Source organism: Podarcis filfolensis, assembly GCF_964270895.1.
Source record: "Podarcis filfolensis genome assembly, contig: HAP1_SCAFFOLD_81, whole genome shotgun sequence".
Lineage (NCBI taxonomy): Eukaryota > Metazoa > Chordata > Lepidosauria > Squamata > Lacertidae > Podarcis > Podarcis filfolensis.
Window position 1 is genome coordinate 38,089 of NW_028149485.1, and position 69,611 is coordinate 107,699.

The 69,611-nt window shown below is 46.4% G+C and overlaps 6 protein-coding genes across 6 annotated transcripts in view; 2 read left to right on the top strand and 4 right to left on the bottom strand.

Annotated features, from left to right (window-relative positions):
- On the bottom strand, positions 1-6,774 carry LOC310755012 (uncharacterized protein). The gene is made up of 3 exons (XM_083631686.1): positions 6,663-6,774; positions 4,471-4,643; positions 1-2,746 (listed from the first exon to the last, which is right to left on the bottom strand). Exons 2-3 carry the CDS (start codon positions 4,601-4,603, stop codon positions 1,461-1,463), a joined length of 1,419 nt encoding a protein of 472 aa, XP_083487812.1. The 5' UTR covers positions 4,604-4,643; positions 6,663-6,774; the 3' UTR covers positions 1-1,460.
- Positions 6,775-21,607: 14,833 nt separating this feature from the next.
- LOC310755013 (uncharacterized protein) lies at positions 21,608-35,021 on the bottom strand. Its single transcript, XM_083631687.1, has 3 exons — positions 34,928-35,021; positions 33,317-33,490; positions 21,608-23,458 (listed from the first exon to the last, which is right to left on the bottom strand). The coding sequence occupies exons 2-3, from the start codon at positions 33,447-33,449 to the stop codon at positions 22,617-22,619; spliced, it is 975 nt and encodes a 324-aa protein (XP_083487813.1). The 5' UTR covers positions 33,450-33,490; positions 34,928-35,021; the 3' UTR covers positions 21,608-22,616.
- A 6,959-nt stretch (positions 35,022-41,980) lies between these two features.
- Positions 41,981-62,430, bottom strand: LOC310755016 (uncharacterized protein). Its single transcript, XM_083631690.1, has 9 exons — positions 62,043-62,430; positions 60,458-61,060; positions 58,792-58,921; positions 58,408-58,452; positions 57,060-57,145; positions 54,019-54,145; positions 52,304-53,340; positions 46,828-47,063; positions 41,981-43,640 (listed from the first exon to the last, which is right to left on the bottom strand). Exons 2-9 carry the CDS (start codon positions 60,872-60,874, stop codon positions 42,029-42,031), a joined length of 3,690 nt encoding a protein of 1,229 aa, XP_083487816.1. The 5' UTR covers positions 60,875-61,060; positions 62,043-62,430; the 3' UTR covers positions 41,981-42,028.
- On the bottom strand, positions 43,638-48,583 carry LOC310755014 (uncharacterized protein). The gene is made up of 3 exons (XM_083631688.1): positions 48,428-48,583; positions 46,317-46,490; positions 43,638-44,229 (listed from the first exon to the last, which is right to left on the bottom strand). Exons 2-3 carry the CDS (start codon positions 46,447-46,449, stop codon positions 43,643-43,645), a joined length of 720 nt encoding a protein of 239 aa, XP_083487814.1. The 5' UTR covers positions 46,450-46,490; positions 48,428-48,583; the 3' UTR covers positions 43,638-43,642.
- Positions 62,431-62,541: 111 nt separating the features above from the next.
- LOC310755017 (zinc finger and SCAN domain-containing protein 31-like) lies at positions 62,542-67,766 on the top strand (the record flags this gene model as incomplete). The annotated part of the gene is made up of 4 exons (XM_083631691.1): positions 62,542-62,743; positions 65,565-66,157; positions 66,393-66,533; positions 67,743-67,766. The coding sequence occupies exons 2-4, from the start codon at positions 65,735-65,737 to the stop codon at positions 67,764-67,766; spliced, it is 588 nt and encodes a 195-aa protein (XP_083487817.1). The 5' UTR covers positions 62,542-62,743; positions 65,565-65,734.
- Positions 67,753-69,611, top strand: part of LOC310755015 (uncharacterized protein) — a 6,189-nt gene continuing 4,330 nt past the window's right edge. The window contains exons 1-2 of the mRNA XM_083631689.1: positions 67,753-67,798; positions 68,695-68,821. Coding sequence (XP_083487815.1) covers positions 67,769-67,798; positions 68,695-68,821 — 157 coding nt within the window. The 5' untranslated portion in view covers positions 67,753-67,768. The remainder of the gene's footprint in view (positions 67,799-68,694; positions 68,822-69,611) is intronic.

The following is a 69,611-nucleotide window of genomic DNA, read 5'->3' on the forward strand; positions in this document are numbered from 1 at the left end:
AAGGAAGAAGGCTTGGATTCCAATGCAGGGGGACACAAATTAGCAGTGCAACAGTGAAAACAGAAGCTCAGGAGCACATTCGGCTTCCGAAGCAAAGTTCGCAAACTGAAACACTGACTTCCAGGTTTGCAGCATTCGAGTTCAAAGTTGTTCAGGAACTAAGCTGTTTGAAAACCACTGTATACAGATATGGTTGCCATATGTCCAGAATTGTAAGCAGCGTCTGGGAGAAAATTGCTGAAATGTCCAGGAAACTCTGGACTTATGACAGCCCATGTCGCAAGTGTAGATTTCGGCAAACTTCACTTGAAATAGATACGCCCCCCCCCCCCCCCGTTCCTTCAAGCCCTCCTCATAAGGCTTGGTTTCAGACCCTTGATGATCTTGATTGACTCCTCTGCATCATCTTCATGAAGTTTTCCCTTAGCATGTAGCTAGCTGTAAACCTTAAATTTACTTTCCACAGTTGTTCCCATAAAGCAAAGTCAATGTTGTGTCCTACATCTCTGGCCCAGCTTGTCACTGATTATTTCATCATTGCATTCTTTGTGTCCCAATCAAATAATATGTTATACATTTTAGATACTATTTTCACCCTGGCCCTAATAAATCCCTTTCAAACTGTGAGTTTTGTTCTGCAAATCCATTTTTTAAAATCTAACTTAAATGTTGCATTCAACTGATGGTAACTTGACCAGTCTCCCTCCCACCTAGAGAAAGAAGTTCCCTTTATAGGGACCCCACATACAATAAAGCAATACCACACGGCCCTAAACCTAACCTCCCAATACATCGACCTCAGCGGGTAAACTATTGGTCTGCTGTGTCAAAGTTTTACTGGACGGTTGGATAATATTGGCAAGAGCGCCTGTAATCTCACAGTCACCACTTCCCCAGAATAAGAATCACTTCTGTCCAAACCAGTAAGTATGTCTGTAATTATGACAATCTGACCAATGCCTAGATGACTTAAGCCCTATATCAGACTCCTCTCCATGGGTTTCCCCCCGAATATAGAGCATGGTCCAATCCCCTGGACATTCTCAGACATACAGAAGTCCTTCTCAAGGTCATGAAGGAATCTGAAGAGGTGATTCAAGCAACACAAAAGGAGATGTCTCCTAAAGATCAGGAGGAACTTTCTGATAGTAAGAGCCAGCAGTGAAAAGGAACTCCCTCAGAAGGGGGTGGACTCTCCTTCATTGGAGGTATTTAAGAAGAAGTTGGATGGCCATCTGTCATGGATGCTTGAAATGATTTTTTTCTGCGTTGGCAGGTGTTGGACTAGATTCCGAATCTACCATTCTATTATTCACCATGCTGTGAGTTCTTGAATTGACTTTTTTACGAGGGAAATTTTATCTACATTCCATGCGCTGATATGCTTTCAACCCTGTATGAATTATTTGGTGGGCCATGAGAGTGGCACTCTGACTGAAGGCCTTCCCACATTCCAAACACTAAGAAGATTTCTCTCTGGTGTGAATTCTTTGATGGGAAGCGAGATTGCGGCTGTGACTGAAGCTCTTCCCACATTCCAAGCACTGATAGGGTTTCTCCCCTGTATGAATTATATGATGGGAAGTGAGACTGTGGCTGTGAATGAAGCTCTTTCCACATTCAAAGCACTGATATGGTTTCTCCCCTGTATGAATTTTATGATGGGAAGTGAGACTCCTCCTGTGACTGAAGCTCATTCCACAGTCCAAGCACTGATAGGGTTTCTCCCCTGTATGAAGTTTTTGATGGTAAGTGAGACTCTGCCTGTAACGGAAGCTCTTTCCACATTCCAAGCACTGATAGGGTTTCTCCCCTGTATGAATTCTTTGATGGGAAGTGAGTTTTTGCTTCAGACCGAAGCATTTTCCACAGTCTAAGCAGTGATAGGGTTTCTGCCCCGTATGGATTATTTTATGGGAAGTGAGACTGTGGCTGTGAATGAAGCTCTTTCCACATTCCAAGCACTGAAAAGGTTTCTCCCCTGTATGAATTCTTTGATGGGAATTGAAATGGGTGCGTTGACTGAAGCTCTTCCCACACTCCAAGCAATGATATGGCTTCTCCCCTGTATGAATTCTGTGATGGGAACTGAGAAGTTGTCTGTGACTGAAGCTCTTCCCACATTCCAAGCACTGATAGGGTTTCTCCCCGGTATGACTTCTTTGATGGGAAGTGAGACTTTCCTTCAGACGGAAGCATTTTCCACATTCCATGCACTGAAAGGGTTTCTCCCCTGTATGAATTCTTTGATGGGAAGTGAGAATGTCCTTTCGACTGAAGCTCTTCCCACATTCCAGGCACTGATAGGGTTTCCCCCCGGTATGAATTCTTTGATGGGAAGTGAGATGTGAGCTTTGACTGAAGCTCTTTCCACATTCCAAGCACTGATAGGGTTTTTCCCCAGTATGAATTCTTTGATGGGAAGTGAGATGTTTTCTCTGAGTGAAGCTCTTCCCACATTCCAAGCACTGATAGGGTTTCTCCCCGGTATGAATTCTTTGATGGGGAGAGAGACTCCGCTTATGACTGAAGCTCTTCCCACATTCCAAGCACTGATAGGGTTTCTCCCCGGTATGAATTCTTTGATGGGAAGTGAGGCTCTTCCTTTGAATTAAGCTCTTTGTTTGATGGGAGGACTGGGAGCTCTGACGGATGTTCTCTCCACACTTTGAATATTTATCGGACCTCTCCGCTATGTGGATTCTGTTGTGGTTCTCCTTGTTCTTCCCTTCAAATTCATCACCATCTGCAATGAGGAGAGAAGCTAATTAGAGCCTCAGGAAGAAATGGAGCTCCACATTATTGAACAATGTTAATGAATGCTTGTGATAGAGGAAGAACTGAAGAGAGTTAGATGTGAGGCCTTACTACAGTTTTCACTGCCTTTGTTGGCTGGAATTGCTTGGCTTTTATCCGGGATTGATTTGTTTGGCTCAGTCATGGAGTCTACTCCATCTCAAAGGTCAGTCATCTCTTTGGTCAACAAAATGCAGACCGAAGCAAAAGCAAAAACAACAAACCTGACAGAAGTTACTTCAACTTCCCTAAAAACTTTCAAGCTGACATTTAAGAAGGCCTGGGCAGTTCAGGCAAGCCTGGTCATTGTTTAAAAAGGCATAACTAGATGAAGAATATTCACAAAGAAACGAGTTGATATCCCTCCATACAGGGCTGACGGTGAGGATGTTAGAATCCTAGATGCTGTTGGTCTCCATTCAAACAGTGGAGGTTCATCACATAGAGGTATGTATGGAGTTTCAAAACTCATCTTATGATCCAACAGGGAGTTTCACCGAGAGGGTGCATGATTCCACGATTCCCCTCCTTGACTTCCTTATGCAGAGCTCTCTGGTCAGGATCCAGCAATCTCCATGCCTCAACAAACAGCAACGTCTTCATTTGCACACTCCCCATCAGCATTTACCTCAATCTGGTTGGTCTCAATTTAAATTTATAAATCACTTTCTTCACTTGGAACCACCCTCCCATGTTCATGAGGAGACCAACTCTGTATTGTTTCATTGGTAACAGTAGAGGGAAAATGACTATGACTCACACTTAAGCATAACAGTCACAAGAGCTCCTGACTAGGCATTCAGCTAGGAAATGTTGAATTTACTCTGTTCTCCCCTATCTCTCCTCTCCCCCCAATTTAAACCATTTCATGAACTCAGAACTCATACACTGACCACTAATAATAAACCATATGTTATAGATATTCCTGTAAATTTATTCTGCTATTTTTGAGAATCATATGAGAAGATTATTTTTGAGAATCACATGAGAATTCATTTGAGAAATCATATGAGAATTTGATTTGAAAATCAAATCTACATATTTGTATCATTTATGAGACCTATATGATCCTTGTTTTTAAAAGAAAAGGAAAAAATTTTTTTTCCTTCCAGTAGCACCTTAAAGACCCACTAAGTTAGTTCTTGGTATGAGCTTTCGTGTGTGCATGCACACGAAAGCTCATACCAAGAACTAACTTAGTTGGTCTTTAAGGTGCTACTGGAAGGGAAAAATTTTTTTTGTTTTGACTATGGCAGACCAACACGGCTACCTATCTGTAACTAAAAGAAAAGAAAAGGGTAATGCACAGAGGCCCCATTTGTGATCAATCTGTAAAGCAGGTTACTTTAAAGAATCATGGCTTCTAGTGCTGCCTGATGGATCAGTGAGTTCTCTGACACTGGTAGGGCATTCAATCACAGTACAGGTTGTAGACATCTTGAGCTGCCAATACATTGCGGTGGCCGTGGAGCTGTGATGTATTCCTAGCTCAAATTGCCTGCAGATGTCAAAGGCGCAGGCAGGAAGGCAGGCAGGTGGAGGAGCACAAAAAGGTGCTCACCTTCTCAATCTCCATCCGCCTGCCCGCCTCATCCCACCCCCAAGCTGAGCAAGGCCCGATGCCTCTACGGCTCCATCCATCCATTTCCCCATCTCCCCTCCCCTGGGACTCACCAGATATCTCGGAGGTCCCTGGGAGGGAACGCTCATAGGCTGTGAGGAGGGATGCAGGAGACAACCTGACCAGGTCAACTGTCCATCTTCCTCCTTCCATCCTCGCTAGGTTTACAGATTCAGACTCTTTCATCTTTTCTGAGGAGTCAAGAACCACCACAAGCTGCAGGGTCCTGGGAGAGAGGAAGAAACAAAGGGAGCTTCAGAGGCCCTGCAGGGATTTTCCTGGCCTAGATATTCCCCTGCTCCTGGAGAAGCACAAGTGGGGCAGCCCCTTCCCAACAGAAACCCCATTTGAAACATCTCCAGTGATTCCCATTTAATCTGTTGGCACCTCACCAAACTTCATAAGGCTGGCATGGTATGCACACTAGTGACCTGAGAGTAGACCCCATTGAACTCAGAGGGGCTTATGGATAGAACTTGGTGCAAAAACCAGGCACCATCCTGTCCCCAAGCCTGAAAACTGCAACCCCAGAGCATGGGCAGAAGATAGCCAAGTAGCTATTACATGTAGGTGCCCCCACGTCTCAGTGCAAGAGATGCCTTAGCAGTTGAGCTGGCTGGGCCCCAAACCTCTTTCTGCTCATCACTAGAGCTGCTGAGAGACCCTAGAAGGTTGGGAATAGGATCTGGCTCCTGCTGTTTCTTAGCCACCTCCTCATTTTCCTTATTCACGCAAAATGGAGAGATTTTTGGTTGTGCTTTCTTTAGAGAAGCTCTCTTTGGAGCAGGGCCCGTGGCACTCGGGGAGAGACCAGAAATTTTATAACCACTCCAGGTCAACACCATCTTTTCCCTTAATTCCATATCATGTTTCCTTATACCATTTATAGCAATTAAAGCTTTTCTAACTTTAGTCTGCAGCAACTTCTGTGTCATTCACTTAGTGTTCTGCAGAATGCGGAGGCTAGACTGGTGACTGGGAGTGGCTGCTGGAACCATGGAAGACCGCTCCTAAAGGATCTACATTGGTTTCCAGTATGTTTCCAAGCAGAATTTAAAGTGTTGATGCTGACCTTTAAAGCCCTAAACGGCCTCGGCCCAGGATACCCGAAGGAGCATCTCCACCCCCATCCTTCAGCCTGGACCCTGAGGTCCAGCACCAAGGGCCTTCTGGCGGTTCCCTCAGTGAAAGAAGAGATGTTCCAGGGAAGCAGGCTGAGGGCCTTCTTGGTAGTGGCGCCCTCCCTGTGGAACACGCTCCCATCAGATATCAAGGAGATAAGTAACTATGTAACCTTAAGAAGACACCTGAAGGCAGCCCTGTATATTCTATGTGCTGGAAGCCGCCCTGAGTGTCTGGGGAAACCCAGTCAGATGGGTGGCAGGTAAATATTCTTGCTGTTAATATTATTATTATTTATTATTCACACAGGATGCTGATGACGTGGCAGCTTCACCCCAGTGTCTTGCTCACACAGGATGCTGATCAGCTTCACCCCAGTGCCTTGCCAGGGCAGGAGGGACTTGGTCTTCCTAAACATATTGAGCTGAGCAAGGCTGGATGCAGCTCCTGCTCCCAAGAGTGGCACGTGCCAGTCTGTGCACTTGCTCTGCTGGGAGGGGGCAGATGTTTAACAAGGTTGGAAACCAGATCTCACCCGCCCTAGGGACTCCTCCCAAGAATCCTGGGAGCCAGAATTGGTTCAGGACCCTGAGAGGTGCAAGGAGACAGCTTCAGCCCTGCTGCCCAAAGACTGCAATTCCCAGAGTGGTCACCAATCCCCCCTTCTTGCCAGGAATCTTTGGGAATTGTATTTGGGTAGATGGTGGGAGAGGGTCTCCCCTCCAGTCTCCACACTTGGGGGCGGGGGCTGTATCTCCCCACTCCACAAGGCTTCTCCTTCCTCGGATTCCATGGAGGCTTATTTTTGTCAAGAAATGCGACTTTCCCCTCAGTCTGAAGGGGGCTTATTTGCATGCCCTCCTTTTGTTGCCCCAAAGACTCCCCCCCCCCCAAAGGAAGGCAGCATCTTGATCCAAAGGAAGAACAGAGTTGCAGACCTGCTGGACACTCAGCCCCTCCCTGGCACGGCAGAGAGGAATTGGGGGCAGGACCCTCTGCTCCCTGACTTGGGGGTCTATCCCCCCCATGCATGAGCTGAACGCGGGGGGTTGTCTCCCCCCTTGCTGCCCTGGGACCCCCTTCTCCCCGCTGCCCCCCAAGGGGGAAGAGAGAAGAGACTCACCAGATTCCAGGAGGGGCACCGAGGAAGTTTTTGCAAAGCAGAGAGAACAAAGCAGCCTCCTCGTTGCTCGCAGGAAGGGACTGGGCAGGGAGGGGCTTCTGCCCGGGAGGACCTTGCCCTCCCCCGCCCTCCCCTTCCTGTCCTCTCTAGGAAGCCAGCTCTGCTCCTTTTAACCCTTGGCAAGCCGAGGGCACCCAGACCGCCCCTCCCTCCCTCTCCCTGCCTGCTTCTGCGCTCTAGGGGCTGCCCTCCCTCCTCCATCTGGGCCAAGGACTCTGCATCAAGGCCCCCCCCATCTTATGCAGACTGACGACAACGGAGATGGGGGTTTCTGCATTCTGCCGTGTGCATCTGGATCCCTACTTTGAAATGACTCAATAAGTGAATGTTAAAGCGCCTTCCCTGGGACCCACCGGCAGGGTACATCCTGGAAGTCTCTCCCCCTCCCCCCCCGTTTCTCTTTTCCTGGGGGGCCAAGAGATGCTCCCCTGCCCTGCACCCCCAGAGGCCCCTTTGCGGAAACTGAAGTGCGATGCCCACCAAAGGGAAGGCGAAGGTGAAGGACCCCTGGACCTTTGTCCGCAGACAGCGCCCCCCCCTTTCTTCCCCACACCAAACATAACCACAGTTTTGAAAATCCTTCATATTCTGGGCATGTGCAGATTTTGCAGCTTTCTGTAAACCTGAGGCAGGGAAGAAGTGGTCCCGTTGTCCCCCACCTCCCAAAAAGTTGATTGACATTGTTACCGGAAAAATCCGAGGGCTCCCTTGGACAAAAAGTAAAGACACCAACCAGAGTAAATTGAAGCAAATCCGCAGCCTGTAGGCTTGGTCTTTATTGAAGAAACACTGTCCCGACAGGGTGCTCCCCTCACTTGCAGGTGAGAGGAAAGACACAGAAAAATGGTGTGCAAGGTCTTATAAAAACTTTTGGAATTCCCATCCTGTAAGTCAAGCCCACCCCCAGAAACATCATGCACACATTACAGAAAGGAGGGGTTGAGGGAGGGGTTGTGGTGGTAACCTGAGTGTCCTGTCACCCGGCTGATTCCCTTCTCCCCCCTCCTCATGAGTCATTTTCAGAAGACAAAAGGTAGTCGCAGTTTCCTGCCCCAAGGGAAGATCTGATCATTGTCCTTTGTTCCAGTCCATGCTGAATCCACTCCCATATGGAAGTTCTTTGTGATCTTGATTGTCTTGTCTAGGACCATCAGGGTTGGCATAGCAACTGGGCAGGGCTCCTGTGGATGTGCTGGGATGGTGAAGGGATTATGGCTGGCCTGTATCAAACCTTCCCCATTTTGTAGTCCTTCCTTCATGGAGTAAAATAAAAGTGGAACAGTGCAAATCCGATGTATGGTTGATTTTCTATGAATTTATAACAGAAGCGTAGCATATGTAGTGTGTGAGTGTGAGTGTGTGTGAAGTTTGTACAAACTGAATGATGGGGGGGGGGGTTCCTGCTACAGTTCCCCCCTTCGGAGATAAGATTGCAAAGGTGGCTACTTTGCAATCCTTTTCTCCGCACAATTTAAGGTGGTAAATATTAACCTGCTATTCTCTGTCCCAGATGCGTGTGTCCATGTGAACCTGAAAGGGTTTTTTTTTCTTCCACATTATTAAATAAAAAAATTACTCCACATGTAGAGAAAGAGAACTGTAAAAAAATACAAGAAAGGTTAAAAAAATAAAAAGAAAGCAAAAAATTAGATTACCAGTCAGATGAAAACAGAGTTGACGCAAAGACATCAGATTCAGAAAATAATTATTATTAAATAATACAAAGATATTATCAAAACCACACAGATTACTACTGGACTAAAAATGGGGGGGGGGGAGGCTTAAAATTCAGCATGCGTTATCTGATAAGTAGAACTTGATGAAAATGACTTTCAACATGTGATTGACATGTCCCCAAAGTAAACACACACACACACACACACACACACACACACAATGACCTATGAGGAACCAAAAATAAATAAATGCTAAGACACACAATTTTTAAGAAACCTGAAGTAACCTGTTTTGGCATTCTAACATCCCAAATGAAAATAAAAGAGTGTTTCTTGATGTGACAACATCGGCTAGAATGTTAATAGCAAAATACTGGGAAATGACTTAATACCAAGAAAAAATGAATGGCAATTTAAAGTTGTGCAAGTACTTTGAACTAGCCAAAATGACAGAATTAATAAGAAATGCTCAGGCAAAAGGTAAACAAATACCATTCCACAAACAATGTTTGGTTGTGCTTCGATTAATTTCATAGACATCATGGAAAAACGGATTAAATAAATGAAAACAGATTATTTGTAACTTAAAAAGTGTCAAAGCCACAAAGAGATGGAAGTCACTAATATAGCAGGGATTCAGACTTGTTTCACAGAACAGAAAGAAAGTTGCTGTGGGAGAAAAAAGGGACAAACACTTTGTTATCAGGGTTCACATATCCTGTTAAAAGGGGAAATTATTTCATGTGAGAAGCCTGTCAGGAAATGCTGTTCCTAAAATGCACACAAAGTGTGTGATTTAAATCCCATTGGGGGGGGGGGAGTGCTTTGATATTTACCTGTGAAAAGAATTTGCTTTGATATTTACCTGTGAAAAGAATTTGGCATGTTAAGATTTGAAACTTGGCAACCTCTTGACTTTGATGGTCCGGTACTTAACCCTTTTGTCTTACGTAGCCCCTGGAGCAAAGGACACATTAAGGGTGATTTCCTTCAGTGGTTCCAAGTTTTACATAAGGAAATTTGGATAAGTTTCTCCCTGCAGCCCAAGCTCTCCAAACCTCCTCTCCCCCCCTACAGTTCCCCCCTTCTTCCTCTCTCTCTCTCTCTCTTCTTTTTTTTTTAGCTGATCTAGCCTCTGTGCATGTGTAGAGTTCATGTCTCAGCAAACGTTTTATACTATTGAAAATGTTGAATCTTTTGGCTAAATTACCATTTGAATAAAGGAAATAAAGGGTAAGGAGTAGATTTAAAAAAAAAGGGTTAGATTTAAAACAAAACTCCGCAATTCAAGCATTTACCAAAGCTAGAAGTTTTCTAAGGGATCATGTTTCCTGCAGCCCAAGCAAGGGAGTGCTTCCTTTATTTACAGGAAAGGGCTATCATTATTGGTCATATTATTGGTCATTTTATCTGGTCATTCGCGGAACAATACCACGCCCTTATATATGGGAAAAAATGGCCAGAGAGTCAGAATTCATAGGATTTTAACATTCTCAGTCATTTCAGCCTTACCATTTGCAGACAAATTTTTCTGCCCTTTATTTACAGGATAGATGGTCAAGGCTCATTCTACTTGACTATATGAATTTTTATGTGCTTAAACTTTGAATAGACTTTAAAGTTTGATTTTTGTAAATAATAGACAAAATGATAAACACTGTAATCACTCAAATGCCTGATATCACCAGTTCTGCTTCAAAACATCACGGCTTTTACTTCTCACCTTTTTAAAAAAACAAAGAGCAAAGTTGGGCTGAATTTCAACTCATCACATGCTTGCAGACACATGGCCCTCCACACAGCCACAAATTGAGAGAGCTGAAAGGGACCCTGGGGTCATCTAGTCCAACCCTAAAATACAGTGTTCAATAGCAAGATTTGTACTACGAGAGACACACACACATACTTATGTACACAGGCACAACTGGGGAGGAGATCACAAGCCATGCACCCACCATGTATTAAGGAAGAGGAAAACAAAAGTACCCAACTGTACACAGAACCCTTCTAGCAGATCTCGAGACAGTTTGAGTGAGTTTGCTTCCCCAGACCAAAGAATGCAAGTTCCCAGATAAATGATCTTCAAAGGAAGATTGAAGTGAAGAGCTCCTTTCCTAAGATAGGGAGAGGATCCTTCATCAAGCATAGCCAAAACAGCCATAGATTTGATTTAAAAGGAATACAAAAGTGAACAATTTTTTTTAACTTGCAGAGGAATAGTAAGCCTAATTTAGATTATTATTATTATTTTAATAACTACACATAGGAAAGTGAGATGCAGGGTACCTTAGGGAAGATTGCTCCCCCCTCCTTGCAGTTTCCTTTAAAGGAAGCTTACTTGGGAGTAAATTTACCTGGCACAGAAGTAAGAAGGGAGAAAAAAAACTGAAAGAGACAGAATGAAACAAGGGGGAGCATTTCCTAAGAAAAGAGGCCAGGAAGTCTTATAGAGACTGATATCAGGACTGGACTTTCTTCACAGCACATTTCAAAATACTGGAACAAAAAGACTGGAACACGGATGTAGACTCACAAATTCAAAGGTTGCAGCAAAACATCATCTAGCATCAACTTAAAATCATACTCCTCACTCAAGCTACTCGGAGGAAGACTCTTTGGAGCCTCTCTCATATAACAAACATTTGCACACTTCATTCTAATTTTTTTTTTTCCTGTTTAAGATTGATGAGGCCCAACATGGCTTCCTTAGATTTAAAATTTTTGAAGCAAGCTTGCAATTTAAAAACTATGTGCATTTAAGAACAGTCTGTGGATGCCGAAGCCAATGTAAACACAAACCCTTTAAATATTTCTAAATCTTTGAGTACATCTCTTATTCATTTTTTTTTTATTTTTTAGAGAAACTAAGATCTCTAATGCGTGGGCTCTCAGGCTGGGCTGTTATTGTATCTACTGCCTTCTGAGCACCATTAAGTTTACGGTTTCATGTTCTAGCTTTAGGTTATAGTTTAACAACACAAATTTGATGTGTTCAGCTCTCCCTAAGGGTTCACACCCTGATTTTGTTGAAGGATCCCTGAGGTGGCCGCTGTGCCCTGGGTTCCAGGTGGTGGGCCTAAGCCACCCACTAAAAGTTACAACGGTCTCGTACTTTGTACTTGGAAAGACCATTTTGCCCCTTTATTTTATTTTTCCCAATTGGAGATGACAAGCTGGAGGGGCATACTGGAATCCTCTCTGGGGCAAAAAGGCTTCATGGAAGCTTTGTTGCCAGGAGGAGTCCAGCTAGGGTGTTTAGTGAGCTCTCATTTCCCTCTAATACCAAGGGGGGGGGTTGCTCAGTAGATTGCACTAGGAGATAGAAGAACGGGTACAAGAAAGGGATAAAGAAGGGGGGGTAGAGAAAATAATATTCTATGTCAGAAAATCTTTGTTTAATGTCTGGATAAGATATAAAGACTTGCTGGAAAGTAAAACCCCAAGGTGGTTGTCACCTATGGAAGCTAAGGCTCAGAAAAAGCTCAATATGGAGGCTAAATGGCCAAAATATTGGGAAATTTTGGAACAAGAAGGTGACAGATTGAAACTGCAGAGTTTTGAAAAATTAAAAGACAAAGTGCGAGATTGGCTTCATTACTATCAAATAAGAGAGGCCTATAATTTGGATAGAAAAATTGGCTTCCAGGTGGATAAATCGAAATTGGAAACAGAACTGTTAGAACCAAAAACTAAGATTTTGTCAAAGATGTATAACTTGCTGTTGAAATGGAACACGCAGGATGAAACGGTCAAATCAGCAATGATCAAATGGGCGCAGGATCTAGGTCATAATATTATGTTTGCTGATTGGGAGCAGTTGTGGACCACCGGTATGAAATTTACGGCATGTATTGCCTTAAAGGAGAACATTATGAAAATGATTTATAGGTGGTACATGACCCCAGTCAAGCTTGCTAAAATTTATCACCTGCCTGACAATAAATGTTGGAAATGTAAAGAAGCTGAGGGAACATTCTTTCACCTCTGGTGGACTTGCCCAAGAGTTAAGGCTTACTGGGAAATGATATATAATGAACTTAAGAAAGTATTTAAAAGTACCTTCCCTAAGAAACCAGAGGCCTTTCTCTTGGGCATAGTTGGCCAATGGGTGTCAAAGAAAGATAGAACATTCTTTATGTATGCAACAACAGCAGCAAGAATACTTTTAGCTAAATATTGGAAGACACAGGATCTACCCACCGTGGAGGAATGGCAGACGCAAGTGATAGACTACATGGAGATGGCTGAAATGACTGGCAGAATCCGTGACCAGGGAGAAGAATCGATGGAACAGGACTGGAAAAAGTTTAAGGACTATCTACAAAAACACTGTAAAATCTTTGAGTGTCAATAGGATGTGGGAAGTAAAAGCAACAGGGTTTGTGTGACTTTGGTCAAAGGTGTGTGAAAAGAAGAATCTAAGAAAAAAAAGGATAAGGGGTTATGAACAGAACAATATTATGTCATATTTTATAAGATGAGGTACGGATTAAAAAAATGGAAAATGGGGACATAATAATTAGAATATAACATTAAGTATGGTTGAAACAAGGTTTTGAATTTGCTGAATCTGATTGGAGTAAAGTGGAACACAAAAAAGGGGGATGTGAGGAGGTCAAGACAGAGGGGCATGGAACTTTATAAATCTAAGAAAGAGTGTTTTTTTTTTCCTGTTTTTCTATTTTTCTTTTTTTCTTTTTTTCTGTTATATATTTTTGTTTTTCTTGAGCTTTATGTATGGAAATGATACATTTTGAAATGATGAATTCTTTGTTTTGTAAAACCTTAATAAATATGTATTTAAAAAAAAAAAAGAGAAAATAATATTCTATCAGTATTCAAGTTATCTTTCAGCTAAAGCAATCCCTGCCTACCAGTAAACTACAAGCAATTTGTTAGAAAACCACAGGCCCTAGCCTGGAAAACCACCTGGACAATAACCACGGATCCGAAATTCTACCTCAGCGCTGTTTACAAGACTAACCCTAGTGTGGGGCCCCAATTAGTGAACCTCCCTCTCTACCATCCAGGAGAGAGAGAGATTTGTAAGGACGTCTCCGGACGACTCCGAGGGAAGACGTCAGAGAAACAACAAAGTTCCGCGCTTTCCCCGGCCAAACTCCGAGAGGGAAAACGGGGGAAAGAGAAAGTTTAGAACGTTCCTGGCTGACTCCGAGGGGCAACGTCAGAAATAGAAGGAAGAAAAGTCCAGCTGTCAAGGGAACATTGCTTTCCACCCCCCTCCCAATGGAGCGCTGTTTACAAGACTAATCCTAGTGTGGGGCACCAATTTGTGAACCTCCTGCTCTACCCTCCACAACAGCCTCCTGCCTAGCCTTTTGGACTAAGTTCGGGCTCCCTACTGAACGCCTGCGCAGTGCAGTGCCAGATCGGGGTCCGAGAAAACAAAGTTTTGAAAGGAAGCAAATGACCTTGCATTCTCACGTACACGGGTCATCCCCAACAAGGGTCGCCAAGCAGGAGGGGCGGCTTCATTTGCATAAACAGGGAAGGTAGAGAGAGAGAGGTTTGTAGGGACGCCTCCGGACGACTCCGAGAGAGGACGTCAGAGAAACAATAAGCACCGTGTTTTTCCCGGCCACGCTCCGAGAGGAAAAACGGGGGAGAAAAGGAGAGAGGGAGATTCGTAGGGGACGCCTCTGGGCGACTCCGAGAGAGGACGTCAGAGAAACAATAAGCACCACGTTTTCCCCGGCCACGCTCCGAAAGGGAAAACGGGGAGAGAAAGAGAAAGGGAGATTCGTAGGGACGCCTCTGGACGCCTCTGAGAGAGGGCGTCAGGGAAACAATAAGCACCGCGTTTTTCCCGGCCTTGCTCCGAGAGGAAAAACGGGAGAGAAAAGGAGAGTTTAGGACGTTCCCGGTCGACTCCGAGGGGTAACGTTGGAAATAAAAGGAAGAAAAGTCCGGCTGTTGTGGGGACGTTACTTTTCCACCCCCCTCCCAATGTATTTTCTTCAAACCATACTCACGTTCGTAGATGTCCCTCGTGGATCCCGGGATCCTTTCTCTTTAGCCGGCTTGACCTTGCCTTTGCTCCCCCTGGTTGGGCTTTTGGTGACGATTGATTACCGCCCGCAAAGAGGAGGCAGGGAGAGGAAGAAGTATCCCTGGGCTAAGGTTGCCCAGTGGCGCCCGATCCCCTCTATCTCCCTCCTCACCTTCGCAGGAGAACCAAGTGTCCCTGAGCATGGTCGCCAAACTGTTACCGGAAAAATCCGAGGGCTCTCTTGGACAAAACAAAGACACCAACCAGGATAACTTGGAGCAAAACAGCAGCCTGTAGGCTTGGCCTTTATTGAACTGTTGGAACAGGGTGTTCCCCTCACTTGCAAGAGAAAGACCCAGAAAAATGGTGTGCCAGGTCTTATAAAAACTTTTGAAATTCCCATCCCCTAGGTCAAGCCCACCCTCAGAAACATCATGCATACATTACAGAAAGGAGGGGTTGAGGGAGGAGTTGTGGTGGTAACCTGAGTGTCCTGTCACCTGGCTGGTTCCCCCTTTCCCCCTCCCCAGGAATTATTCTCTGAAGACAAAATGTAGTCGCAGTTTCCTGCCCCCTGAGGGAAGATCTGATCATTGTCCTTTGTTCCAGTCCATGCTGAATCCACTCCCATATGGAAGTTCTTTGTGATCTTGATTGCCTTCTGTCTAGGACCATCAGGGTTGGCATAGCAACTGGGCAGGGCTCCTGTGGATGTGCTGGGATGGTGAAGGGATTATGGCTGGCCTGTATCAAACCTTCCCCATTTTGTAGTCCTTCCTTCATGGAGTAAAATAAAAGTGGAACAGTGCAAATCCGATGTATGGTTGATTTTCTATGAATTTATAATAGAAGCGTAGCGTATGTAGTGTGTGAGTGTGAAGTTTGTACAAACTGAATGATGGGGGGGGGTGTTTCCTGCTACAACATTAAAATGGTGTGTGATGTGTGGCATCATCTCATCCATTAGACTGGGAGGAAGAGGGTGTGGGAGGGAAGCCCAGCCAAGCATTGCCAGGGGACGGTTGGGGACGCTGTCAGAAAATTTCCTGGAGGGGCTCCAGAGCTGCCTTGGCATCTTCCTCCTGCTCAGGAATCTGATTGAAGTAAAGCTGGGGTGTGTGTGTCCTATTCCCACTGCTCCCCCTTCCTCTAGGGAAGTTGGATTCATGGAATCCTAGGAACTAAGAGCGAGCCAGCCAGCAAAAACCACAGAGAGCATGTGAAGCTAACTCTTTATTAGCAGAAACAAGGACTGCTCCAGGGAGCCAGGAATGGTCAGCACTCAACTCTTCTCAGTAGTTGCAGAGATCCGGTTGGAAGAATCTGCATCCCAGCCCTTTGTGGTTCTGACGCACAAGAGCCAACTCCTAGGGGCTGATTGGCTTTGCCAATAAAATATTTGTAGGGTCCTGGCACCCCCAAATTTAATGGGCCCTGCCATTCAAATAGAGTGTGTGCACGGCATCATATGATCAATTCTGCTGGACAGTGATTGCCTAGGCCCTCCTATTATTTCATTCAGGTCGGCACATCTGCTGAGAAGTAAGTTTTCTGGATCCATTTCAATTGGGTTTTAGGCCCAGTTTGGGCTCAGAAACTGCTTTGGTCACCCTATATGATGATGACCTCTGTCGAGAGTTAAGGGAAACATTTCCCTGTTCATTCTTCTCGACCTGTCAGCGGCTTTTGATACCATCGACCATGGTATCCTTCTGGAGCGGCACTCCGAATTAGGAGAGTTTGGCATGACTTTTTGATGGTTCCAGTCCTAGTTGGATGGTCGTTCCCAGAGGGTGGTACATGGGGAGTGATTTTCAGCCCCATGCAACCTTCAATGTGGGGTTCCTCAGGGCTCAAGCCTATCCCCCAGGTTGTTAAACATCTACATGAAACTGCTGGGTGGTGTTATCTGGAGGTTTGGAGTACGTTGTCCGCAGTATGCTGATGACACTCAGCTCTGTTTCTCCTTTACATCTGCAGGTGAGGCAGTGGAAGTTCTGGACCAGTGTCTTGCCTTGGTAATGGACTGGAGAGAGCCAACAAACTTCAGCTCAATCCAGATAAGACCGAGGCACTGTTAGTGGGTGGTTCCCTTGGCCACCTGCTCTTCACGGGGTCACGTTTCCTCCGAAGGAGCAGGTTCACAGCTTGGGGGTACTCCTGGAGCCTTTGCTGTCACTCGAGGCTCAGGTGGCCTCAGTGGCCCGGAGTGCCTTCCATCAGCTTTGGTGATTAAAATGGTGATATTACCAAAAATCCTACTTTTATTTTAAACTATCCCAATGATGATTGGGACAAAATATTTTAAAAGCTGGCAAAGAGGCCTTGCCAATTTTATATGGCAAGGGAAGAAAGCCAGAATAAAATCAGAAATAATGATGGGGCCAAAAGAAACGGGGGGATTTGCAGTCCCAGATTTAAGAAGATATTCTGAAGCAGTGTGCTGGAGTTGGATGAAAGAGTGGATGTTACTAAAAGATACTGAAGTTTTGGAACTAGAAGGCTGGGACAAAATATACGGTTGGCATGGAAGGATAGAGGGCTATAAGCTTGGGAAACAGAAGATGAAAATCAATTTGTTTGCAGATGACATTATTGGAATCATAACAAATCCTAAGGAAGGGATAAAAGAAATAAAGATAATATTAGAAGATTTTGAGGAATATTCTGGATTAGGGGTAAATATAACAAAATCAGAAATAATGTATTTTAATGTAAATGTAGCCGGAAAAAACGTAATAAATGGAATGGGCCTGGTGTCTAAAAGAACAAAATACCTAGGCATCGAACTCTGCAGAAATATTAACAAGACTGCAGAATTCAACTATAAGAAGGTATGGAATAAAATACTAAAGGATATGAAAAGATGGAGAAACAAAACGCTAAGCATTATAGCTAGAGTCAAGGTTACTAAAATGTTCTGGGTCCCTAAGTTGAGTTATCTCTTCCAAGCTATCCCACTAGAGATGAGAAAACAGCATCTGGAACAATGGAATCATGAGAAAAGACAATGGATATTTGGAAGTAAAAAATCAAGGATGCAAAAGAGATTTGTGTACAACCACAAATCAGAACTAGGGTGGGGCCTCCCAAACATTTACAATTATTACAAAGCTGTTCAATTAAAAAAATTACTAGAAATTGCAGTTGAAAACAAACAAAAGTGGATCAAATTTGAGGATGAGGCAAACAATGGCGCAGGAAGATTTGGAATTTTAACAAATAATGTAATCAAAGATTTGAAATCTGCAATAGGCCCCAGGAAATTGGCATTAGGTTTATGGAGGAAATGGCAAACTTTATGGTTAAAAGGGATTTCTCTAAGTGCACCCTTAGAAAGTATTTATGAGGTAACAGATGATCCCAAATGGTGGGAAATTCTAAACGCTAACGGATATCATATAGTCAAAGGTATGTATAGAGGAGAATCCTTAAAGTCATTGCAGGAAGTAATACAGTATATAGGTAACCAATATTGGTTAAAAATTGGAGGACTATACAACAAAATTTCCAAAGTCCAAGAGACAGGAAATAGGAGTTTAGAAGAGCCAATAGAGGAACTATACAAACGAATGTAAAAACAAACAAACAAGGAATGACAGGTAAAATCTATAAGAGAATGATTACAAATAAGAAACAAACAACCCAACTTATTCAAAAGATAAGTAAGGAAGAACAAGTTAGCGAAGCAACGGTTGAAAGGAACAGGTGAGATTAAAGTAAGCAAATTTAGAGAGCTGAAATTAAAATTCTTTCTAAAATGGTACATAACTCCAGCCCAGCTTACTAATATGGTAGCAGGATTGAATTCTAACTGCTGGCACTGTAAACAAGCCAAGGGATGGTTTTCCCATATGTACTGGGAATTCCCAGAGATAAAGGAATTCTGGGGGGAAATCCTAAAGGTTATTAATAAAAATTTTAAAATGAAGCTTTTAATAGATTTTGATTTCATGACAATGGGTAGACTTGGAAACATGGCTATAGAGAAAGGTGACCAGTTTACCTTCAAAGCTATGATATTAGTGGGAAAGGCAACGATAGCTTTAGGTTGGAAAGAGAGAGGAAAATGGACAGTAGATGCATGGAATAGTTATTTGTGTTGCGTTCGCAAAGTAAAGGAAGGATTGAACTCTGATTAATAAGAATACACACAGAGGCTTGAACCAGCAAGACTCTGGGAAGGGTTTGTATAATCGTGTCTCTCTGTGCCGTGAGATCCTCGCAGCCCCTGACCCAGGCCGTTTTTATTCACAAAAGAACTTTTTACAGAGTGTTCGTTAGAACCAATCAGATTTCTTCTGAGCATGGCCACTGGGCCCATCAGCTCCTGGCAAACAGAAGGGGAAGAAATGGAGGCAGTGAAAGATTTTACTTTCTTAGGCTCCATGATCACTGCAGATGGTGACAGCAGCCATGAAATTAAAAGACGCCTGCTTCTTGGGAGGAAAGCAATGACAAACCTAGGCAGCATCTTAAAAAGCAGAGACATCACCTTGCCAACAAAGGTCCGTATAGTTAAAGCTATGGTTTTCCCAGTAGTGATGTATGGAAGTGAGAGCTGGACCATCAAGAAGGCTGATCGCCGAAGAATTGATGCTTTTGAATTATGGTACTGGAGGAGACTCCTGAGAGTCCCATGGACTGCAAAAAAATCAAACCTATCTATTCTTAAGGAAATCAGCCCTGAGTGCTCATTGGAAGGACAGAATGTCAAGCTGAGGCTCCAATACTTTGGCCACCTCATGAGAAGAGAAGACCCCCTGGAAAAGACCCTGATGTTGGGAAAGATGGAGGGCGCAAGGAGAAGGGGACGACAGAGGACGAGATGGTTGGACAGTGTTCTCGAAGCTACCAGCATGAGTTTGACCAAACTGCGGGAGGCAGTGGAAGACAGAAGTGCCTGGCGTGCTCTGGTCCATGGGGTCACGAAGAGTCGGACACGACTAAATGACTAAACAACAACAATTCAGTCGGACATTGTCGCAGTCATGCCATAGGAAACAACTACTGGAACAAAAGACATTCAGTGGAAACTAAAGACGCTATGCCCGTGGCTGAGAATAATTGTTTGAACCCTTCCAATGGGTATGCGGGGGGAGGGAAAGGAAAAAATTGTACGGGAAATTTAAAAATTGGAAGGAGATAATATATGTATGTAAAAAATCCCAAACTCGAATAAAATAAAAATTTAAGAAAGAAAGAAAGAAATGCAAAACAGATTAACCCGTTCCAGACTTTTAAAAACAACTCCTAAAACAGCAATTTAACATGAATTTTACTATTTAACGAGACCATTGATCCATAAAATGAAAGCAATAATCAATGTACTGTACTATAAAATAAACAGTACTGTACATTAAAATTAAAATTAATTTTTGTCCTTACCTGCACTGATGATAGACATTGTTTGGATGGGGGGTTTTATACATTGCCGCAGTCACACAATCAATCAAAAACAAAGAACAAGCCACAGTCACAAAAAGCCAAAGAAAAACACTTTTTTTTGGTAGCAAAAATAAAAGCACCAAATATAAGCACCAAATAACACCTCAGAACACTGCAATTTGAAATGGAAGGCTTTGATTACAATGCGGGGGGGGGGGGACGACACAAATTAGCAGCGCAACAGTGAAAACAGAAGCTCAGGAGCACGGTCGGCTTCCGAAGCAAAGTTCACAAACTGGAACACTGACTTCCAGGCTTGCAGCATTCGAATTTAAAGTTGTTCAGGAACTAAGCTGTTTGAAAACCACTGTATATAGATATGGTTGCCATATGTACAGAATTGTAAGCAGCGTCTGGGCGGAAATTGCTGAAATGTCCGGGAAAATCTGGACGTAAGGCAGCCCATGTCGCAAGTGTAGATTTCAGCAAACTTCACTTGAAATAGATACGCCCGCCCCCCCAGTTCCTTCAAGCACTCCTCATAAGGCTTGGTTTCAGACCCTTGATGATCTTGATTGAGTCCTCTGCATCATCTCCATGAGGTTTTCCCTTACTGTGTAGCAAGCTGTAAACCTTAAATTTACTTTCCACAGTTGTTCCCATAAAGCAAAGTCAATGTTGTGTCCTACATCTCTGGCCCAGCTTCTCATTGATGATTTCATCATTTCATTCTTTGTATTCCACTCAAGTAATGTTATACATTTTAGATACAGTGCTACCTTGGGTTACATACGCTTCAGGTTACATACGCTTCAGGTTACAGACTCCGCTAACCCAGAAATAGTACCTTGGGTTAAGAACTTTGCTTCAGGATAAGAACAGAAATCGCGCAGCGGCAGCAGCGGGAGGTCCCATTAGCTAAAGTGGTGCTTCAGGTTAAGAACAGTTTCAGGTTAAGAATGGACCTCCAGAATGAATTAAGTACTGTCAGCGCTGCCCAAGGTCCCAGCTCACACAAGACCAACGCTGCTTCTTCCTCAAGTAAAAAAGTCTTTATTGAAGTTCAGTTTCATTTCCAGACGCGCAGCGCGCAACGCTACATCTATGCCCTAGACCGTAGAAGTCCCATCTGAATCTCCTCCCCCCTGACACCAGCTTAAGATTCTAGCCTTACTCCACCTCTTCCTCTGTTCCTTCTTTCTCTGGGTCCTCCTGCTAGTCGGAGTTTCAGCCCTCCTAGATTCTTCTGACGCTGAGTCCGCCGACTCTTCTCCCCCCCTCCTTCGGGCTTTAGGACCTGGCTCCCAATCCGGGTTTTCTGCTGTCCCGCGCTCCTCCACATTTGAACTTGGCGCGCGCGCGCAGCCTCCCACTTTCCTTCTGACCGTTACACTTGTGTCACTGCTCCCTCTTTCGGGGAGGCTAGCTGGACCTGGCCTTCCCTCCGTTTCCCCACTCCCCGATGGGGGCGTGGTTACCCCTGACTCATCTTCTCTCCCCGCTGGAGGAGAAGCTGGTCCTGACTCATGTGACTCTTCCCCCCCACTGTGCTCTGGTGGGGGAACTGGTCCTGATCCTCCGCTACTCCTTTGGGACTCCCCTCTGGTTCCTTGTTTATGGAACGTCCCCCCTGGGACTCCCCTCGCCCTTACCATAGGCGCCCCCTCCTGGGAATCTTCTGATTCACTGGAGAAGCTCATGGAATCTCTCGGGCCACTGTCATATTCCCCTACGCTCCCCTCTGATTCCTCTCCTCCGCTCTCTATTTGCTCTCTCCCCTGCTCTTCTGCTCCTGAGCCTCTGACAAGTACGTAACCAGAGGTACCACTGTACTATTTTAACCCTGGAGCCTAATAACTCCCTTTCAAACTGGGAGTTTTGTTCTGCAAATCCATTTTTTAAAATCTAACTTAAATGTTCCATTCAACTGATGGTAACTTGACCAGTCTCCCTCCCACCTAGAGGAAGAAGTTCCCTTTATAGGGATCCCACATCCAATGAAGCAATACCACATGGCATTAAACCTAACCTCCCAATACATTGACCTTAGCGGGTAAACTATTGGTCTGCTGTGTCAAAGTTTTACTGGACAGTTGGATAATATTGGCAAGAGCGCCTGTAATCTCACAGTCACCACTTCCCCTGGAATAAGAATCACTTCCGTCCAAACCAGTAAGTATGTCTGTAATTATGACAATCCGACCAATGCCTAGATGACTTTTAAGCCCTATATCGGACTCCTCTCCATGGGATTCCCCCCGAATATAGAGCATGGTCCAATCCCCTGGACATTCTCAGACATACAGAAGTCCTTCTCAAGTTCATGAAGGAATCTGAAGAGGTGATTCAAGCAACAGAAAAGGAGATTCCTCCTAAAGATCAGGAAGACCTTTCTGATAGTAAGTGACAACAGTGAAAAGGAACTCCCTCAGAAGAGAGAGAACTCTCCTTCATTGGAGGTATTTAAGAAGAAGTTGGATGGCCATCTGTCATGGATGCTTGAAATGAGGTTTCTGCATTGGCGGGAGTTGGACTAGATTCCAAATCTACCATTCTATTATTCACCCTGCTGTGAGTTCTTGAATTGACTTTTTTACGAGGGAAATTTTATCCACATTCCATGCGCTGATATGCTTTAAACCCTGTATGAACTATTTGGTGGGCCATGAGAGCGGCATTCTGACTGAAGCTCTTCCCTCATTCCAAACACTAAGAGGTTTTCTCTCTGGTGTGAATTATTTGATGGGAAGTTAGATTGTGGCTGTGACTGAAGCTCTTTCCACATTCGAAGCACTGAAAGGGTTTCTCCCCTGTATGAATTTAATGATGGGAAGCGAGACTGCTCCTCTGACTGAAGCTCTTTCCACATTCGAAGCACTGAAAGGGTTTCTCCCCTGTATGATTTCTGTGATGGGAAGTGAGATCCCTACTCTGATGAAAGCTCTTCCCACATTCCAGGCATTGAAAGGGTTTCTCCCCTGTATGAATTCTGTGATGGGAAGTGAGATTTGATCTGTGACTGAAGCTCTTTCCACATTCCAGGCACTGAAAGGGTTTCTCCCCTGTATGAATTCTGTGATGGGAAGTGAGCTCCCTACTCTGATGAAAGCTCTTCCCACATTCCAGGCACTGAAAGGGTTTCTCCCCTGTATGAATTCTGTGATGGGAAGTGAGATGTGAGCTTTGACTGAAGCTCTTTCCACATTCCAGGCACTGAAAGGGTTTCTCCCCTGTATGAATTCTTTGATGGGAAGTGAGATTTGATCTGTGACTGAAGCTCTTTCCACATTCCAGGCACTGAAAGGGTTTCTCCCCTGTATGAATTCTTTGATGGGAAGTGAGATGGGTGCTCCGACTGAAGCTCTTCCCACATTCCAGGCACTGAAAGGGTTTCTCCCCTGTATGAATTCTTTGATGGGAAGTGAGATGCGAGCTTTGACTGAAGCTCTTCCCACATTCGAAGCACTGATAGGGTTTCTCCCCGGTATGAGTTCTTTGATGGGAAATGAGACTATTCCTTCGAATTAAGGACTTTGTTTGCTTGGAGGGGGACTGGGAGCTCTGACGGATGTTCTCTCCACACTTTGAATATTTATCGGACCTCTCCGCTATGTGGATTCTGTTGTGGTTCCCCTTGTTCTTCCCTTCGAATTCATCACCATCTGCAATGAAGAGAGAAGCTAATTAGAGCCTCAGGAAGAAATGGAGCTCCAGATTACTGAACAATGTTAATGAATGCTTGTGATAGAGGAAGAACTGAAGAGAGTTAGATGTGAGTCCTTATTATAGTTTTCACTGCCTTTGTTGGCTGGAATTGCTTGGCTTTTATCCGGGATAGATTTTGTTTGGCTCAGTCTGTTGGAGGGGGATTTCCAGCTGGTGGCAGAGGACAGAGTGACTCCAGGAGACATAGGTGTAAAAACCCAAACTAAAATGAAGACTTTATTACCAAACAAATAAACACAAACTCTGGTGGGTGTTATTCCTGCATGCAGGCTACAAAACGCTCCTTTTTCCTTTTTACAGCCACGGCCAGTTGCAACCAATTAACCCAGAAACTTCTTAAAGGTATACACACATGTTTCTGTGTAGGATGTCTCCCAACACAGTCATGGAGTCCACTCCATCTCAAAGGTCAGTCATCTCTTTGGTCAACAAAATGCAGACAGAAGCAAAAGCAAAAACAACAAACCTGACAGAAGTTACTTCAACGTCCTTAAAAACTTTCAAGCTGACATTTAAGAAGGCCTGGGCAGTTCAGGGAAATCTGGTCATTGTTTAAAAAGGCATGACTAGACAAAGAATATTCACAGAGAAAACAGTTGATATCCCTCCATTCAGGGCTCACGGTGTGGATGTTAGAATCCCAGGTGCTGTTGGTCTCCATCCAAACAGTGGAGGTTCATCACATAGAGGTATGTATGGAATGTCAAAACTCATCTTATGATCCAACAGGGAGTTTCACCGAGAGGGTGCATGATTCCACGATTCCCCTCCTTGACTTCCTTATGCAGAGCTCTCTGGTCAGGATCCAGCAATCTCCATGCCTCAACTAACAGCAACGTCTTCATTTGCGCACTCCCCATCAGCATCTAACTCAACTTGGTTGGTCTCAATTTAAATTTATAAATCACTTTCTTCACTTTGAAGCACCCTCTCATGTTCATGAGGAGACCAACTCTGTATTGTTTCACTGGTAACAGTAGAGGAAAAATGACTATGACTCACACTTAAGCATAACAGTCACAAGAGCTCCTGACTAGGCATTCAGCTAGGAAATGTTGAATTTACTCTGTTCTCTCCTCTCTCATTTCCCCCCAATTTAAACCAATTCATGAACTCAGAACTCATACACTGACCACTATTGATAAACCATATGTTATAGATATTCCTGTAAATTTATTCTACTATTTTTGAGAATCATCTGAGAAGATTATTTTTGAGAATCACATGAGAATTCATTTGAGAATTCACTTGGAGCAGCATGTAGCTATCCTGACGGCGCGGCTGGACGAAAGACGGACTCAGGATGCACAGGTCAGACCCACCCCCATCGCAAGGAAGGTACCGGGGCTGGTACACAAGTTTGGTGGGAAGCCCCAAGATTACAATGCTTTCCGAACGGAAGTACAGTACGCTTCGGAACTGCAGAAAGATGACTTTGCTGATGATGGGGAGAGGGTGGCTTACATTGTGGGGCTTCTGCAGGATGGGGCGCGCGAATGGATCAGGCCCCTAATGGCGACACAAAATGATGCCTTGAAGGACCTTAAGAAATTCTTCCAGGCAATGGATGCGATGTACTCCAGTGATGTGGAGCAAAGTGTGACTCGGCGGGAACTGATGGGGTGCAAGCAGGGGGAGCCAGTCCGTCAGACTGGTTGCGTTTTGCGATGTTAGTCCACTGGCTCGGGTGGGATCTGGACTCTGAACCGATACAAATGTTGTTTGAGGAGGGTCTGTCCCCCGCAGTGAAAGACGAGTTGTCCCACGCGCCCCGACCACAGTCACTGGATGAGCTCACAAAGGCTGTGCTTGCGATTGGCGTACCCCAGGAAGCGCGGGATCAGGAGAAGCGTGAAATGAGAGGGGAACGTTTCCATGACTACCGCATTCCTGAGATACCGAGACTGCCTTCCCAGGCGGCGGAGCCAATGGAAATTGATGGCGCACGCGCGCACGAGGTTTCAAACTCCAGTGAAGGTCGTCAAAGGGAGGGAAAGGAGTGGAAAACTACCAAGAAGTGTTTCCTCTGTCAACGACCAGGACATTTTGCTAAGGTCTGCCCTCAAAGAAAAGCCTGGCAAGGGATGGTGGGGGCTGCTGGCTGCGAGGAGAAGGGGGAGGAAGGGCAGGCGCAGGGAAACGACAACGCCTGGCTGCCAACCAGCAGGGGCAGCAGCCAGGCCAGCAACCAATAGAAGTGCCCCAGCCTGACTCTCCCAAGGCAGCTATAGCCATAGAAGTGGTGCTAGAACTCCCGAATGGGCACCCCGTCAAAGTTAAGGGACTGCTGGATTCAGGCAGCTTGTGTAATTTCTTCAGCAGAGACTTCGCTCTGGAGCACCAACTCCACCTGCTGCCTCTAGATTTTCCCTTGCAAGTGACCACCAGCGATGGCAGGGGATGTCTGGGGGGGGGAGTGACACACCAGACCCCGCCAATGCGAATGAGGGTTTCCAGGCACATGGAGACCATTGCCTTTCATGTGGCCACACTGGCAGGACCCCCAATAATACTGGGGATGAGTTGGCTGGCACTGCATGATCCAGTAGTCATGGCATCAGCGGTCAGTCACATTTGAGTCAGCTTACTGCTTAGGACACTGTCTGGGAGGGGACAACCCAAGAATGACGGTGGCTAGGGTGGCTGGGCTGGCCATGGAACAAAAAGGGGAGGTGCCACCACAATATGCTGACCTGAAGGAAGTCTTCAGCGAGAAGGAGGCGGATAGACTACCCCCCCACAGGCCCTTTGACTGCCAAATCAACTTACTCCCAGGGGCTCAGTTGCCGGTGGGTAAGCTGTATGCCATGTTTGACCGGGAGATGCAGGTGTTGCGGCAATTTATTGACAAGAACCTGAAGAGGGGGTTCATAAGGGAATCAAAGGCAGTGGGGGGCAGTCCGGTGTTCTTTGTGGACAAAAAAGAGACTAATCAGCCCAGATTAGTCGTGGATTACCAGGCCTTAAACCTGGTGTCAGAACCCATGACCTTCCCAATGCCCAGGATTGATGACATTTTAACACGGGTGAGGCAGGGGAAAATTTTTACCAAGCTGGACCTCAGGGGAGCATACAATTTGATTAGGATAAGGGAGGGGGACGAATGGAAAACCACCATGTTCACCCCCCTAGGGGCTTTTGAGTACTTAGTCATGCCATTTGGATTACAATCGGGCTCCGCCTGCTTTCAAGCATTCATGCACCATGTGTTGGGGCCCCTGCTGTACAAGAATTGCATAGCCTTTTTGGATGATGTCTTAATCTATTCGGACAATGAGAAGCAACACGTCAGAGACGTCAGGGAAGTGCTACAGAGACTGCAGAAGCACCAGTTGTGGGTCACGCTCAAAAAATGCCAATTTCACGCCAGAGAGGTCGAGTTTCTGGGGTACAAGTTGTCAGACAAGGGCCTAGCTATGGACCCAAGAAAGGTGAAGGCAGTGCTGGAATGGAAAGCCCCCAAAACCCGGAAGGATGTGCAGAGGTTCTTAGGGTTCAGTAACTTCTACAGGAAGTTCATAAAGAACTTCGCTCACTTGACAGCGCCCATCACAGATTGTTTCAGTAGCAAAAAGAAGTTCGCGTGGACAGAAAGTGCCCAGCAATCCTTTGAAAGACTGAAGAAGGCGTTTGCTTCAGAAGAGCAGCTCCTGCACGTTGATCTAAAGAAGCCCATGAGACTGGAGACGGACGCGTCCGACCGAGCCGTTGGAGCGGTCCTTTTGCAGCCAGGGGCCAAGCAGGGCTGGAGGCCGTGTGCCTTTTTCTCAAGGAAGCTGAGCAAGTCAGAGCAAAACTATACAGTGTATGACCGCGAACTGCTTGCGATCTATGCGGCTTTTCGGCAATGGAGATATCTGTTGATAGGGGCGCAGCACAAGATCCAGGTTTGTACTGACCACAAGAACTTGGAATACTGGCGGACCGCGTGAGTGCTCAACCAGAGACAGATTCGATGGGCTCAGGAGTTCTCCAAGTTTTCCTTCGAGATCCGATACGTGCTGGGAGAGGAAAACGTAAGAGCAGATGCTCTCTCCCGGAAACCGGAGGACATGGAAGGAGAGGGACCGCCGGAGATCCAACACGTGTTTCCCGAGGACTGATGGGTGTGTGGTGGAGCGTTGGTTGGGAAACGAGAACTGGCCGGGCTTACTATGACGACGCGTTTGCTCAAGCGAAAATCAGGGAACTCCGGGATGGAAGGGAAGACCATGGAGGGTTTGAGGAAAAAGAAGGGCTACTGTACTATAAGGGGGCACTGTATGTACCGGGGGAGACCTTGAGGGGGAAGGTACTCAAACAACTCCACGACAACCCAAAAGCTGGGCACTTTGGACAGCACAAGACCATGCTGCTCGTCACCAGGCAGTTCTGGTGGCCAAAGGTGAGGGAAGACGTACGGGAATATGTACGGGGGTGCGACTGATGCCAGAGGGCAAAGGGGGAGAGGGCTGCCCCCGCAGGGTTACTGGAACCCTTACCTACACCGGGAAGGCCCTGGGAGGTGGTGTCCATTGATTTTATGACAGATTTGCCCAAGTCAAGGGGGAAGACAGCAGTCATGGTAGTAGTCGATCTACTGACGAAAATGTGCCATTTCATAGCTTGCTCACATGCGGTGACAGCAGAGGAGACAGCCAGGTTGTTTGTGGCTCACATTTTCAGGCTGCATAGGGCTCCCTCGAGGGTAATCTCGGATCGCGGGAAACAATTTACTTCCAGGTTCTGGAGGAAGCTCATGAGCTTGCTACAGATCAAGGTGGGCTTCTCGACGGCGAGGCACCCGGAAACCAATGGACAAGCAGAAAGAGCGAACAGTATACTCCAGCAATACCTACGCTGCTACGTCAGCGAGAGACAGAACGATTAGGTAGAGAAACTAGCGTTGGCTGAATTTGCGTACAATAACGCTGAACACGTGTCCACGGGAAGGAGCCCGTTCATGGCCAATTATGGGTGTCACCCCAGGGCCTTCCCGGGGAGGGGGGAGGAAGCATGGAGTGTACCCGCGGCAGAGCAGTTTGTAGAAGAAATGGAGGCCTTGCACCAGCAACTCAAGATGAACTTGGAGCGGGCCAAGGAAGTTTACAAGAGGCAGGTGGACAAGCACCGTCGGGAGGGGGAGGCCATACGGGTGGGAGACCAGGTGTGGTTGTCAACCCAAGTGTTACCCCTAAAGGGAGGGTGCAAGAAGTTGCAGCCAAGGCAGCTGGGGCCTTTTGAGGTAACACAGCAGGTGAACCCCGTGGCATTCAAGCTCAAGTTGCCTGACAGCATGAAGATACATCCGGTGTTCCATAGGTCCCTACTCTCACCGTACAGGGAGGGGCGGGAATTTCCGGGGCGGGAGGGAGGAGTCACCACCCACCCGCTGGTAGAGGAGAGGGAACACCGCAACCAAGCCACGGAAATACTCGATTCAAGGTGGCGAGGTAGCCAGGTGGAGTACTTGGTAGCTTGGGAGGGAGAACCCAGGTCAGAAAACACGTGGGTCCCCGCTGAATCAATAAATGACGGCTATCTGGTGGGAGAATTCCACCGTTTGTTCCCGGATAACCCAAAACCACTAGCGAGATTCTGGGAGGAAGAATTTGGAACCACAGACGACCAAGGGGACTTTGTGGGTTTTCCTGCCTCCGAAGAGGAGGGAGGGGAGGTGTCAGAGGGAGAAGAATCAGACTGGGAGGTCCACCCCGCGGGAAGAGATCGGAGCAGGTGGGAAGCTGGTTTTGAATCCTCAGAGGATGGTGACAGCTCCTTCAGGGGATTCCCCGCATCGTCGGCCGAGGAAAGAGACGAGGTTGAATCAGAAAATCGCGCCGGGGGCGGAGGGGGTCCTGGGGAGGAGGTGGATGTCAGGGAACTGCCATCGGAGCCAGAGGGAGAGGGAGGGCTCCAGAGGGGTTCCGGAGAGCGTCCCAGGAGGGAGAGAAGCAGCCCATCTTCCGGTGGAAGGAATTCATCGTAGCACCAGTGGAGAAGAGGGGCAGATGGGGGAATCGGCGAGGTGGCTCCATGACTCCTCGCCGGAGACCAGCGGGGAGAGCACGGGTCCTCCGCTGCCCACACCCTCCCTGCGCAGAAGGCTTCTGCGCAGGGAGAGTAGGCGGCGACTAGGCGTCAAAGAGCTTATTTGCTGGAAGAAGTTCAAGAAACGCCCACTGACGGATTCTGCCACTGATTGAGACAGCCACGGGTGAGTGGCTGTCCGGACAGAAAGGGTTCACCCAGGTAACCCAGCCAGGTGTGGCGTCGATTCACGCACGAGCAACCCCTAGAACCATTACATCTGCCAAGAAAACTCCATGGACAAAGGCAACAGGCATATGAAAGTTATGACGCTGGAAGATGAGCCCCTCAGGTCGGAAGGCGTCCAACATGCTACTGAGGAAGAGTGGAGGACAAGTACAAGTAGATTCAGAGTTGAAGCGGCTGGGCCAAAGCCGAAAGGACGCTCAGTTGCGGATATGCCTGGAAGTGAAAGGAAAGTCCAATGCTGTAAAGAAAAATATTGCATAGGAACCTGGAATGTAAGAACTATGAACCTTGGTAAGTTGGATGTGGTCAAAAATGAGATGGCAAGAATAAATATTGACATCCTGGGCATCAGTGAACTAAAATGGAGGGGAATGGGCAAATTCAGTTCAGATGACCATCATATCTACTACTGTGGGCAAGAATCCTGTAAAAGAAATGGAGTGGCCCTCATAGTCAACAAAAGAGTGGCAAAAGCTGTACTGGGATGCAATCTCAAAAATGATAAAATGATCTCGATTCGAATCCAAGGCAGACCTTTTAACATCACAGTAATCCAGGTTCATGCACCAACCACTGGTGCTGAAGAAACTGAAATTGACCAATTCTATGAAGACTTACAACACCTTATAGAAATGACACCAAAGAAGGGGAGCATGGACATCACCAGATGGGCAGCATCGAAATCAGATTGATTATATTCTCTGCAGCCAAAGATGGAGAAGCTCTATACAGTCAGCAAAAACAAGACCTGGAGCTGACTGTGGCTCAGATCATCAGCTTCTTATAGCAAAATTCAAGCTTGAACTGAAGAAAGTAGGAAAAACCACTGGGCTGGTAAGATACAATCTAAGTCAAATCCCTTATGAATACACAGTGGAAGTGAGGAACAGGTTTAAGGATTTAGATTTGGTGGACAGAGTGCCTGAAGAACTATGGATGGAGGCTCGTAACATTATACAAGAGGCAGCAACTAAAACCATCCCAAGGAAAAGGAAATGCAAGAAAGCAAAGTGGCTGTCCAATGAGGCCTTACAAATAGCGGGGAAGAGAAGGCAAGCAAAATGCGAGGGAGATAGTGAAAGATACAGGAAATTGAATGCAGATTTCCAAAAAATAGCAAGGAGAGACAAGAAGGCCTTCTTAAACGAGCAATGCAAAGAAATAGAGGAAAACAATAGAATGGGAAAAACCAGAGATCTGTTCAAGATTCGTACAAAGATTACCATAATAAAAAACAAAAGTGGAAAGGACCTAACAGAAGCAGAAGACATCAAGAAGAGGTGGCAAGAATACACAGAGGAATTATACCAGAAAGATATGGATGTCTCGTAAATCCCAGGTAGTGTGGTTGCTGACCTTGAGCCAGACATCCTGGAGAGTGAAGTCAAATGGGCCTTAGAAAGCACTGCTAATAAGAAGACCAGTGGAAGTGATGATATTCCAGCTGAACTATTTAAAATTTTAAACGATGATGCTGTTAAGGTGCTACACTCAATATGCCAGCAAATTTGGAAAACTCAGCAGTGGCCAGAGGATTGGAGAAGATCAATGTACATCCCAATCCCAAAGAAGGGCAGTGCCAAAGAATGCTCCAACTACTGGACAATTGCACTCATTTCACACGCTAGCAAGGTTATGCTTAGAATTCTACAAGGCAGGCTTAAGCAGTATGTGGACCGAGAACTCCCAGAAGTGCAAGCTGGATTTCGAAGGGGCAGAGGAACCAGAGACCAAATTGCAAACATGCGCTGGATTATGGAGAAAGCTAGAGTTCCAAAAAGACATCTACTTCTGCTTCATTGATATGCAAAAGCCTTTGACTGTGTCGACCACAGCAAACTATGGCAAGTTCTTAAAGAAATGGGAGTGCCTGATCACCTCATCTGTCTCCTGAGAAATCTCTATGTGGGACAAGAAGCTACAGTTAGAACTGGATAAGGAACAACTGATTGGTTCAAAATTGGGAAAGGAGTACGGCAAGGCTGTATATTGTGTCCCTACTTATTTCAAATACATGCAGAATTCATCATGCAAAAGGCTGGGCTGGATGAATCCCAAGGTGGAATAAAGATAGCCGGAAGAAATATCAACAACCTCAGATATGCAGATGACACAACCTTGAGGGCAGAAAGTGAGGAGGAATTAAAGAACGTTTTAATGAGGGTGAAAGAGGAGAGCGCAAAATATGGTCTGAAGCTCAACATCAAAAAAACGAAGATCATGGCCACTGGGCCCATCAACTCCTGGCAAACAGAAGGGGAAGAAATGGAGGCAGTGAAAGATTTTACTTTCTTAGGCTCCATGATCACTGCAGATGGTGACAGCAGCCATGAAATTAAAAGACGCCTGCTTCTTGGGAGGAAAGCAATGACAAACCTAGGCAGCATCTTAAAAAGCAGAGACATCACCTTGCCAACAAAGGTCTGTATAGTTAAAGCTATGGTTTTCCCAGTAGTGATGTATGGAAGTGAGAGCTGGACCATCAAGAAGGCTGATCGCCGAAGAATTGATGCTTTTGAATTATGGTGCTGGAGGAGACTCTTGAGAGTCCCATGGACTGCAAGAAGATCAAACCTATCCATTCTTAAGGAAATCAGCCCTGAGTGCTCAACTGGAAGGACAGATCGTGAAGCTGAGGCTCCAATACTTTGGCCACCTCATGAGAAGAGAAGACTCCCTGGAAAAGACCCTGATGTTGAGAAAGATGGAGGACACAAGGAGAAGGGGACGGCAGAGGACAAGATGGTTGGACAGTGTTCTCGAAGCTACAAACATGAGTTTGACCAAACTGCGGGAGGCAGTGGAAGTCAGGAGTGCCTGGCGTGCTCTGGTCCATGGGGTCACGAAGAGTCGGACACGACTAAATGACTAAACAACAACAACAATTCAGTCGGACATTGTTGCAGTCACGTCACAGGAAACAACTACTGGAACAAAAGACATTTGGTGGAAACTAAAGACGCTATGCCCGTGGCTGAGGATAATTGTTTGAACCCTTCCAATGGGTATGGGGGGGGGAAGGGAGGGAAAGAAAAAAAGATGTACAGGAAATTTAAAAATATAATATATGTATGTAAAAAATCCCAAACTCGAATAAAATAAAATAAAAATTTTAAAAAGAAAGAAAGTAATGCATCCTTGTTTTTAAAAGAAAATGAAAAGTTATTCCTAAAAGAAAAGAAAAAGGCAAAACACAGAGGCCCCATCTGCAATCAATCCTGAAATTAGGATCAAGTAGGATCATGGCTTCTAGTGCTGCGCGATGGATCAGTAAGTTCTCTGACATTGGTAGGGCATTCAGAGCACAGTACTGGCACCAATACATCGCGGTGGCCGGGGAGCTGTGATGTATTCCTAGCTCAAATTCCCCGCAGATGTCAAAGGCGCTGGAAGGCAGGTGGAGGAGCCCAAAAAGGTGCCCACCTTCTCAAACTCCATCCGCCTGCCTGCCTCATCCCACCCCCAAGCTGAGCAAGCCCCAGTACCTCTCCAGCCCCATCCATCCATGTCCCCATCTCCCCTCCCCTGGGACTCACCAGATATCTCGGAAGTCCCTGGGAGGGAACGCTCAGAGGCTGTGAGGAGGGATGCAGGAGACAACCTGACCAGGTCAACTGTCCATCTTCCCCCTTCCATCCTCGCTAGGTTTACAGATTCAGTCTCTTTCATCCTTCCTGAGGAGTCAAGGAGCCACCACAAGCTGCAGGGTCCTGGGAGAGAGGAAGAAACAAAGGGAGCCTCAGAGGCCCTGCAGGGATTCTCCTGCCCTAGATATCCCCCTGCTCCTGGAGAAGCACAAATGGGGCAGCCCCTTCCCAACAGAAACCCCATTTGAAACATCTCCAGTGGTTCCAATTTAATCTGTTTGCACCTCACCCCACTTCTTAAGGATGGCATGGTCTGCACAGTAGTGACTGAGAGTAGACCCCATTGAACTCAGAGGGGCTTATGGATAGAACTTGGTGCAAAAACCAGGCACCATCCTGTCCCCAAGCCTGAAAACTGCAGCCCCAGAGCATGGGCAGAATACAGCCGAATAGCTATTACATGTGGGTGCCCCCACGTCTCAGTGCAAGAGATGCCTTAGCAGTTGAGCTGGCTGGGCCCCAGACCTCTTTCTGCTCATCATTAGAGCTGCTGAGAGACCCTAGAAGGTTGGTAAGAAGAGAAGTTACAGGGAAGCAGGCTGAGGGCCTTCTTGGTAGTGGCGCTCTCCCTGTGGAACACGCTCCCATCAGATGTCAAGAAGATGAGTAACTATGTAACCTTTAGAAGACACCTGAAGGCAGCCCTGTATATTGTATGTGCTGGAAGCCGCCCTGAGTGTCTGGGAAAACCCAGTCAGATGGGCGGCAGGTAAATATTCTTGCTGTTATTATTATTATTATCATTCACACAGGATGCTGATCAGCTTCACCCCAGTGCCTTGCCAGGGCAGGAGGGACTTGGTCTTCCTAAAAATATTGAGCTGAGCAAGGCTGGATGCAGCTCCTGCTCCCAAGAGTGGCACATGCCAGTCTGTGCACTTGCTCTGCTGGGAGGGGGCAGATGTTTAACAAGGTTGGAAACCAGATCTCACCCGCCCTAGGGACTCCTCCCAAGAATCCTGGGAGCCAGAATTGGTTCAGGACCCTGAGAGGTGCAAGGAGACAGCTTCAGCCCTGCTGCCCAAAGACTGCAATTCCCAGAGTGGTCACCAATCCCCCCTTCTTGCCAGGGAACTCTGGGAATTGTATTTGAGTAGATCGTGGGTCTCCCCTCCAGTCTCCACACTTGGGGGCGGGGGCTGTATCTCCCCACTCCACAGGGCTTCTCCTTCCTCGGATGCTTCTCTGTGTTATGAAATGCGACTTTCCCCTCAATCTGAAGGGGGCTTATTTGCATGCCCTCTTTTTGTTGCCCCAAAGACTCCTCCCCCAAAGGGAAGGCAGCATCTTGATCCAAAGGAAGAACAGAGTCGCAGACCTGCTGGACACTCAGCCCCTCCCTGGCACGGCAGAGAGGAACTGGGGGCAGGACCCTCTGCTCCCTGACTTGGGGGTCTCCCCCCCATGCATGAGCTGAACGGGGGGGTTGCCTCCTCCCTTGCAGCCCTGGGACCCCCTTCTCCCCGCTGCACGCCAAGGGGGAAGAGAGAAGAGACTCACCAGATTCCAGGAGGGGCACCGAGGACGTTTTTGCAAAGCAGAGAGAACAAAGCAGCCTCCTCTTTGCTCGCAGGAAGGGACTGGGCAGGGAGGGGCTTCTGCCCGGGAGGACCTTGCCCTCCCCCGCCCTCCCCTTCCTGTCCTCTCTAGGAATCCAGCTCTGCTCCTTTTAACCCTTGGCAAGCCGAGGGCACCCAGACCGCCCCTCCCTCCCTCCCTCTCCCTGGCTGCTTCTGCGCTCTAGGCTGCCCTCCCTTCTCCATCTGTGCCAAGGACTCTGCATCAAGGCCCCCCCCCCATCTTATGCAGACTGACGACAACGGAGATGAGGGTTTCTGCATTATGCAGTGTGCATCTGGATCCCTACTTTGAAATGACTCAATAAGTGAATGTTAAAGCGCCTCTCCTGGAAGCGCCTTTCCTGGGACCCACCAGCAGGGTACATCCTGGAAGTCTCCCCCCCTCCACACATACACACACACGTACGTTTCTCTTTCCCTGGGGGGCCAAGAGATGCTCCCCTGCCCTGCACCCCCAGGGGCCCCTTTGCGGAAACTGACGTGCGATGCCCACCAAAGGGAAGGCGAAGGTGAAGGACCCCTGGACCTTTGTCCGCAGACAGCTCCCCCCCCCCCGATTTCTTCCCCCACAACAAACATAACCACAGTTTTGAAAATCCTCCATACTCTGGGCATGTGCAGATTTTACAGCTTTCTGCAAACCAGAGGCAGGGAAGAAGTGGCCAAAGAACCACCTTGCAGAAAAGGGGCCTTGTGGACTGAGGTGCAGGATCCCTGAGGATCCAGTACAGGAAGAACTGAACAGGGAAGAACTGCCCCCCCCATCATAGAGGAGGTGGCACCCCCGCTTGACTCGCAGAAATAGACTCCCGGAGGAGCGAGCAAGGGAGGCGAATGAGCAGAGAGGACAAAAAGATGAAGATGCAGTGATGGGGAAGGGAGGGGCCCCCAAAAAGGGCCCTTACTGGGCCCCGGATCTATGCAATCCAGCTGCAAAGTGGGAACCCAACACCTGCAGGGCTTGCATGGCAGGATGAAGCCCCTCCCGCGCAGGAGATTACCCTCCCCCCACGCACAATAACACTGGGATATTCAAAAGGTAAAGGACCCCAGTCAAAGGCGACTGTGGGGTTGGGGCGCTCGTCTCCGCTGTCAGGCCAAGGGGACTGGCGTTTGTGCACAGACAGCTTTTCCGGGTCACGTGGCCAGGAGGACTAAATCGCTTCTGGCGCAACGGGGTACATTGGTGAAAACCAGAGTGCACAGAAATGCCACAACTACTTGCACTGGTATGTTTTTGAACTGCTAGGTTTGCAGAAGCTGGGACAGAGCAACGGGAGCTCACCCCGTCGTTGGGATTCGAACCCTGACCTTCCCTGTCCTTCAGATGAGGGTCCCCATCGCCAAAGAGGGCCCTCAGGGTTGACTCCCCAGGGAGGGGGTGGAAAGAGGCACAGGAGCCAATTCCTAGGGGCCAAGATCCCATCATCCATTAGACTGGGAGGAAGAGGGTGTGGGAGGGGACGAAAATTTCCTGGAGGGGCTCCAGAGCTGCCTTGGCGTCTTCCTCCTGCTCAGGTATCTGATTGAAGTAAAGCGGGGGGTGGGGGTCCTAGTCCCACCGCACCCCTTCCTCCAGGGAGTTTGGATTCATGGAATCCTAGAGCCAGCCAGCAATAATCACAGAGAGCATGTGAAGCTAACTCTTTATTAGCAGAAACAAGGACTGCTCCAGGGAGCCAGGAATAGTCAGCACTCAATTCTTCTCAGTAGTTGCAGAGATCCAGGTGGAAGAATCTGCAGCCCAGCCCTTTGCGGTTCTGACACACAAGAGCCAACTCCTAGGGGCTGATCGGCTTTGCCAATAAAATATTTGTGGGGTCCTGGCACCCCCAAAGTTAACCGGCACTGCCATTCAAATAGTGTGTGTGCACGGCATCATATGATCAATTCTGCTGGACAGTGATTGCCTGGGCCCTCCTATTATTTTATTCAAGTTGGCACATCTGCTGAGAAGTAAGCCAGGTCAGAAGTAAGCCAGGTGGTGCATGGGGAGTGATTTTCAGCCCCATGCAACCTTCAATGTGGGGTTCCGCAGGGCTCAAGCTTATCCCCCAGGTTGTTAAACATCTACATGAAACTGCTGGGTGGGCTTATCTGGAGGTTTGGAGTACGTTGTCAGCAGTATGCTGATCACACTCAGCTCTGTTTCTCCTTTACATCTGCAGGTGAGGCAGTGGAAGTGCTGGACCAGTGTCTTGCCTCGGTAATGGACTGGAGAGCCAACAAACTTAAGCTCAATCCAGATAAGACCAAGGCGCTGTTAGTGGGTGGTTCCCTAGGCCACCTGCTCTTCACGGGGTCACGTTTCCTCCAAAGGAGCAGGTTCACAGCTTGGGGGTACTCCAGGAGCCTTTGTTGTCGCTCGAGGCTCAGATGGCCTCGGTGGCCCGGAGTGCCTTCTATCAGCTTCAGTAGTAGAAGTAGAAGCTGTGAGGATACTGTCTACTTTCGTCTCATTTCAGTCAGGATGGGAAAGATCTTCTAGAAAGAGAAGAATCCCAAACCAGTTTTGAAGGGTGTGGTGACCCCCTGGGTCTTCTATACTGTCAGAAGTACCTCAGGAGCGTGGAAACTGACAGAAAGTACCACCTTATTTAAAAATCAAAATATTAAGTTGCAACAACTAAGTTAAGGAGCTGAAGTGAAATAACTGGAAATAAGCTCAGCATTGGCCATCCTCTCTAGACACCTGTAACATCGAAGAGGAATAACTTTAAAAAAGCAACAGAAGTTTAAAAAAGCTGTGCATTTACTACTTTGTTTAGAACCCTATAACATACACTAAATTTAGTACAATTTATCAATAGGTTTACTGTTTCCTGAAAGAACATTATCTATCTCCTGACACATCCTTTGCTTTTTTCAACTTTCTTCTGTAAAATAATCTTTCTTGTTTGTTCAACTTCTGCCAGAGTCTCCAAGGATCTTTGTTTACGTTCACACAGAAAGCTAATCCTATTTTTATTTTAAACTATCCCAATAATAATTGGGACAAAATATTTTAAAAGCTGGCAAAGAGACCTTGCCAATTTTATATGGCAAGGGAAGAAAGCCAGAATAAAATCAGAAATAATGATGGGGCCAAAAGAAACGGGGGCATTTGCAGTCCCAGATTTAAGAAGATATTTTGAAGCAGTGTGCTGGAGTTGGATGAAAGAGTGGATGTTACTAAAAGATACTGAAGTTTTGGAACTAGAAGGCTAAGACAAAATACAGGGTTGGCATGGGTATTTATTCTATGGGAAAATACAATTGCATAAAGGATTTACCAACCGCCTTGTGAGAAAGGCCCTATTTGAGGTATGGGAGAGAACAAAAGAGAGAATTATAGAAAGAACTCCAAGGTGGACCTCTCCAATAGAGGCAACCTCGACATTAAAAAAAAATTGCCTGGCCAACTTATAGAGATTTAGCAGAAGGAATGAATGAAAATACGGTGGTACATCAGGTTAAGTACTTAATTAACCTGAAACTGTTCTTAACCTGAAGCACCACTTTAGCTAATGGGGCCTCCTGCTGCTGCCGCACCGCCGGAGCACGATTTCTGTTCTCATCCTGAAGCAAAGTTCTTAACCTGAAGCACTATTTCTGGGTTAGCGGAGTCTGTAACCTAAAGCGTATGTAACCTGAAGCATATGTAACCCGAAGTACCACTGTATCAAATTAAAAGAATACGAAGAACTCAAAATACTGGGAATAAATTGGCTAGAATATTTCCAACTTAAGGCTACATACAAGAAAGATATAAAAACTAGGGGATTTGGGAAATAAAATATCAAAATTAGAGAGGCTTTACAAAATAATCAAAAAACACTCTCTAAAATATATAGATTATTAGATAAAGTCCTCCCAGATCAAGAAGTCAAAGGAGAGAATATTCTAAAGTGGGAACGGGATTTAGGATATACAACTGATTCTGAAGATTGGATTCTGAAAATGTTGGTAGCCTGTCATTGGAAAGGAAATTATATCCCAACAAAAGGGAACTGGTTAAGTAAACTATGTGAGTACCTGGAGTTAGCAAAATTGACGGATTTAATAAGGCATAAATCCAAAACTATAATACAGAAACAATGGGAATGCTTAAATGAATATTTATACAAGCAGGGCTCAAGTACGAAAGTTTGGCTGTGCTTAGACTAACCTTGTGAAGAATATAGAGAACATAAAGATTTGACGGATTATGAAAGAACCTAAGGAAGGGAAATGATTGAAGAACAGATGTAAAGGCGAGCAAGATAACTAAGAGACGTGTGGTGAATGTGGTGGAAGTTTTAAAAAATATTTTAACTAGGATTTATATATTGTAATGCTTGAAGGAGTCAAAATTAAGGGAGTGAAGCAATTAGCAATTCAAGCTAAAGAGCTAGCCCAGGAAAATGAAAAAAAAAAGTAACTACACTATCTAAACAGGGGTCAGAATTGCCGGACCCCCAGAGAAGAGCTAATACGATTCTGGGAGGAATTCCAGAAGAAATACAGGCTAAAGAGTTGGAAGAAACTTTGAGAACCTGGCTATGCTCCACCTCCATCGTTCTGCCCAGACACTGAGGTCCAGCGCCAAGGGCCTTCTGGCGGTTCCCTCAGTATGAGAAGCCAAGTAACAGTGAACCAGGCAGAGGGCCTTCTCGGTAGTGGCACCCACCCTGTGGAACGCCCTCCCATCAGATGTCAAAGAGAAAAATAACTACCAAACTTTTAGAAGACATCTGAAGGCTGCCCTGTTTAGGGAAGCTTTTAATGTTTAATAGGTTATTGTATTTTAGTGTTTTCTTGGAAGCCGCCCAGAGTGGCTGGGGAAACCCAGCCAGATGGGCGGGGTATAAATAATAAGTTAGTAGTAGTAGTAGTACTCAAGGAGTTAGTTTGAAGGCAGAAGATGTGGAACGAGCCCATAGCTGCCGAGGGCCCAAGGGGAGAAAATCCCCCAGGAATGTAATATTTAAATTTTCTAGAAAGAAGCTGCAACAGCAGGTATACCAGACTTTGAAGAAAATCTGGGATATCATATAGTTAAATGTATGTATAGAGGTGAGTCCTTAAAGTCATTGCAGGAAGTAACAGAGAATATAGGTAACCAATATTGGTTAAAAATTGGAGGACTATACAACAAAACTTCCAAAGTCCAAGAGACAGGAAATAGGAGTTTAGAAGAGCCAGTAGAGGAACTATACAAACAAATGAACAGACAACCCAACTTATTCAAAAGATGTGGAGTAAAGAAGAACAAGTTAGCGAAGCAACGGTTGAAAGGATAATGAAAGGAACAGATGAGATTAAAGTAAGCAAATTTAGAGCGCTGAAATTAAAATTCTTTCTAAAACGGTACAGAACTCCAGCCCAGCTTGCTAATATGGTAGCAGGATTGAATTCTAGCTGTTGGCACTGTAAACAAGCCAAGGGATGGTTTTCCCATATGTACTGGGAATTCCCAGAGGTAAAGGAATTCTGGAAAAAAATCCTAAAGGTTATTAATGAAATTTTTAAAGGGAAGCTTTCAATAGATTTTGATTTCATGACAATGGGTATAATTTAAAATTTAAAAATTGTGTGGGAAAATTTAAAAATTGTAAGAACATAATATATGTATGTAAGAAATCTTAAACTCGAATAAAATAAAATTTAAAAAAAGAAAGTAATGCAAAACAGATTAATCAATTCCAGACTTTTAAAAACAACTCCTAAAACAGCAATTTAACATGAATTTTACTATCTAACGAGAGCATTGATCCATAAAATGAAAGCAATAATCAATGTACTGTACTATAAAGAAAACAGTACTGTACATTAAAATTAAAATTATTATTTTTTCTTACCTGCACTGATTGATAGACATTGTTTGGATGGGGGGGGGGGGCTTTTATACATTGCCGCAGTCACACAATCAATCAAAAACAGAGAACAAGCCACAGTCACAAAAACGAAAAAGCCAAATAAAAACGCAATTTCTTTTAGCAAAAAAAAAAAAAAAACATATAAGCTCCAAATATCACCTCAGAACACTGCAACTGGAAATGGAAGGCTTTGATTACAATGGGGGGGCGCAAATTAGCAGCGGAACAGTGAAAACAGAAGGAAGAAGGCTTTGATTCCAATGCAGGGGGACACAAATTAGCAGCGGAACAGTGAAAACAGAAGCTCAGGAGCACGTTCGGCTTCCGAAGCAAAGTTCGCAAACTGGAACACTGACTTCCAGGTTTGCAGCATTCGAGTTCAAAGTTGTTCAGGAACTAAGCTGTTTGAAAACTGAGGTACCACTGTATATAGACATGGTTGCCATACATCCAGAATTGTAAACAACGTCTGGGCGGAAATTGCTGAAATGTCCGGGAAAATCTCGACATATGGCAGCCCATGTCGCAAGCGTAGATTTCGGCAAACTTCACTTGAAATGGATACGCCGCCCCCGCCCCCCCCCAGTTCCTTCAAGCCCTCCTCAGAAGGCTTGGTTTCAGACTCTTGATAATCTTGATTGACTCCTCTGCATCATCTTCATGAAGTTTTCCCTTAGCATATAGCAAGCTTTCAAACTGTGAGTTTTGTTCTGCAAATCCATTTTTTAAAATCTAACTTAAATGTTGCATTCAACTGATGGTAACTTGACCAGTCTCCCTCCCACCTAGAGGAAGAAGTTCCCTTTATAGGGACCCCACATACAATGAAGCAATACCACACGGCCCTAAACCTAACCTCCCAATACATCAACCTCAGCGGGTAAACATTCGCTCTGCTGTGTCAAAGTTTTACTGGACGTTTGGACAATATTGGCAAGAGCACCTGTAATCTCACAGTTATCACTTCCGTCCAAACCAGTAAGTATTTACTGTCTGTAATTATGACAATCGGACCAATGCCCAGATGACTTAAGCCCTATATCAAACACCTCTCCATGGGTCCCCCCCCCCCAAATATGGACATTCTCAGACTTACAGAATTCCTTCTCATGGTCATGAAGGAATCTGAAGAGATGTTCCTTCCGACGGAAGCATCTTCCACAGTCTAAGCACTGAAAGGGTTTCTACCCTGTATGGATTCTTTGATGGGAAGTGAGATGCCCACTCTGACGAAAGCTCTTTCCACATTCCAAGCACTGATATGGTTTTTCCCCTGTATGAATTCTGTGATGAGAAGTGAGAGTGTCCTTTCGACTGAAGCTCTTTCCGCATTCCAAGCACTGAAAGGGTTTCTGCCCTGTATGGATTCTTTGATGGGAAGTGAGATGTTGTCTGTGACTGAAGCTCTTTCCACAATCCAAGCACTGATATGGTTTCTCCCCTGTATGGATTCTTTTATGGATTATGAGATGGGGGCTTTGACTGAAACTCTTCCCACATTCAAAGCACTGATAGGGTTTCTCCCCTGTATGGATTCTTTGATGCAAAGTGAGACTGTGGCTGTGGCTGAAGCTCTTTCCACATTCCAAGCACTGATGTGGTTTCTCTCCTGTATGAACTTTTTGATGGGAATAGAGACTCCGACTGTGGGTGAAGCTCTTGCCACATTCCAAGCACTGATAGGATTTCTCCCCCGTATGAATTCTTTGATGAAAAGTGAGATAGTCCTTTCGACTGAAGCTCTTTCCACATTCCAAGCACTGAAAGGGTTTCTGCCCTGTATGGATTCTTTGATGGGAAGTGAGATGTTGTCTGTGACTGAAGCTCTTTCCACAATCCAAGCACTGATATGGTTTCTCCCCTGTATGGATTCTATTATGGATTATGAGATGGGGGCTTTGACTGAAACTCTTCCCACATTCAAAGCACTGATAGGGTTTCTCCCCTGTATGGATTCTTTGATGCAAAGTGAGACTGTGGCTGTGGCTGAAGCTCTTTCCACATTCCAAGCACTGATGTGGTTTCTCTCCTGTATGAACTTTTTGATGGGAATAGAGACTCCGACTGTGGGTGAAGCTCTTGCCACATTCCAAGCACTGATAGGATTTCTCCCCCGTATGAATTCTTTGATGAAAAGTGAGATAGTCCTTTCGACTGAAGCTCTTTCCACATTCCAAGCACTGAAAGGGTTTCTGCCCTGTATGGATTCTTTGATGGGAAGTGAGATGTTGTCTGTGACTGAAGCTCTTCCCACATTCTAAGCACTGATAGGGTTTCTCCCCTGTATGAACTTTTTGATGGGAATAGAGACTCCGACTGTGGGTGAAGCTCTTCCCACATTCCAAGCACTGATAGGGTTTCTCCTCTGTATGAATTCTTTTGTGGGTAGTGAGATCCCCATTTTGACGAAACCTCTTTCCACACTCCAAGCACTGATAGGGTTTCTCCCCTGTATGAATTCTTTGATGGGAAGTGAGACTATGGCTGTGACGGAAGCTCTTCCCACATTCGAAGCACTGATATGGTTTCTCCCCTGTATGACTTCTTTGATGGGAAGTGAGACCCTGCCTCTGACTGAAGCTTTTTCCACATTCCAAGCACTGAAAGGATTTCTCCCCTGAATGAATTCTTTGATGGGAAGTGAGATTTGAGCTGCAACTGAAGCTCTTCCCACATTCCAGGCACTGAAAGGGTTTCTCCCCTGTATGAATTCTTTGATGGGAAGTGAGACTGTGGCTGTGACTGAAGCTCTTTTCACATTCCAGGCACTGATAGGGTTTCTCCCCTGTATGGATTCTTTAATGGCAAGTGAGTTGTGCGCTTTGATTAAAGCTCTTTCCACATTCTAAGCACAGATAGGGGTTCTCCTCTGTATGAATTCTTTTGTGGGTAGTGAGACCCCCATTTTGACGAAACCTCTTTCCACACTCCAAGCACTGATAGGGTTTCTCCCCTGTATGAATTCTTTGATGGCAAGTGAGATGTATGTTTTGATTAAAGCTCATTCCACATTCCAAGCACTGATAGGGTTTCTCCCCTGTATGAATTCTTTGATGGGAAGTGAGATTTGAGCTGCAACTGAAGCTCTTTCCACATTCAAAGCACTGATAGGGTTTCTCCCCCGTATGAATTATTTGATGGGAAGTGAGATTATACTTCCGATTGAAGCTCTTTCCACATTCTCTGCAGTGATACAATTTCTCTCCTCTGTGAATTCTTTCATGTGAAGTGAGGCTATCCCTCCGAATGAAGCTCTTTCGTTGATGGGAGGTGGACTGGGAGGTCTGGCCGATGTTCTCTCCATACTCTGAATATTTATTTGATTTCTCCGATATGTGGATTCTGTTGTGGTCCCCCTTGTTCTTCCCTTCCCATTCATCACCATCTGCAATGACGAGAGAAGATAATTATCGCCTCAGGAAGAAATGGAGCTCCAGATTATTGAACAGAGTTCCCCGCCCCCCCAACTCACTAAGAGACTTGACAGTGCTTCGTTTCAGCCTCAAGAGGACTTCCTTGAAGTCTAAATTAATGGCATTGTAGATGTGTGGCATCTTCAACCCCCCAACATTTGAGCACGCCTGAGGGGTGCCAGACTCTCTTGAAACCAATGGGCCACACTGCCAGCATACTGTGACCGGGGCACAGATGACACAGAACCATCAAACCCACCACCTGACCCCTCCTCCAGCAATGCACTGCCATGTTAGGGTAAGTCGTGCTAACTCTGCATCGCTGCCCTGGACCCCAACCCCACTCAGAGCGAAGGGGACGTGCTTCACATCCATTATTGAACAACGTTAATGAATGCTTGTGATAAAGGAAGGACTGAAGTTAGATGTGAGGCCTTACAATAGTTTTCACTGCCTTTGTTTCCTGGTAATAACTGACATATTGCTTGGCTTTTATCTGGGATAGATTTGATTTGGCTCAATCCTGGAATCCACCCCATATGCAAGGTCAGTCATCTCTTTGGTCAATCAAATGCAAACAGAAGCCAAAACAACAAACCTGACAGAAGTTACTTCAACTTCCCTAAAAACTCTCAAGCCCACATTTAAGAAGGCCTGGGTGGTTCAGACAAGCCTGGTCATTGTTTCAAAATGCATGACTAGACAAAGAATATTCACAAACCGTTGATATCCCTCCATTCAGGGCTCACGGTGTGGATGTTAGAATCCCAGATGCTGTTGGTCTCCATTCAAATAGTGGAGGTTCATCAAATAGAGCAGGGATGTCCAACAGGTCGATCACGATCTGCTGGTAGATCCCTGCGAGGTTTTGGTCAATCACAGTCGATCACTGACCCCCTCCCGGATCCTCCCTCGATTGTTGGAGAATGGAAGACAGAGCTTACAAACCGAGGCTGGAGGCTGTTTTCCCCCCAGCGCTCCTTTGGTGAGTTGCTAATAAAAGCTCAACAACTTTGACCTGAACCCCTACAAAACAGGGGTAGATCACTCCAAGTTTTGAATTCTGTGAGTAGATCGCAGTCTCTTGGAAGCTGGCCACCCCTGAAATAGAGGTAGGCATGGAATTTCAAAATTGATGTTATGATCTAACAGGGAATTTTAACGAGAGGCTCCATGATCCCTCAATTCTCCTTCTTGACTTCCTTATGAAAAGCTCTCTTGTCAGGATCCAGCAACGTCCCTGCCTCCTCTGAAACAAGCAGGATCATCTTCACCTGCACACTCCTCATCAGCTGTTGCCTCAATCTAAATTTGGTCTAAATTTAAACCTTTTTCTAAATATCTTTCTTCACTTTGAATCTCCTCTCATTTTCATGAGGAGACCAACTCTGTATTGTTTAATTGGTAACAGAAGATGGAAAATGACTATTACTCACACTTAATCTAAGCACGACAGTCACAAGAGCTTCTGACTAGGAATTCGGCTATGCGATGTTGAATGTTCTCTGTTCTCCGCTGTTTACCCTTTTTTGTTTCAATTTATACCAATTCATGAACCCAGAACTCATACACTGATCACCAACGAGGAACGACATGTTATTCCTGCAAATTTATTTAGTCTACATATTTGTATCATATATTAGTCTTATATGATCCTTGTTTTTAAAGGAAAATGAAGTTATTCCTAAAAGAAAAGAAAAAGGCAAAACACAGAGGCCCCATCTACAGTCAATCCTGAAATTAGGATCAGGTAATTTAAAGAATCATGGCTTCTAGTGCTGCGCAATGGATCAGTGAGTTCTCTGACATTGGTAGGGCATTCAGAGCACAGTACTGGCGCCAATACATCGCGGTGGCCGGGGAGCTGTGACGTATTCCTGGGCTAAATTCCCTGCAGATGTCAAAGGCGCTGGAAGGCAGGTGGAGGAGCCCAAAAAGGTGCCCACCTTCTCAAACTCCATCCGCCTGCCTGCCTCATCCCACCCCCAAAATGAGCAAGCCCCAGTACCTCTCCAGCCCCATCCATCCATGTCCCCATCTTCCCTCCCCTGGGACTCACCAGATCCCTCGGAGGTCCCTGGGAGGGAACGCTCAGAGGCTGTGAGGAGGGATGCAGGAGACAACCTGACCAGGTCAGCTGTCCATCTTCCCCCTTCCATCCTCGCTAGGTTTACAGATTCAGTCTCTTTCATCCTTCCTGAGAAGTCGAGAAGCCACCACAAGCTGCAGGGTCCTGGGAGAGAGGAAAAAACAAAGGGAGCCTCAGAGGCCCTGCAGGGATTCTCCTGCCCTAGATATTCCCCTGCTCCTGGAGAAGCACGAATGGGGCAGCCCCTTCCCAACAGAAACCCCATTTGCAACATCTACAGTGATTCCCATTTAATCTGTTTGCACCTCACCCCACTTCGTAAGGCTGGCATGGTATGCACAGTAGTGACTGAGAGTGGACCCCATTGAACTCAGTGGGGCTTATGGATAGAACTTGGCGCAAAAACCAGGCACCATCCTGTCCCCAAGCCTGAAAACTGCAACCCCAGAGCATGGGCAGAATACAGCCGAGTAGCTATTACATGTAGGTGCCCCCACATCTCAATGCAAGAGATGACTTTGGAGTTGAGCTGGCTGGGCCCCAAACCTCTTTCTGCTCATCATTAGAGCTGCTGAGAGACCCTAGAAGATTGGTAATAGGATCTGGCTCCTGCTGTTTCTTAGCCACCTCCTCATTTTCTTTATTCACGCAAAATGGAGTGATTTTTGGTTGTGCTTTCTTTAGAGAAGCTCTCTTTGGAGCAGGGCCCGTGGCACTCTGGGAGAGACCAGAAATTCTGTAACCACTCCAGGTCAACACCATCTTTCCCCTTAATTCCTTATCATGTTTCCTTATACCATTTGTAGCAATTAAAGCTTTTCTAACTTTAGTCTGCAGCAACTTCTGTGTCATTCACTTAGTGTTCTGCAGAATGCGGAGGCTAGACTGGTGACTGGGAGTGGCTGCTGGAACCATGTAAGACCACTCCTAAAGGATCTACATTGGTTTCCAGTATGTTTCCAAGCAGAATTTAAAGTGTTGATGCTGACCTTTAAAGCCCTAAATGGCCTCGGCCCAGGATACCCGAAGGAGCGTCTCCACCCCCATCGTTCAGCCTGGACCCTGAGGTCCAGCACCAAGGGCCTTCTGGCGGTTCCCTCAGTGCAAGAAGAGAAGTTACAGGGAAGCAGGCTGAGGGCCTTCTTGGTAGTGGCCCCCTCCCTGTGGAACACGCTCCCATCAGATGTCAAGGAGATGATGTAACCTTTAGAAGACACCTGAAAGCAGCCCTGTATATTGTATGTGCTGGAAGCCGCCCTGAGTGTCTGGGAAAACCCAGTGAACTGGGTAGCAGGTAAATACTATTGTTATTATTATTATTCGCACAGGATGTTGATGGCGGTGGCAGCTTCACCCCAGTGCCTTGCCAGGGCAGGAGGGGCATGGTCTTCCTAAAAATATTGAGCTGAGCAAGGCTGGATGCAGCTCCTGCTCCCAAGAGTGGCACGTGCCAGTCTGTGCACTTGCTCTGCTGGGAGGGGGCAGATGTTTAACAAGGTTGGAAACCAGATCTCACCCGGCCCTAGGGACTCCTCCCAAGAATCCTGGGGGCCAGAATTGGTTCAGGACCCTGAGAGTTGCAAGGAGACAAAGACTGCAATTCCCAGAGTGGTCACCAATCCCCCCTTCTTGCCAGGGATCTCTGGGAATTGTATTTGGGTAGATGGTGGGAGAGGGTCTCCCCTCCAGTCTCCACACTTGGGGGGGGCTGTATCTCCCCACTCCACAGGGCTTCTCCTTCCTCGGAGTCCTTGGATGCTTCTCTGTGTTATCAAATGTGACTTTCCCCTCAATCTGAAGGGGGCTTATTTGCATGCCCTCTTTTTGTTGCCCCAAAGACTCCTCCCCCAAAGGGAAGGCAGCATCTTGATCCAAAGGAAGAACAGAGTCGCAGACCTGCTGGACACTCAGCCCCTCCCTGGCTTGGCAGAGAGGAATTGGGGGCAGGACCCTCTGCTCCCTGACTTGGGGGTCTCCCCCCCCCCATGCATGAGCCGAACGGGGGGGTTGCCTCCTCCCTTGCAGCCCTGGGACCCCCTTCTCCCCGCTGCACCCCAAGGGGGAAGAGAGAAGAGACTCACCAGATTCCAGGAGGGGCACCGAGGAAGTTTTTGCAAAGCAGAGAGAACAAAGCAGCCTCCTCTTTGCTCGCAGGAAGGGACTGGGCAGGGAGGGGCTTCTGCTGGGGAGGACCTTGCCCTCCCCCGCCCTCCCCTTCCTGTCCTCTCTAGGAATCCAGCTCTGCTCCTTTTAACCCTTGGCAAGCCGAGGGCACCCAGACCGCCCCTCCCCCCCCCGGCTGCTTCTGCGCTCTAGGGCTGCCCTCCCTTCTCCATCTGTGCCAAGGACTCTGCATCAAGGGCCCCCCCCATCTTATGCAGAGTGACGACAAGGGAGGTGGGGGTTCCCCGTTACCATTCTGCCGTGTGCATCTGGATCCCTACTTTGAAATGACTAAATAAGTGAATGTTTACGCAGCCTTCTCAAGAGCACAGAGGGGGGAGGGGCAGCTGCCCCCAAACAATGAAAATTGTTAAAACAAAAAAAAAAATTTCCTTCCAGTAGCACCTTAAAGACCAACTAAGTTAGTTCTTGGTATGAGCTTTCGTGTGCATGCACACTTCTTCAAAAATTCAAAAAAAAATTTTGTTTTGACTATGGCAGACCAACACGGCTACCTATCTGTAATGAAAATTGTTGTTTACTGAGTTGAATAGGATCCAAAATGCAGCAGTCTGATTGGTCCTAGACCAATAGGATTCAGAATGCAACAGTCTGATTGGTCCTGGAGCAATGCAGCAGTATGATTGGTCTGCAGGAGCCACCCAATCCAGCTCCAGATGGAAGTGAATCCACAACCTGATTGGCCTACAGGAGAATTCTGGAATTAGCCAATTACGTGCAGCTCATTGTGTAAATAATGTATATAAAGCAGATACTTTGGGTGAACTTTCATTCCTCCTCACCACTATGAGCTGAATAAAGAGCATGAAATCCACTCTCGACTCTGGGTATATTTCAAAAATCTAGAAAAAATACACGCGCACGCGCGCGCACACACACACACAAAAATCCTGGCTACTCCAGGAAGCGAAGACGCCAGGGATGAAGAGCAAGGTGTTCTCTCCAGGCTGCAAAACCCCAGAGTGCATTTTCATGAACACAAGGAGAATCACAGCACCAAAGAACAAGATCCTGCAGTTCAGGATACAATTACAAGTTAGGAGTCAGTAGCTAAAAAGAAGTGGCAACTCAGTCACCTGTTGGAAGGCAATTCAGTGTGGAATCCTAGAACGGCGGGAGATGGATGTGTTACTGGGGAATTGGTGGAGGGGGGGTGAGAGAGACACCCCCAGCCTTGCCTCTCCACAAAGAGCCTCCGCTGCACATTGTCAAATGTCACAGTCACTGATAAATGCATCTTATGTATTGGCTCAATGGGAAAACTTTAGAAATTCATAAGAAATCACATCGTTGAATCTTCTCAGTTCCAATGGCATGTAGGACCCAGGTATAAGGGTTGAGGTGACTGAGCCCAGCATAATCCCCCAAGATGTACAGTCATGGCTGTAGGGGCTTCCCAAGGTGATATCCTGCCCCAAGCATGTCAGACAGGCAACCATCTCATTCACCATGCCTACCCACCCCATAGTGGGACAAGACAAAGGGGTGTATTTAACTTGACTCAAGGACCAGGGAGGGACACGGGTGGCACTGTGGGTTAAACCACAGAGCCTAGGACTTGCTGATCGCAAGGTCGGTGGTTCGAATTCCCGCGACGGGGTGAGCTCTCATTGCTCTGTCCCTGCTCCTGCCAACCTAGCAGTTCGAAAGCATGTCAAAGTGCAAGTAGATAAATAGGTGCTGCTCTGGCGGGAAACGGCATTTCCGTGTGCTGCTCTGGTTCGCCAGAAGCGGCTTTGTCATGCTGGCCACATGACCCGGAAGCTATACACCGGCTCCCTTGGCCAATAAAGCGAGATGAGTGCCACAACCCCCGAGTCGGCCACGACTGGACCTAATGGTCAGGGGTCCCTTTACCTTTTAAGGACCAGGGAACTGTAAATGCTTTCCTTTGCACTGTGATGAAGTAAGTGTGAAATACTATATTTGAGTGACAGGGGCAACCACTGGATCTCAGGTTCTACCTGAGACCACACCTTTCCTGTGACATACCTATGATGTATTGATGATGCTTCTGGAAATGTATGATGGGAAACTTTAAAATACTTATCTATCCATTGTTTGGGGTTTTTGGCTGCTTCATCTTTGTGGTAGTGGGAAGTCTTGTTGCAACAATTAAGATAATGCCACCGGGCCGCTGTTTGGCTTCTATGTCCTGGCTGAAGTCTCTCGCTTGTGACCCCCGACCGGAACCTATGGGAGCCAAGGTTAGGCAATTGTGGGGTGCTCCAATGACTCTCTTTTTCTTTTTCCTCTTCTTTCACCACCCATCATAGCAGAGTAAGATTGTCTTCCATGAACATGGTCTCAACAGTGAGTCCGTAAGTGACTGTGGAGGCCAATTCTGGTTCCTGTTGTAAACAAAAAATCTGCCCTTTTCCCTTATGGGGTACCCAAGAGACCATATAGAGTCCTTACGTAGCTTCCCCATTGGTAAGAGGAAATGACAGAGGCCAACCAGAGAATATTGAGAAGCAAAGCAACTAGTAAACCTGATCTTTATTGATCTGTTGCAATAGGGTGCCCCCTTCACACGCAGGAAAGGAGGATGACCCCAGAATCAAGGTGTGCCTGCCCTTATATATACATTTTAAATTCACTGCCCTGGAGCTCAAGACCGCCCCTCTGTACATCATACATACATCACAGAAGGGGTGTAACGTAAGATCCCCCCCCCACATACCTACATCACAGAAAAGGCAGTCTACAGCGGAAATCTGAATGTGTTTTTCCTGTCTGCCAGGTTATCTGATTGCCTTTCCTGATAGTCTGTCACCCATTAAAATGCTGATTACTCAATTCCTGAGACAATGGGAAGGCTCCCTGACCCCCTCCCTCCTTGCAGAGAAAACATTTGGTCAGTTTGGGAATCAAAAATGATTTCAGGTCGGTCTTCCTGTGCTGATCTATGTACGTGCTTGGTTGGTGCATTTATGTACCACAGGGGCGTGGGACTTGTCAGTCTGTTCCCAACAGCAAGGGCTGGCGGACCAGCTGGCAGGGCTCCCTTGCCCGCTTGCTTGCTTACTCCAAGGCCATCTTAGTTCCTGGCACCCAGCACCCCCTGGCCAGCCCCAGAGGGACCATTCGCCTAGGGAGCTTGTAGCCAGGGCTGCTGCCACAAACAGCTGTGCAAGCCTTTGGGACGCAGAGACGCAAGAGGGCATCAGAGGAGGGAGCGAAGGAAAGAGGGACGGAGGCCAGTGTTGCCTGTGGCACCCCTGAGCATCCTTCACGGCACCCCAGGGTGCCAGGGCACACTGGTTGAAAACCGCTGCAGAATAGACTTTGTTTATGTCTTCAGGCTGTCAACTGTACAAAACAAATTTTACTACACTGTGGGCTTTATAAACAAGCCAGGAACCAATTCATCAAACCTATCTTGGTGAATTCGTCTGGTAAGTCTGATACCTTTTATCTCAAATATCTCCTTGGAAGATAAATGATATAACCGTGGCTGTGGCAAAATTCCTCTCGCGGGTAATAAGAATTAGAAATTGACATGCTCTGGATAAATAAATAAATAAATAAATAAATAAATAAATAAATAATACCCCGCCCATCTGGCTGGGCTTCCCCAGCCACTCTGTGCGGCTTCCAACAAAATATTAAAATACAGTAATGCACCAAACATCAAAAGCTTCCCTAAACAGGGTTGCCCAGAAATGTTTTTCCTGTATCTCTGCTATATTTTGTTTTCAAAATTGATTTTGAGGGTCTTTGGACTGTAATAAAGTGATTTAGTGCTCCCACTACAGCTTTTTTCACATTCACTTAGAGGGTTTATCCACAGCGTGGGTTCCCAGATGCACAGTCAGGCCATCACTCCCACTAAAGCTTTCTCCACACCCTGTACATTGATATGGTTTCTCCTTGGTGTGGGTTCTTTTGTGTAAAGTAAGGTGGTAATTGCGACTAAAGCTCTTTCCACACTCCAAACATTTAAAGGGTTTTTCCCCTGTGTGGGTTCTTTGATGTGCAGTGAGGCCTCCACTCTGGCAAAAGCTCTTTCCACACTCCATGCACTTGTGAGGTTTCACTCCTGTGTGGGTTCTCTGATGCACAGTAAGGTCACAGTTCCTATGGAAGCTCTTGCCACACTCCATGCATTTAAACGGTTTTGCCCACTTGTGGGTTCTTTGATGTGCAGCAAGGCCTCCACTCTGGCTAAAGCTTTTTCCGCACTCCATACATTTGTAAGGTTTCACTCCTGTGTGGGTCCTCTGGTGCTCAGTAAGGTCACTACTCTCATGGAATCTTTTCCCACATTCAATGCATATAAACAATTTATCCCATGTGTGTGTTCTTTGATGTGCAGTAAGGCTTTTACCATGTTTGAAACTCTTTTCACATACCATACATTTAAACGGTTTCTCCCCTGTGTGGGTTCTCTGATGTAAAGTAAGATGGTCACGTCGACTGAAGCTCTTTCCACACTCCATGCATGTAAATGGTTTCTCCCCTGTGTGAGTTCTTTGGTGCACATTTAGATCCCCACCACGACTGAAGCTCTTTCCACATTCTAAACATTTATATGCTTTCTCCTCTGTGTGGATGCTGTAACATATACTAGATTGTGATTGATACTTATATGGTTCACCACGCACTGGACATGTCTTCCTGCTGTTTCCTTTGAGATCTTGCGAATTCAGGGGTACATGGACATCAATGTCCTGAGTTGTGGTGGATTTCTCTTCCCCATTCATTGACTTTTGGGGTGCTTCTTGATTAGCAAATATCTCTTTCCATGCTTCATTCTCTGATGTCGCCATGGATGTCTCACTAATATTCTTATTATTCTGCCTATTACCTGTTTTGGGGGAGGGAGAAAAAGAAAATGTGTTTCAATTGCAAGGCAGAAGCAGATTCTTGTTATGGATCGAGCCCAGTTCTCTGCTTCTCCGATTCTATCATTTTCAAGCGTCTCCGCATCCTTCTCCCCAAGCCCTGCTGAATCTGAGGTTAGCTTCTGAATATGCTACAATCTCAGGACGACACCAAAATTCCTGTTCCACCTCCCACTTGCTGTTGTTGGGATAAATTATAAAGAGAGGTTCCTACACTGGAGGTATCCCTCTCAGAAACCTGACAGGAGACTCGATATGGTTAGTCAGCAGTCAAAGAAACTATTAGAGGCAAGAAGGCTCTCTTCAAAAAAATGAAGTCTTGCCCAAATGAAGAGAACGAAAAGGAACTCAAATTCCGGTCACGAAGAGGGCAAGCAGACACCAAAGGATGCTACAGAAGACTTTCTACGACAGCCTTTCTCCGCCTGTGGGTCCCCAGATGTCGTTGAACTACAACTCCCATCACCCCTAGCTAGCAAGGCCAGAGCTCAGGGATGATGGGAGTTGTAGTCCGACAACATCTGGAGACCCACAGGTTGAGAACTGCTGTTCTATGAGCTTCCTGCCCAGAACAGCCTGGCAACTGTTGACCATCTCTGCGCTGCACAGTTTATCTTAACAAGGGAAGAGGGGGTCCTTACCCAGAGAGACCAAGTTCCCATAATTCTCCATCGTGACCTCCCACTGCAGGGCTCTTTGGCCAGGATCCAACAGAGCCCACTCCTCCTCCGTGAAAAACACAGCCACCTCCTCGAAGGTCAGTGGGCCCTGGGGAGAAAAAAAAGGGTTAGAAAATATTTGCTCCTCGCGACTGACGTAGAGAGAGCTGTGATTCTGGCATTGCATGCCTCGATGACCCATTGGGTTGCTGGGGTTTATGCGGGCAGAACTCCAGTGAAGTAATAAGAGCACATCGTAGAAACATAGCCCCATAGAATTGTAGACTTGAATGGGACCTCCCCAACGGTCCTCTAGTCCAGGAATCTCAGTTTAAGCTTCCATGACCGAGGAGCAACCTCCAATACGGAGGTTTAAAATTCACCAAATGTTGCCTCCGCACACGTAGTAATATATGTTCCATGTTTCACATATAGGTAAAGGTAAAGGACCCCCGGATGGTTAAGTCCTGTCAAAGGTGACTATTGGGTTGCAGCGCTCATCTCGCTTTCAGGCCGAGGGAGCCGGCATTTGTCCACAGACAGTTTTCCAGGTCATGTGGCCAGCATGACTAAACTGCTACTGGCACAGGGAGGACCGTGACGAGTGCCAGAGTGCATGGAAACGTCATTTACCTTCCTGCTGCAGCGGTATCTATTTATCTACTTGCACTGGTATGCTTTCGAACTGCTAGGTTGGCAGGAGCTGGGACAGAGAAACGAGAGGTCACCCCGTTGCGGGGATTCGAACAGCTGACCTTCCGATCAGCAAGCCCGAGAGGCTCAGTGGTTTAGACCACAGTGCCACCCTGGTGCCTTCATTCACGTATAAAATGAGATGGTATCTCTAAGCTTCTAAACAGTTTTTAAAGCCCAACAGCTTGCTCTTAAGTCTCTCTCTGTGACTCTTACTACTACTACTACTACTACTACTACTACTAAATGTTATTTATACCCCGCCCTCCCCAGCCAAAGCCAGGCTCAGGGCGGCTAACACCAATAAAATTACAATAAAAACATAATAGAAAAAAACAAAATAAAGCCATTTAAAATACAGGTTAAAATGCAATTTAAAATGCAGTCTCATTTTAAAAGTAGCCGATAGATCAAGACCATAAGGGGAGGGAAACATAATGGTCAGACTGAGTCCAAACCAAAGGCCAGGGGGAACAGCTCTGTCTTGCAGGCCCTGCAGAAAGATTTCAAGTCCCGCAGGGCCCTAGTCTCTTGGGACAGAGCGTTCCACCAAGTCGGGGCCAGTACTGAAAAGGCCCTGGCCCTGGTTGAGACCAATCTAACCACCTTGTGACTTGGGACCTCCAAAGTGTTGTCATTTGTGGACCTTAAGGTCCTCCGCGGGGCAGACCAGGAGAGGAGGTCCCGTAGGTACGTGGGCCCTAGGCCGCAAATCTCTCTCGCAGCAAGCTCTTCTTGGTCTCCTCTCTTTCCTAAAACATTCCTGTTCAGTGGTTTGTTTGCATTTTCACAAACACACAGCACTTCTCTCTGAACACAGAACTGAGAAAAATGTGGGATGACTGTGGGAGACTCACAGGTGCAAGAACAGGCTAAGCCACCCTGCTACACGGTAAGTTCTATAACCAGGGTGTCTCTGGACCTCAAATTAAGACTCAAGCAAATAATAATATTTAGAACTTACTGGACTCCAGTCTGCTCGTTTATGAAAGGACTATCTAAGACATCTAGTTGCTGGAGATGTGACAGGGATTAAGTTTACCTAAAACATATGTTTGTACAATGTCCTAAGGGACGCGGGTGGTGCTGTGGTGTAAACCACAGAGCCTAGGGCTTGCCAATCAGAAGGTCAGCAGTTCGAATCCCCGCAATGGGGTGAGCTCCCGTTGCTCGGTCCTAACTCCTGCCCACCTAGCAGTTCAAAAGCACGTCAAGTGCAAGTAGATAAATAGGTACCGCTCCGGCGGGAAAGTAAATGGCATTTCCGTGCGCTGCTCTGGTTCGCCAGAAGCAGCTTAGTCACGCTGACCACATGACCCGGAAAAACTGTCTGCAGACAAACGTCGGCTCCCTTGGCCAGTAAAGCAAGATGAGCGCCACAATCCCAGAGTCGTTCGCAACTGGACTTAGCTGTCAGGGTCCCTTTTCCTTTACCTTTACAATGTCCTACATTGAAAAACTTTTGGAAGAAGGTAATAGAGATAAGCAGCATGACTGCAGAGGAAAATGTCATTTTGAATGATATACCCAACACATGGAATCTAACAAAGGGGCAATATGAGCGGACTCTCCTCACTCTCACTGCTGGTGTTGATGAACTGGAAAAATAAAAATGCAGCTCCCTTTAACGATTGGATTGAAGATTCATTTTTATAAATACCATATTAGGTTAACGTCTGGTTAACTACACTAACAATTCCCCACCCCCACCCCTTTTTGTAATGTAAACTTCTTTTCCGTGTCTTATGTACTTTTGTACTTCTTTATTTTTTCAATAAATAATGTAGAACACACAAAAAATTGCCCTGCTGTAAGACTTTAGGAAATCAGCCCTGAGTGCTCACTGGAAGGACAGATCGTGAAGCTGAGGCTCCAATACTTTGGCCACCTCATGAGAAGAGAAGACTCCCTGGAAAAGACCCTGATGTTGGGAAAGATGGAGGGCACAAGGAGAAGGGGACGACAGAGGACGAGATGGTTGGACAGTGTTCTCGAAGCCACAAACATGAGTCTGACCAAACTGCGGGAGGCAGTGGAAGACAGGAGTGCCTTGCATGCTCTAGTCCATGGGGTCACAAAGAGTCGGACATGACTAAACGACTAAACAACAACAAAGACTTGGGACTCCCTGCAGCTGCAATCTTGGGGGGGAAAGGGAATCTTTTACATTCCGCTTGGTCAGAATAAACCATTTCCTTAACACAGGTCCCTTTCCATCTGTTGTGATTCTACAAAGGAAGCAGAGATCCTTGGAAAGGGATCAAGGAGCAGATCCTTTCAAGTCCTGGCTAACACCACTTCCCAGATCCCAAGTTTTTTCCATCTCCTACCTGACCAGGCAACTGAACGAACACCATTTCTTCTTTGTCACACAGTAAGGAAAGGCTGGGATGATCTGGCAGAGGAGTTTGGCTGCCTATGAGCAAAAGGAAAAAAGGAAGCAGGTAGAATTTTTTTCCTGTCTCCTGTCACCTGCCCCGGTTCGCAACCCGAACTGCCTGGGTATACTTTGCAGGTATGCAGCTTGGGGATCAGGGTGGGTTTGATTTAAATCAAATCAATTTAAACCACAATTTAAATCACTAGTCAGTAATACTTGATTTAAATCTTTTTTAAAAAACAACAACACCACTCATTCTTGCTGTTATAATCTTAATATTTACAACCAGATAAAGGTTTCGTTTCTGGAATAATACATTTTCAGAGTAGTTTTTACAGGTATATCAAAAATTACTGATTTGGTTTTACTATTAAAAATACATAGAGTGAAATTATTGTAAGGTTTAATAGGTTAACTCTTGATATTCGGACAACTTTCCTGCTGTACTTTATTGGAAGGAGAATAACATTTTAAACAATTTAACTAAAACAATAACATATGTATCCATGTTTGCTAACTGATGTGGTTATACATTTCCACCCCCCCAAAAAAACCTTAAGACATAAAAACTTAAAACAAACCCTTATTTCCTGATGAATAGCCTTTGGACTATAATGTAACTTAAATAGGAAACTATCTTTAGAAAGATCTTTCCTCCAAAGGCATTTTGTTTTTAAAAATCCAATTTAATTTTTTTTAAAAACCCTGATTTAAATAAACAAAATCCAAAATTTTAAAAACCCCAGTTTTTGTTGTTGTTGTTTTTTAAAAAATCATTGATTTTTTTAATCCACTCTGTTAGAGATACATCTGGATTCAGTTTTGTCCCTTGAGACTTTGGTGATGCAAAGTGCCATCCATCAGCTTTGGCTAGTGGCCCAGCTGCACCCCTATATGGGCAGGAATAGCCTAAATTAGGCGTCCTCAAACTCAACCCTCCAAATGTTTTGAGACTGCAATTCCCATCATCCCTGACCACTGGTCCTGCTAGCTAGGGATCATGGGAGTTGTAGGCCAAAAAACATCTGGAGGGCCGAGTTAGAGGAAGCCTGGACTAACTTCTGTTGCCTTCGCTCTGGTAACCTCTAGGTTAGATTACATTATATTTTGTTGCTTTAATTTGTTTTCCTTTTTTTTTTTTTTGCTTTATTAACAATCTCTTATATCATACGACACATTTCATATAGCATATCTCGTATAACATATACATATACACATGTATGGTGCATCTTCTTGAGTAAACATATATATAATCTGTGTAAGAAAAAGCATATACAAGTAGTATTTTGTTTACTTACATAAATTAAACTGATTCGTATTTTTACTATCTTTTGTTGTCTTATCTATTTATTAACATGAATTAACAGGAAAGACAATCTGCGGGCAGGTAGGGTCTCAGGCTGCGTACCAGGTGGAGCTGATAAACAGCTGCCCTGGACACAGAATTAACCTGCGCCTCCATGGACAGCTGTGAGTCCAAAATGACTCCCAGGCTGTGCACCTGGTACTTCTGTCTTGTCAGGATTCAACCTCAATCTGTTAGCCACCATCCATCCTACAACCTTCAGCTGGAGCAGAATTCGCCGGTTAGTCATGGAGGCAAGACGGTTTGGGCATATAAAACCACCACCCACCCCCGAGACCGTGATCAAACCAAAAACCCACTCCCAATTCCTCCTTACTCAGCGAAGAGGAAGCATCCGTTCCACTGCCCTCCGGAATGGCTCTCCAGAACAGCTGCCTCCTCCTGGTGGCCGGCGGGACCTTCTCTGTGTCGTAAAATGGAAGGCCCCCATTTTTCAGCTTCTGGATCTGAAATAAAAATGGGGATCCTCACACCAGAAAAGGGATTAGGAAGAGGCCCCCTGATTTCACCATGGGGGTGGGGCAAACCAAACATTTGCACATTCTATCCTCCCCTTGGGGAGTTTAGCTCTTACAACGAATTCATACCAAAATAGCTGGGAAAGAGATTTCAGATGGGGAAACTCCACTGGACTGTCGAAATGGGATTTGGTATAAAAAAATGTAATGCTTTGATTCTGTTGTGGAAATTTGCTCCTTTTTTTTATTTGGCATGTGTTATTGAACTTTATTTTCTTTTATTGTAACAGATTAATGGGGCCGGGGCGGGGGAGGAATTCCAGGAGGTTGGACTAGATTGGGCATCCCCAAACATGGCCCTCCAGATGTTTTGGGATGATGGGAGTTGTAGGCCAAAAACATCTGGAGGGCCGAGTTTGCCTATGCCTGATGACTCTTTGGCAGGGTGGATTTGATTTAAATAAAATGGATTTAAATCACTAGTCTGTATGACTTGATTTAAATCTTTTCTCTTTTTTTTACAAAAAGACTCATTCTTGCTGGTATAATCTTAATATTTACAGCCAGATGAAGGTTTCGTTTTTGGAATAATAAATTTTCAGAGCAGTTTTTACAGTTACATTAAAAATTACTGATTTGGTTATACTATTAGAAATACATGGACAGATGGTTATGAAATTATTGTGAGGTTCAATAAGTTAACTGTTTACATTTGGACAACTTTTCTGCTGCACTTAAAAACAATTTAAACCATTTATTTAACTAAAGTATTTAACTAAAACAATAACATTATGGCATGTTTGTTAACTGATGTGGTTAAACAATGTTTTTTAAAAAAACACAGACTGAGTTTTAGCATGAAAAACTTAAAACAAATCTTTATTTCCTTTGGACTATAATGTAACTTAAATAGAAAACTATCTTTAGAAAGATTTTTACTCCAAAAGGATTTTAATTTAAAAATTTGATTTAAATTTAAAAATCTGATTTTTTTTTAATCATTGATTTTTATCCACCCTGCTATTTGGCTCCTTCCCAACTCCCATAATAATAATAATAATAATAATAATTTATTTATATCCCGCCCTCCCCAGCCGAAGCCAGGCTCAGAGTGGCTAACAACAGTAAAAGTAACACAGTTTACATAAAATCACAATCAATTAATTGAAATACATTCAAAAATCAATTCAGAGTCAAATTAATGGCAACCATCGGGCCAGAGTTCTATGAGGATTACAGTAGGAGGGGGTCAGACTGTGCCTTGGCCAAAGGCCAGGCAGAACAGCTCTGTCTTTCAGGCCCTGTGGAAAGATGTCAAGTCCCGCAGGGCCCTGGTCTCTTGTGACCTAGCGTTCCACCAGATCGGGGCCACAGCCAAAAAAGCCCTAGCTCTGGTTGAGGCCAGCCTAATCTCCCTGTGGCCTGGGACCTCCAAGACGTTTTTGTTTGAAGACCGTAAGGTTCTCCGTGGGCCATACCAGGAGAGGTGGTCCCGTAGGTACGATTTAAAGAAAGCGCTCTCACCTGCTCCCTTTCTTCCTGCCTCTTCTCTTCCACCTGGCTCAGGAGGAAGCCTTCGGCCAGGGCCACCGCCTGGGAGCTGGTCTCCGCTCCGCACTCCCTGACCCAGTTCTCCATCTCCGGGGGGAGGATAGTCAGGAACTGCTCCAGAACCACCAGGTCCAGCATCTGGGCCTTCGAGTGCTTTTCTGGCTTCAGCCACTGGCGGTAGAGGTGGTGGAGGCGGCTGCAGACCTCGCGGGGGCCCTCGGCCTCCTGGTAGCAAAACGCCCGGAAGTGTTGGCGCTGGACGTCTGAGCTGGCATTGCCCTCGCCCAGGATCTGCTGCACGTTCCTTTCCCAGACCTCCCCAGTGCTCCCAGTCTGGGTGACGTGGGGATCCTTTCCTCCCCAGGGAGCCACTGAGTCTGGCATTTCCATCTCCCAAAGTTCCCAGAAGGAATCCAAGGATTGCCTTGTTTTTGTTCCCAAGCCAAAGGCTGCCGGAATTTGATTGGCGTTGGAGGGGAGGACGTCGATGTCCGGCAAAGTTTGCAAGCCCCCCCTCTTGCACACGCCTAAGGAAAAGATGCTTTGCTAGGAGCAAACGGTGACCCCGGCTGGAACCTGTAAAAGACGGCAGAGACTTATAAGCAGCCAAGAGACATGGGGGAGCAGTGAAGGCAGTGTGGTGTAGTGGTTAGAGTGTTGAACTTGGACATGGGAGACGGAAGAAGAGGAGGAAGAGGAAGAATTTGCTATTTATACCCCACCCATCTGGCTGGATCTCCCCAGCCACTCTGGGCAGCTCCCAACAGAATACTAAAAACACGATAGAACACCAATCCTTAAAAACTTCCCTAAACAGGGTCGCCTTCAGTTGTCTTTTAAAAGTAAAATAGTTGTTTATTTCCTTGAAATCTGCTGGGAGGGTGTTCCACAGGGCATGCACCGCTACCGAGAAGGCCCTCTGCCTGGTTCCCTACAACCTCACTTCTCCAGCAAGGGAACTACCAGAAGGCCCTTGGAACTAGACCTCAGTGTCTGGACTGGTATACTGGGTATACTGGGCCAGGATTAAGAAGCCAAGAAGAGTCTGGTGATCAGGCCAGTGGCCAACAAGATTCCTGTGGGGATCTTGAAAGCAGGATCTGAGCACAAGAGGCCTCTCCTCTCCTGTAATTTCCAGCAACTGATACTCCGAATTATTGCTGACTTCCACTTGCTCACTTCAAAGGCTTTGCATGTCAACAAGGAAGTTCTAGGCCCTGCAACAGAACCTTTCAATATCTCTTCAAAAATTATTACTCTTACGTAATCCGCCAGGACAACCCTGATTTTCTTAAGTCTTTCAGGGCCCGGTGACCTTTGAGGAGGTGGCTGTGCAGCCAAGAAGCCCACTTAGGTTTTCTCTCCCCAACCTCAGTTGCATTTCCCCCCCACACACACCTCCCTTGGAGGAAGAGACAGCAGGGGCTGCTGGAGAGAGAGGTAAGTCCCAAAAGTGATTCTTCCCTCTCTCTCTCTTGGAAGAGTTAAGCCCAAGGCAGCCCATTAAAACTTGGACGGATTCCCCCCACAAACCTGCAGAGATTGTATTTCTACTCACAAGAGTTTCAGGAGCTGCAGCAAACAAGACAGCGAAGAAAAAGAGCGAAGAAGGAAAAAGGACTTAGAAAGGAACTTGGCAGGAGTATTATCTCCCTTACGAGAGATTTCATCCCCTGGTTCTGCTTCCTCGCCTCCTTCTTCCTACAAGGCAGAAGAGGGAGGGAGCCTGCTAAGCCCCGCCCACTTGGGAAACTTGACCTCAGGGCTCGGGTTAACCCTTCCGTGCCCGCAAGGTGAGTCAGCAGCTGCCTACTGCAATAGCGCCCTGATTATTATTTTTTTTTTTTTGCGGGGGGGGGTCTGGGACGAGATCCCAGGCTCGTTTGATGCTCTGCGCGCCCCCTCCCTTCCTCCGATGCCACCCTCCCCTCCTTCTTGCACGCCTCTCCAGGAACCCAGCCTCGCTCGCTTTAACCCCTTCCTCGCCGCGGACCCGCACAGAGAGGGCCTCCCCCCCATCGCCCCCCACCCACCCCCGGGATCCCTTTGCAAAAGCCGTGCCTGCAAGAGGACTTTGCAGCTGGGGGCGCATAGGGGCGCCGCTGCTCTCTGGCGCGGGGCTCTCCTGTTCCTTCCCTTGCACCTTTGGGGGGGCGGGGTTAAAGGCCAAGGGATCCCCCCTCTGCAGATCACTTCCTGCTCGCACCCCCTCCACTCCCAGGCATCGTTTGGGAAAGTGAGGAGGGTTTGCGCTCCTGGGTGAGTGTGGGGTGGAGGTCTTGTGGGGGGGGTTATGGGGGGAGGGGAGGGGTGCATCCCAGGAATCTTGCATGCAGAAGTCCGCCCCCCTCTTTCTCTGCCTGCTGCCACCCCCACGCCTAGGTAAGGTCCGCCGCGGCTGCAAAACGCATCTGGTGCTTTTTTGATCAAAGATGCGAGGAGAGATTCCCTCTTTTGGAGCCCAAATACGGTTTTCACATATTACATATGTACCAAAGCCAACACCATTTCTTCCCCATCCCCCCATACATTTACATTTCTATTTCTTCAATCCATCATATTATTATTTTCTTCTTCCTCCCACTTCCCTCCGCCCCCACTCGATTTTCCCCATATTATACAATTTACAATAACCTTTGCATTCTACAACCTTCTCAAATCATCTATGTATTCTTACTATCTTTCCTTACTCATTTTTCTTCCATCCAGTACTTCACATTTTAATCTAGGCATATTAGCATATCTTTTTTTGAGCCAGATTTTGCCATATATTCATCAAAACATTTCCACTCCTTTTTAAATTTTTGATTCGACTGATTTCTTATTATAGCAGTTAATTTTGCCAAAATTAAATATTCATTTAGTTTACAAATCCATTCCTCCTTTCTGGGTATAGTTTGTGACTTCCACCTCGCAGCAATCACTATTCTAGCAGCTGTATTTGCATATAGAAAAATCCCCCCCCCCCCCCGGTGGTATCTCTTCATCTATCAATCCAAGGAGATATGACTCTGGTTTCTTTGTTATTGATATTTTCAACATCTTCTTTAGTTCTGCGTGTACTGCTATCCAAAACAACTACCTGACATTCAGAAGACATCTTAAGGCAGCCCTGTTCAGGGAAGTTTTTAATGTGTGATATTTTAGTGTATTTTTGGTTTCTGTGGAAGCTGCCCAGAGTGGCTGGGGAAACCCAGTCAGATGGGCGGGGTACAAATAATAAATTATTATTATTATTATTATTATTATTATTATTATTATTATTAAAATTTCTTACTTTCCTCACACCTCCACCACATATGTATTGTTGAGCCGCTTGGTCCTTGCGGTGGAATTAGGATCACAGACTTGCAGCATTGGAAGGGACCTCGCGGGGTCATCCAGTCTAACCTTCTGCAGTGCTGGCGTCATAAGGAAGGGGGGCCCTGGCTGAAGTGGGGGAGGTCGCCTGCTTGGCATGCAGAAGGTTCCCAGGTCCAATTCCTGGTGACCTTTCTAGGTAGGGCTGGGGGAGCAAGCCTCGAGTCTGAAACCCAGGAGAGCCGCTGGTGTGGGCAATTCTGAGTTCAATGCACTCCGGTGCTCTGGGCTCAGGATAAATGGGTTGCAGTCTATAGTGTGTCAGTCCTGCGCTCTGGCAGGGAGAGCAAACTGGTGGAACCAGGTCCAGGGAAACAACGCCCTCCTTCGACTTTGCAGAGCTTTTGAGTTACACAGGACTCCTCATCAGGCCGGATGTCTTAAAGAAATAGTCTTTCCTCTTCTGCATCTCACATCTGTCTTCGGATAGACGCCTCTTCGAGTTCTCTCCATGGTTCTCTGCTGTTTGCTTTCTGCACCCGTGTGGGCCTTGCTGCTGAAATAAATTGATGACTGATAAATAGATTATATGCATGCATTGGACACTTCAGGTTTCAAGTCTAATGAAGTGTTGTTTTTCTTTTCGTCATGATCTGAGTTTTTGCAAAGGACTCCCCCAATTGTTTTATTCCTCCTCTGGTTGATTTTCTCTTCCCTGTTCTTTGTCCTAAATTGACGTATCCTTTGACTTGCTCTGTTTCGTTATTTTCTAATTGTATATATCGTTCTCTTCTTCAACCATTACTTTAGCCTTCGCTGCCTTCAGTCCAACCTTTCCTGATTCCCCATTTAGTTCTTTCAGGTTTGGTGCTTGAATCCTGCCTAAGATCTTCCCTTTGGTTGGACTCTGTGAGAACAGAATGCTGGACTAAATTAGACCCCTTTGGTCAGGAATCCTCTTGTGTTCATTTCTTGCCATCCTTGTCAAATTTTAGCTATTAACAGCTACATCAGACAATAACAACAAAGGGATTATTTCTAACTGAGGAGGGCCTTCTTGGTGGTGGCACCTGCCCTGTGGAACGCCCTCCCATCAGATGTCAAGGAAATAAACAACTACAGTGGTACTTTGGGTTACAGACGCTTCAGGTTGCAGACGCTTCAGGTTACAGACTCTGCTAACCCAGAAATAGTACCTCGGGTTAAGAACTTTGTGGCGGCGGCAGCAACAGCAGGAGGCCCCATTAGCTAAAGTGGTACCTCAGGTTAAGAACAGTTTCAGGTTAAGAACAGACCTCCAGAACGAATTAAGTTCTTAACCCGAGGTACCATTGTATCTGACTTTTAGAAGACATCTGAAGGCAGCCCTGTTTAGGGAAGTTATTAATGTTTGATTTTTATTCCATTTTTAATATTCTGTTGGGAGCCACCCAGAGTGGCTGGGAAAACCCAGCCAGATGGGTGCAGTATAAATAAATTATGATTATGATTACAGTGGTACCTCTGGTAAAGAACTTAATTCGTTCGGGAGGTCTGTTCTTAACCTGAAACTGTTCTTAATCTGAAGCACCACTTTAGCTAATGGGGCCTCCTGCTGCTGCCGCGCTGCCAGAGCACGATTTCTGTTCTCATCCTGAAACAAAGTTCTTAACCCGAGGTACTATTTCTGGGTTAGCGGAGTCTGTAACCTGAAGTGTCTGTAAACCCGAGGCACCACTGTATTATGATTCCATGGCTCTTTCTGAACTCTCGGTGTTTTCCTTGTTTTTCCCCCCTTCAGGTAGCAGCTCAAGCCTTTCGCCTGTGAAGTATTTCCCAGAGAAAGCAGTTTGGAACAGACGGCCTTGTAAAGCCAGCCGCTAACCCCCTTGCATCCTCCTTGCCTTGGGAAGGAAAAGAACCTTTCGTGCATGAAGGTATTTGAGGGACCTTTCTGAGCACAGAGAGAAAATGGAGGTGCCAGGAATCTCCTCGGGCAACGAGGCGTCAGGGAAGGACCCTCGGGCCACCCAGGCTGGAAGCAGCAGGGCATTGTGGGAGAAAACAGGGCAGAAGAACCTAGGTGGGAAAAATGCCCACCTGGATGGTCAACGCCTGCACTTCAAGGAGTTTTGCTACCAGGAAGCCGAGAGTCCCAGAGAGGTCTGCAGTCGCCTCCATCACTTTTACCGTCTGTGGCTCAGGCCGGAAAGGCACACGAAGGCCCAGATGCTGGACCTGGTGGTCCTGGAGCAGTTCCTAGCTGTCCTCCCCCCGGAGATGGAGAACTGGGTCAGGGAGTGCGGAGCCGAGACCAGTTCGCAGGCGGTGGCCCTGGTGGAAGGTCTCATCCTGAGCCAAGCGGAGGGGAAGAAGCAGGTAGAGGAGAAGCAGGTGAGAGGGTTAAATCTTGGTGGTTGCAAATGGCAGGTGATTGAAGGGTCTGGTATGGGGCAGGCATTCCAGGAGAGATTGGGGTCCCCACGCTTTATAGGTCCCAAGCCAGCACTTGGAATTGGGCTCAGAGACGGACAGACAACCACAAAGATTTAGAAATCTCCAGGGATTCAAGGAGTCTTAGAAGCAAAGCTCCTCACCTGCATCTTCTCTGCCTGGGGTTCCATTTCAGGTGGAGAAGACTTCAGCCATAGCAGCCATGGCAGATTTCTCTGGGGTAGAAGAAACCCCATCGGACACTGGACTGAGGTCAGTGTTAGGGGGGACCCAGCAGAAGGTTGACGGAGGTAAGAATCAAGGGGACATATTTCAAGTTGGCCATAGGGGTGGGATTGGGGAGGGAGTTAGGTGAGGTGGCTGCATGGCTGGGGGTTTGGCTAGATGACCTTTGCGGTCCCTTCCATCCCTAAGATTCTATTATTCTCTCTGTATTTTGTGGTTTTGTCCTTTTTTTTAATGCTGCAAACCACCCCCCTCTGATATCTATGGATGAAGGGTGTTATAAAAATTTGATAAACAGTAATTTTGAAAAATAGTCTTTTGGTGGATGGCGGTTGTATAAATCTCATAACTAAAAAATGAATAAAAGGTTGTTTTTTTAAAAAAATACATGTTGCATTTCATTTCATGGATCGAAATCAGTCTTTTCCCCCCCACTCTTATTTTTTGGGGACTTTGGGTTCACATATTTTATTTTAAAAGTTAATAAACCGCTTCCCAGCCTGAAGCCATCAGAGCCATGTAGAAGGTGAAATTAAATACACAAAAACTATTGAGAACAATTAAAACTGTTCTTACAGGCTTACAGTTAATGTCCATAAATGACCAGGAGGGTCACTCCTCAGGGAAACCCTTCTTAAACCACAACAAAATAATCTTCAGGATGCAGAACCTCGGCACTATGGACTTGTATTGGGTCTACTCAGAGTAGACCCATTGAAGTTCATGGACCCACCTAAGGGCACATTCACATCCTAACATTTAAAGTGCTGTGATAGCACTTTGCACAGTCATGGCTTCCCTCAAAGAATTATGGGACCTGTAGTTCAGTACGGTGCTGAGATTGGTTCGGAGATACAATTCCCAGAGTGGTTTAACATTCCATCCGTCTATACAGGGTACTCCGGGAATTGTAGTGCCGTGAGAGCCTCCTAACAACTCACAGCACCCTTCAGCTACAGTTCCCAGAACCCTTTGCGGGAAGCTGTTTAAAGCGGTGTAATGCTGCTCTCAACATATATTGTGAATGTGGCTCAACTCGGATGCGTTCATTTCCTTCCTCTTAAGTAGGATCAGCATTTTGGATCCAGCCCCATGATGCTGGGGGCCTGATTTTGGCTAGCTACTGATTCCAGAAGCCTGGAGGCGCAAGGCCCGAAATCTAAAGCAGCCATCTTGAACTAGGCCCAAAGCAAACGTGGAGACAGATTTTACTTCAGCCCACAAACTGAAGTGCCAAATTTATGTATTTTCTAGAAGAAAAGGACAAGCGCCGCATCCTCACATCCTTTCTCTTCCCCAGGTGTTTCTCTTCCTGCCCGAGTGAAAATGGAAGTGGCACACTCTCCACTGGATCAGGTCATCATTGCAGAGATTTGTTTGTTTAATTCCATTTACAGGCGACTGCCCCACTTATGCTGAGGTTGCGTTCCCAGGTACTGCGCATAGACATGAGCACAGTATATGCCAGGAGGCTAAGTTGGGTCGGAATCGAGTACACTCTCCCAGAGTTAACGCTGAATGCATTACTTCTGGACAATGCGCCACCATAGCCGCTGGAGGGCCATGAAAATTTGTGTCCTGGGCTTTTTAGACTCGTCTATCCATCGCGGGTGGCGCTGTGGGTTAAACCACAGAGCCTAGGACTTGCCGATCAGAAGGTTGGCGATTCGAATCCCCGTGACGGGGTGAGCTCCTATTGCTCGGTCCCAGCTCCTGCCAACCTAGCAGTTCGAAAGCACGTCAAAGTGCAAGTAGATAAATAGGTACCACTCCAGCGGGAAGGTAAACGGCATTTCCATGTGCTGCTCTGGTTCGCTAGAAGTGGCTTAGTCATGACCCGGAAGCTGTATACCGGCTCCCTCAGCCAATAAAGTGAGATGAGCGCCACAACCCCAGAGTCGGCCACGACTGGACCTAATGGTCAGGGGTCCCTTTACCCAACTGAAACCAAAAGGGCACATTGGTTGCTAGATGTGAAATAGTTTGGCATTGTTTTCAGCTCTCCTACCCCACTGTTTGAGGCACCTAGTTGGCCACTGTGAGAACAGGATGCTGGGCTTTATGGGCCATTGGCCTGATCCAGCACGTTCTTCTTATGCTCTTGAAAACTGCCTGTTCAGAAGACTTTTGACTACCACTGACCAACCTCCAGATCCTACAGGAGAACCTCTCTTCCACCTTTTACTGTCTCCCCACCACCACCCAAATTCTTGCGTTATCCAGTAGGACAACCTGTTTCCTTTGTCTTTCAGGGCCCGGTGACCTTTGAGGAGGTGGCTGTGCATTTCGCAGAGGAGGAGTGGGCTCTGCTGGATCCGGCCCAGAGAGCTCTGCACAGGGAAGTCATGGAGGAGAATTACGGGAATCTGAACTCTCTGTGTAAGCTTGCTGCTCTCCCCTGGCAGACAGACACAGAAAGGAGGGATTTCAGCCACTCTTTTCCTGCTTCATTCATTGCACTGTTTGAGCAGAACAACAGCAGCATGCTCGATTTTTATTTTAAATTAAGATACTTGCGCAGCTGACCACAGTACCCCATTACTTCCCAATTGGATTATTGCAACGCAATGAAGACGACTCAGAGATTTCACTGGGCCCCAAATGCAGCAGCCAGATTACTGGCTGGGGTTACCCGCAGATCTTAGGGGAGCGGGTGGCGCTGCGGTCTAAACCACTGAGCCTCTTGGGCTTGCTGATCAGAAGGTCAGTTCAAATCCACGACGGGGTGAGCTCCCGTTGCTCTGTCCCAGCTCCTGCCAAGCTAGCAGTTTGAAAGCACACCAGCGCAAGTAGATAAATAGGTACCGCTGTGGCGGGAAGGTAAACAGCATTTCCGTGCACTCTGGTTTCCGTCACGGCGCCCTGTTGCGCCAGAAGCGGTTTAGTCATGCTGGCCACATGACCCGGAAAGCTTTCTGTGGACAAATACCGGCTCCCTTGGCCTGAAGTGAGAGGAGCACTGCAACCCCATAGTCGCCTTTGACTGGACTCAGCTGTCCAGGTGTCCTTTACCCTACCTGCAGAGCTCATATAACCCCTGTTTTGAAACAGCTGTATTTGTGACCAGTTCTTTTCTGGGTCTAGTTGAAGGTCCTCGTGTTAGTGTTTGTAAGCCCTAAACCAGGGGTGGCCAACTCCCAAGAGACTGCAATCTACTCACAGAGTTAAA

What these genes read in the sequence shown, in the direction of transcription:
- LOC310755013 (XM_083631687.1), bottom strand. Translation starts at nt 33,449, where the DNA reads ATGAAAGAGACTGAATCTGTAAACCTAGCGAGGATGGAAGGGGGAAGA. An exon ending in AGGGACTTCCGAGATATCTG is followed by an intron (nt 23,459 to 33,316) that starts GTGAGTCCCAGG and finishes TCTTCATTGCAG; the next exon opens with ATGGTGATGAATTCGAAGGG.
- LOC310755012 (XM_083631686.1), bottom strand. Translation starts at nt 4,603, where the DNA reads ATGAAAGAGTCTGAATCTGTAAACCTAGCGAGGATGGAAGGAGGAAGA. An exon ending in AGGGACCTCCGAGATATCTG is followed by an intron (nt 2,747 to 4,470) that starts GTGAGTCCCAGG and finishes TCCTCATTGCAG; the next exon opens with ATGGTGATGAATTTGAAGGG.
- LOC310755016 (XM_083631690.1), bottom strand. Translation starts at nt 60,874, where the DNA reads ATGGAAATGCCAGACTCAGTGGCTCCCTGGGGAGGAAAGGATCCCCAC. An exon ending in GGCAGGAAGAAAGGGAGCAG is followed by an intron (nt 58,922 to 60,457) that starts GTGAGAGCGCTT and finishes TTTTTATTTCAG; the next exon opens with ATCCAGAAGCTGAAAAATGG. An exon ending in CTGTGGATAAACCCTCTAAG is followed by an intron (nt 47,064 to 52,303) that starts TGAATGTGAAAA and finishes GGTCTCTCCCAG; the next exon opens with AGTGCCACGGGCCCTGCTCC.
- LOC310755014 (XM_083631688.1), bottom strand. Translation starts at nt 46,449, where the DNA reads ATGAAAGAGACTGAATCTGTAAACCTAGCGAGGATGGAAGGGGGAAGA. An exon ending in AGGGACCTCCGAGGGATCTG is followed by an intron (nt 44,230 to 46,316) that starts GTGAGTCCCAGG and finishes TCGTCATTGCAG; the next exon opens with ATGGTGATGAATGGGAAGGG.